This window comes from Corvus moneduloides, chromosome 7 (assembly GCF_009650955.1).
Source record: "Corvus moneduloides isolate bCorMon1 chromosome 7, bCorMon1.pri, whole genome shotgun sequence".
Taxonomy (NCBI): Eukaryota; Metazoa; Chordata; class Aves; order Passeriformes; family Corvidae; genus Corvus; species Corvus moneduloides.
In genome coordinates this window covers 5,888,912-5,961,000 of record NC_045482.1, presented here as the reverse complement: position 1 = coordinate 5,961,000, position 72,089 = coordinate 5,888,912, and the positions used below count along the sequence as shown (strand labels likewise).

Below are 72,089 nucleotides of genomic sequence, written 5' to 3'. Positions count from 1 at the left end.
TAGAGACACTGATTTATTTTCTTTCTACCCCCCTCCCCCCCCCCCCCAAGACGTGCTACAATCCCCCATCCCGAGAAACTCTCAACTAGTCAAAAATCAGATGGTCTTCTCAACACCTTTTCAGGTGTTCCCTTGCCAAGTTCAATTAAAACTCTTATTTTAATGGTTATTGGCATTTCAGACCTCATAAAAATGCAGTCAAGGAAGAAAAAGACTTAGACTTATCTACCAATAATAGCTGGGTCATCAAACTAGGTTACAAAGAGAAGGTTCCTTTTTGATACGTGGTTGGATCAGCATTGAGAGATACAATCATAAAGCTGGCAGGGGAAAAATAAAAGACCAACCCTAAAAAGACTGGGCTGGATTCTGCTTTGGCATAACCAGAGTATGTCAGTAGAACTTTGATCAAATAAGTGGTACAACTATAGAATGAAAGAAATAAAAGTTCTTTTTCAGTTCAGAGGGCCACAAATCAGTGGACTCAGTGCTCTCCCACACAAACATGGCAAAGGACTTATCACACCCTCTGCTCTCCCCCACAGACAACTCCATTCCAAGGGCAGGGACAATTGACCTACTCCTCAATCAGACCATTTATTCCATAATATTTCCAGTCAAGCATATTTGAGTAAACTGGCTAAAGAAATGTACTTATTCAGCAACTGATTCCAAACCAGATTTTTTAGCACTCTCCAGGGATATGGCACAAACCAAATTGAGAGTACTGTGATAATGGTTTTTCTTTTTCTCTCTGCGTGCAACATCAGAGCTGTGAGCTAGCAGGTGTCTGAGTAAATTTTATTATCAATGTACTAGAGCATTTTTCTTAGGACTGGATTCCAGCTGCAAAATTCAAAACAGGTTTAAGATTTTGGGTAATCAGAGTCAAGTTACAAAGCAACCACCCCAACAATCCCCAACTCTAGGTACAGTTCTGTGTGCATGCCTGCCCTTCTTGATACCTGGCCATCAGTCACTAAATCATTCAAATATACAGAAGTTACACTACCGCATAACAAAAATATTCCTATGCTAAACAAATCCAAGCGGACAACCACAACATAAACAGCAACCTCTCTTTAGGTTCTGTTCAGTCCATATCGGGGGGGGGGGGGGGGGGGGGGGGGGGGGGGGGGGGGGGGGGGGGGGGGGGGGGGGGGGAATGGACAATACTTATCTCTTGGCATTTCTTTTCACTCACCATAACAAAGGAAATTACTTTCTCAAAATGAAGCCAAAGTTTCAAAGTCAGAAATACCTGATGCCAGGATCTTAACCTGGCCAAGTACAAAATAGTGTTCTTAAATCAAGGGTGGGTCTAGCCCTTGGTTTATGGCTCATGCCTATCCCTGCTATTCTAAGCCATGCCACTGACACATCTCCAGATTCACAAAAGGGATCATTTCAACACATGCTAGAAAATAGATGGCACAGCATTGCTGATGCTGCAGTAACTGGAAGAACGTTCTCTATTGCTCAGCTGCAGAATAATGTTATTTTTAGACAGAAATAAATCCAGCCATAGCTGAAAATGGAATCTATAATAAATGCTGAACCTCTGGTTTGTTTTATTAAATCCAATCCAATAGGAAGTCACGTATTATGATGCAGATTTCCTGCAAAATACCTCTGTGCAGAAGTAATGAATCTCTACTCTTATTCTCAATATGCAGTTCTGGCACAATATTCATGAGTGCTGATTGCTTATTCATCTGATTTTTAAGACGGAATTGTAGGATTGCATCCTGGCATCCCTTCTGAGCACAAAAGCAGAGAGATTTCAAGAGGCTTTCAAATCCAGAGGAATTTCTCCCCTGAGAAAGGAGGCCTTACTCTTACTATGTTTAAACCCTGCCTTGTAGACAAATAGGAATAACATCTTTCATTGATATATAAAAATGCATATAAACCAAAAGTTTATTCTTAGTCTAGCTGATATTTTAACATTCATATTATTATTAGCTGAAATCAACTAACACAGAAGGAAGAACAAAAAAAAAGTGTGCATATTAGTATTAGCTTCCCTGCTCCTCTGAATCCTTCAGCCAGGAGCTACATTCTGGCCTTGATGTGGCTGCAGAGCTGCCATCATCACTAGTCCTTGGCTGAGGGGAATAAGATGTTCATGATGATGGTTTCTTCTTCCTCACTCTGTGTCATAGGTTAGCAAGCATAGTCCCGGAAGGGATGTCCTTGCTAAGGGGTGCTTACAGTTTCCTCTGGGAACTGATAGAACCTATCAGCTGGCCAGTTTGAATATGGACAATTCTCTAAGCCACTTAAAGTTGTGACCACCTCTGTGATCCACATTTAAGAATAGGCAAACTCCCCCTCCAAGCTCTCTCTCGTTTCCAGTGCTGGGACAGGTGGCTGCGGGCCCCGTGTGGGGGACAGCGGGCCCGGCCAGGCCCTGCTCGGGCCAGGCCGGGCCGGGCCACGGCCATCCTGGAGCTGATGGACCTGTTCCAGCCATGGAAACCCCCCCAATACCTTGCCGTGGGCAGCCGGAGCGGCTCGACTCTCCCCCCTCTCCACTGCGATAAGAAAGATTCAACATTCCAGCTGCAAAGCTGCAAGGCCGAGGTGAGATTAACCCTTTTTATTGCTGTGAAGAGCTGAAAACCCTAGGGAAGAGAGAGAGGAGATGCTTAAAGCTGAAATTCTGTTGTGAAGCTATGATATATCAGAGTATCCCATTGTAATTCCATGAAGATATGGGGGGTGGAGTGTTCAGCTCGTAAGCAAAAGCACCTGCACTGAGATAGGCAGATGCTGACGCAGCTGTAATTTCATGAGAAGTTTGGACAGGGAGAGATGAACCAGATGAGGACTTTTGCTCCAAATGGGAAAGGAGAAAACCTCAGTCCCTAGAGATGCTCCCAGAGATAGTCCTAACAGTGAAGATGAGGAAGACCCTTTGCTCCCAGGGAAGGAGAAGGGCCTCTGTTTTTGTTTCTGAACAGCTCAACCTTAAAATTGTACCCCAAAAAACTTCAAGAGTGGACCCTCAAACGCGGGAAAACCAATTGCTATCTGTGTGTGACCTTGAACAAGCTGCAAGTCGGGGGAAGGGACTCACATGCAGGCAGAGAGACTTCTCTTCCTAAATGGACTGAATAATATTTGGAAGTGGGCGGCTGTCTCGTTGTGATACTGTTTTCATAGCATGAGCAAGAAGAGACTTCTCTTTCTAAATGGACTAAACAAGGTTATTATGGCAGTGGTAAACAGACTGAACATCTTAAGGGTTGTCTTTTCACATTGGCAGTGGGAGTAGGGAGGAAGGTGGGGGGAGGAGGAGAGTTCTGAAGGTGGTATAATTTTTTTTTTTCTTTCCTCTTTTAGGTCTGTTAATAAACTTCTTTATATTCTTTCAAGTTTGGTGCCTGCTTTGCATTTCTCCTAATTCTTATCTCACAGCAGATAAACAGTAATGAGTATTTTGGACCAAACCACTACACTCTGGAATGAGCTCAGGGCAGGGATTCTTCAATGTAGGTTTGCTAGCATTTTTATATTTATCCTTTCTCTATCAGTTTGCATCTTCACATTACATCCAGATTTATTACATGACACACTTCATGGATGTTGGGAGCTATTGCTTTGTTCTTAAAGCCAGTTATGCCCAGGTCTGGGGGCTTGCATCTCTTTGCATGACCACGGCCAAGTCACTTAGAGACCCCATGGCACCTTATGCCAGTGCATCTCCACGTGCCTCCTGTCTCTCCACTTTCCTCCACCTTCATTACCACACCAGGCCTGCATTTCTCTGTGTTACGTCCTTGTGAGCCCCAAATGTGACAAAACCATTGTGGCACCATACACATAGCAAGGGCTACAGACTTGCACCATTTGCACTGCCTCCTCTCAGCTGTAGGACACAGGTTATACCAGGAGGGACAAAGCACAGAGAAAAGAAGGGCTGAAAGCAACTCAGTACAGTTTTCCAAGGCCAATGCCTTCAAGCCATTTTGCATGACATAAACATGATACACATGGAACTACAGATCAGCTTTCCAAAACAGCAACAATACTGATGGAGTCAAACAGCATTCTTGTGCTTGCATTTAATTAAACCAGTATCTCACTGCCAAACTCTCATTTGGTGTACAACAAAATAACCAATAAGCAGATCTGCTTTAATCTTTCAAATCAAAACTACAACCTCAGTACTTCAGTACAATTTTGCCCACAAACTACCTTTGTTTCACTGCTAGTGTGACCAGCACAAAGCCAGAATTTATCCACTGTAAGAAAGCTCTCCATAAAGAAAGATTATTTTATTATGCATTCAGTGAGATGAGTATAGCATATTTTACTAGTAGAGATTTTAGTATTTGAGCAACACGGAGATGAGTGAACAGCAACACACTCCAGTGCACACAGGCCTTGCGGCTGTTCAGCGTCTCATTTATCAGCAATGCTCAGATGATTTCCAGCAGTGTGACACAGATTCCCCTCCTCGTGTAACGCATCTGTATTCTAAGGTACTATACGTATTTAAAGTGTGCCATTCAGATGAGGCACCTTTGTTATAGATAACAATAGATCAATGAGACCTAGTTCCATAGAGAGGAAGCTTCTGCACCTTCACAGTTTGTGACAAAGAACCTTCAGTATAAAAAGCAAAACTTCTGCTTTAAAACTTGAGAACCAGCATGAAATAGGAGTAACTGTAATAGAATTGAAACAGAGTTGATAAAGATTAGTGGTGTAGTTAAGAAAACTGAAGTTCCTTTCAAAGGAGAAAAGACAGTAGTAACATATCTGCCATATTTTCTAGGGATGAAATACTACACACTTCTTCCCTGCATACTAAATGGAATCCAGAGATATGAGTAGACCTAGGTAAATCTCATTCTTTCATAAGGGTGTTGGAGGTTTTTAGACAGTATTTTTATTATTTCTACCTAGTCTTTCCTACATTTTGCTATCTCTCTCGTGCTCTTGGTTCCAGAAACAATTTTAGAGGCCAGTAAAACTCTATTTGCCCCAGTACTGCAGTGCTCCATTGAACGCCAGCCTCAGTGAGAATTGAGAGCCTAAATTGACATAATTAACTTCCCAACTGAATCCTTTAAGGTGCAGTTGATAGTGTAGCACAGTTTGAACAGCAAAAAGGTTAATGAGACATCTCTAATTCACACCCACACACCAACCTGGAGGTTACATGCTCCAAGACTGCCCACATTCTCATCTTTAGCCTAGTTAAACTTTATGGACAATCTCATGTGATAGTCCATCATACTACCATGTAGAATATATTCAGGGACAGTGCAGTATTTTGGACTATGATGTAGAATCTTTTGAATTTGAGGACACTAAAAGGTATCATAATCCCATTTAATCTTCAAATGTTCTATGCTGCACCAGATGAAGAAGGTGGCAGCATTTAAGTAAGTCTTCTTTGCACCTGGTTTTCTATTGTCATAGAGCAGGATACAGCTCTGGAGTATCTTTCACACATACTGCTGCAGGTTGCACTGCTGCAGGTTGCACAACTGCAGCCCCCAGAATCTGTTAGCCCTCTCAGTTTGTTGGGACATTTTGCCATGGGGATAGATATGCCCCTTCCAGGTCAGCCTGAGAAGTCTGAGCAAGTGGAACTCAAAATTTAACTTAACTGGAAAGTGAACTCCTAGGATACTTGGCTTTTAGTGGTGGCCAGCTTTCTGATTTGACCCAGTTTTTATATTGTGTACCTTGTACACACAGATGCCACAGAATTTGTTAGAGAAGGAGCTCCCAGCTCTGTTCTTAAAAATGCATGGTTGCACTGCTGTCCCCTTCCCCTGTCCTCTTCTAGCTCCAAGAGCTGACGTGTCCTAATGTCACCCAGACCGTGCTTAAATCTCATCACTTAGAATCTTCCTGATGAAGGAATTAAACCCCACGCTGCTCCAGTCACAGGGCAGCTCCAGACCTCGGCGTGGGGACACCCCCTGATCCTGATGCCCCGGTTCATCACCTGTGTGCAGTGTTGGGTATTGCAGGGGCCCGCAGGGGACAGCTCTAAAGGCACCTCGCATGGCTCAACACAGCACCAGAGTGCTCCCATCCTTCTGGGGATAGAACGGACCCATGAGCCAGCCGGAGCAGAGGGCTGCTGAGGCGTGAAAAAGAGCATCCCTGCTAAGCAGGGCTGGCTGAAGACGGGCAGTGCCTTTAACACTGAAGAGCTGCTGGGTCTGTACTAAACCTATAGAACAATTATGTTCAGTGGTATATGGAAAGGTTATTAGCAGCATCGAGGGTTGAAATTCCACATGGTTCACAGGATGACATCTAGAGTCTCCCCCCGGGATTCCACAACTCACCAAATCACCCTACTGCAATTCACTGGAATGCTAGTAAGTATTTCAAAACAAATTACAGGTTTCACATCCATGCAAAACCAGTGTTAAGTTATGGAGGGTTCTCTGTGTGTGTGCACCTGAAGTGAAATAAAAATGTTCAGAATTTTAGGCTGCTAGAAGTGTAATACAGGTTTGCGCACATAAAATCAATAAAAGAGTGTTAAAATATTCATTAAATCATCTTCACCAATTAAAAATGAGACCATTCTGATAGGTCTGATTTGTATTCTAAGTGTGTTTTGCACAATTACTCAAGCCTTTGAAAAGACATAATGAGAAAAATTACTGACAAAGAAGAAAATGCACCAAATATAAATGACATTATCTTCACCTAATTTAATCAGTCATTCCCAGACAAGAAAAATATCTAAATAAATTCATACTCTTCTTTTTCTTTAACCATTATTTTTCTTTACTTTTTCTTTAACCATTATTTCCCATTGAGTTTTAGGACCGAAAAAATCCTACTAAAAGCATTTCAGATTATTTGAATGCTATTCAGTTAAAAAAGAGCATCCAAATAAGAAGGGGAAGACTAAGCTGTACTACAAGAGGTAAACAATATGAAAGCATGATAAATCCTAACTGGAAGACATTACACATGGTATAAACAACGCCATTTATATTGTTTTAAAAATCAACTTCAGGTCTAAGGGCAAAAGAAGTCAGGTGAGTTCATGACTGGTTTCAGCTGTATTTAGGACAGAAGTTCAGCACATGCTCATTGTTCTTCTAAGCTTGTCCCATTCCATGGTGCAGGACATGGGACCTCTGCACCTTCTTGTCTTTCCTCCAGTGGGGTACCTTCAAAACCTTCAAAAGGCATGTAAGAGGGTAGGACCAGCAGCAGTTGCCAGTCCCTTTTCTCCTGCATTACAATTCTACTCTCTGACACAAAGTAAAGCATTCAGAAAGGTTCTGGGCAAGTCCAGTGCTTTTCCAGTAAGTTTCAGAAGATTGTATGATTGCAATGAGACATTTAATACAATACATGCCAATTCATAATGTACTTTCTTATCAACAGCTGCAGCTGTAAAAATTTTGGAATTTTGTTAAGAAAGCTAAAAATCTTGTGGACTATACAAGTTCCAGGTGCTGGTCTGTCTTCCAGTGGAAGATTAAGTTTATTACTGTTGCAGACAAAGGCTGTCCTGTTCTTCCTTTCTTCATAAATGACAGAAATAGTGACATCACTTTTTTTACCTCTGAAGTAATTAAGTGTAACTTCATCAATTGCTTTACAACCCCTTTAAAATTCTGAAAAATTTGCAGCAACAGACCAAAATTGGGGTGCTAAGTTTGCAGCCACCTCCCTGCATGGCCCACCTCTGTGCCAGAGACACCCCGTCTGATCCACTTGCAAATCCCCTCTCACATCACATCACGTGGTTCCTGTGGCACTCCATAGCAAGGCAAACCACAGGAGAAGTACATTACCACACTACACCAGACTGAAAACTGCTGCTCTTCAGGACCTCATTCACAAGCTGAGCAGACATCCCTGCCTCGGGGTCAGAAACATCCATCAAAACGATGGAGCAAATGGCTGGGGACAGCAACAGCATCTGTTGTCAGGTCTGATCCTCATCCCCTCCTGTCTGTCTCAGCCTGGATTCTCCAATACGGTTTAGGTTAAACCAGAAAATATCTTTGTGCCTACAACATCACAGCTAAGTCACCAATTTCCAAAAGGGCTGTTTGCTTTTGTTGAGCAAAACCAGAACTAAATCACTTAAATTTTTGTTCATGCCCTTCTCTATTTTTCTATTATTACACCACAAACAACGAAATATTTGAGATGACTCCTAGACACGGACTATTAGAAACCACATCTCTACAATAAAGGTCCATTTAAATAAATACTAAAGAACACACACTAAAATAGCTTAATCTGATAGTAGGAGGGAACAGTAAGAAAGTTCAGAGGGACAATAATTGAGGGTAGGCATGTCTGCTTTCAAGCATTGTGATCAAATACACTGAGTGACAAGCAAATTAAGGGTTACTCCATTTTGGAGATCAAATATTCTAAGATGAGGTGACTTGAGCACCTTAATGAAATAGCTAGTTACCTGAAATTTACTTGGAAAGGCATTGAATTGCTGTCAGAAGCAGTCCATAGTCCACAGATCTTCACCTAGACTTCAGCCTAGTCTTTAATATTCATTTTAGCCCTTACTAGGACTGGAGGTAGGTTTTTATCTGAATATGGTTGAAAAACAGTTGTTCTGCTACTGGGAAATGAAACAGAAGAAAAAGCAATAAGATACTAAAGCAAGGAATTCTTTTGCAGATATATTAGGGTTTGGCCTTCAGCATAAAGATTCTAGTGTATTTTTCTTAGGGAAGTAGAACTACCAGTCTTAACATCAGACACACGTGATTTTTGTGGGGGGGAAAGAATTGAAGATGATTCCTAGAGCTCGGGGAACCCAAATTTTGCTGATTAAATCCTGTTAAAGAGTCATTCCCCTCAAAGGACACTGAGGTGTCTTGCAAAGCTTGAAATATAGTTAAGTGAATTTTTATATGCTTCTATATATAAGGGCTGTATTTTTCAGAAAAAAAATCTTTGATTTTATCAAAAAATAGTTTCTGAATTTGTTCAATTGCTTTGCAGGAAATATTTCCCCAGAGTAACTGGTTTCTCCTGACTGAACTGATTTCAACAGGTTTTTTCCCACAAGATAACAAATATATGGGGTTTTGCCTGCAGGTAACAATATAGGATGCATGAGCTTTAACTTTCCCAAATGGACGACATTTATGCCATTGAAAGTCCTCATTTTTAAATCATTCAACTAAAAGGCCAATTCCATGTAATTGGTAAGCTTGCATGTGTGCTGGGATGCCTCAGCTTTGCTCTGTTATCTCTGGTTCTGCTCAAAGCATCGTCAGAGGGGAAAAAACACCTCGATTGTGCCCACCTGCTTGTCTGCAAGGACACCTATTGTTACACGCAAGGAACCTTCGAAGTCAGGAGACTGACTGAGAAGAGTATTTTAAAGCATACTTTTTAAGAAGAGTTATATATTTCCAGAGTACAGAATGCCCACTTTTAGGTCAAATTTCTTGGCTCTTCTGACTTGTAGGAAAACACCACCTAGTAAAGATGTTTATGATGGCAGAAAGTTTGCCCAGTGTTTCCTTGTAGCTTAAGTAGATGCCAACTGCCTCAGAGGTCTGGGTTTTGCCAAAAGAATAAAGGAACTGATCAACTGAAAAACCTAATGCAGCAATTATATGAAGAGTTGGTTTGGCCGTCTTCTCCAGTTACTTATTTCAGCCAAGGCTGAATACCAGATTCCAGCTTAATGAAACAGGATTTAATCAATGTTTTTTTAATGTTTGAGTGAAATGAAAAATCAAGAGCTGGGACTAAAAGGTTCATAGCACATTGTGATACAGTGGCAAGAGGTAAATTCCATGTTGTGCAAACTTCACCGTTTTATCCAGTGCACATCAGAGTATTTAGTGAATGAAACAATAGAATAAACATTGAGTAAAAACAAATATTCCAGACTATTAGACGTTTTTAAGAGATCTAACTATGTAATATCTACCAGCCACAAAAACCTCACAGAGTACGAACAGATCCCAGTGGGAGATCAAACACAGAGACACATGACAGAAGGAGTCTTCCACGAATGGGAATTTCAGCAACCTCTCTCTCAAATATATATTTGAGATATATTGCTTTCTTAATTTATGGCATTCAGTGCAGTCCTTTATTTTCCTGTTTTCAACCTTTCAAACTTTGTCTCAGAATTAATTTTTTTATCTGCTAAAAGCATCTTTAACACTGTAGCCAGTGCTGCTTGCACTTTCTCCCACTCACTGAAGCTGCAAGGGATGAAGGAGTTCATCCAATATGCAAGAGATAGATTATACATCTTTTTAATTAAAGCTAAGTCGCAGTAAGTGACTCTTTTCTGTGAGCCTGGTAAATACACACGTAGGTGGCAAGGTGAACATTTGGCTGCTGTTCTTGTTTCACAGAAGATACTTTTACATGAAACAGAAAAAGAGCAGCAAATGATTACATAAAACAATTATACAAGCAATAAAAAATAATAAGGTGTTGGTATGCTACTATTTTTAGCAGTAGAAATAAAGCTTTGGTTTAAATAATTATAAACATGAAGTACTAGCAAAGCCCTAAGCTTAAGCTTCGAATTTCAGTAGTGTCTTTTTTATAGCATAACTCTTCACCCTTTGAATTAATAAAGCTCTTAATTAGCAGAACCAGTGCATCATTTTAGTCAGGGTGGTCCACTCACTGTATGTGCCAGGGAACAAGGACCACTCCCAGAGGCCAGAGGCAGCATCTCCTGATGCAGATGGGTCACATCCTTAAGGAAAGCTCATCTCCTGCCACCCTCCTTGCACCTGCACACGCAACAATAGCTCTGATTGCCTGCACAGTCCCACCCCACAAATTCTGTTCACAGTCCTCCCAGCCAAGTATGTGCAAGTTCTTCTATAATTACTCCTGGTTTTATTTGGTCTTACAGAAGGTCTTTTTGTCCCTTTATTTCAGTTTCATTGGAATTACCATTTTCCACTCTTAGCAACAACGGTATGTATTATATTACTATCACTATTACAAAATATTAAACACTGTTATTTACATTAAAAATTACTTTAATACTTAGTTTGAATTCGAAAATTCTAAAATTTAGTTCACCTCCCAATTGTGAAATCTTGAGAGTCATAATACACAAGTAAAAGCAGTCCAAGAAAAGGTCATCAATAAGGGATTATTGCCCCACAAAAATCCAACTGCTGTTAAAGAACATATTCGTTTAGTGCTTTTTTTTTCTTCCCAAAATCCTGAAAAATTTCTAGCAGGATTTCACATCCTTAATAGCACTAATGTTGGTTTTCAGATTTCTCCCCCACTGTTGGGGTGGCTCAGCTCACTCAGGAGCCGAGATCATTGCATGCCACTCAAGTCAGGGCCATCCATTGGGTGGATTTCCCCACCCAGGACAGTGGGCCGGAGGGCAGATCATGGGACGGCTCAGAGGTCTAAGCCGCATTCCCCTGGGTGGTTCCCAGACCCAAGTTACCTCCCCCTGTTCTGGAAAGTTCTCCCTTTTTCAGTTGCTCATTGGTCCCCTGTTTTAAGTCCTGCCTCCACATTTTCCCCATTGGTTCTGGAAAATTGTATCCTCCCCTTTGTCTGTACCTTACTGGCTACTTCCCTTTTCCCCGTCTTGTTCCACCCCCCCTTAAAAGGGCATGTACTGTTCTCCTCAGGGCCCTTCTGGCAATAAACCTGTGTTGGAGCCCATACCAGAGGCCCCTCTCTGTTCCTTTGCCTCCGGGTTGACACAAGCCCTGACACCGGCTGCCTGTTGTGTCCCCTCTGAGGAGGAAGCAGCAACGCCTCCATCTTGCGCCTCACTTTTCCACTGAAGACGTTCTGAGGACGTCGTGGAAGTGATGCTGCGTTCCCTCTGACCGAGGGCACACCAGAGCTCGACCATTCAAGCCAGCCAGCATCACCCCATCACACTATTATCAACTTGTTTGTATGAACTGAAATTATTATTTTCTCAGAATGCTGCACAGGAAAAACTCAAGACAGCTGCTATTTTTACTTCAACGAGATTGTACAAAAGCACTGCAAGTTAGAAAAATTACTCAAAATGGTAATGCAAAGTCAGTGGGGAACCAGCTCACTTCATTAAACATCTGCAGAAGTCTCAGACTCACAGAAATTAAATTGGTTTACTGTAGTCCATAATATTTACTGTAGCACCAAGTGTGTTCCCCAAGATACAGAAAGGGAGCAGGAATATATAATTAGAAACTCAAGGTTGGAACTGAAGAGCTTCCTATCAAGAAAGTAACAATTTACAGATCAAGACAGTTGTGTGCAGGTATATTGAGTGATCCCTTAAATTATTTCCACTAAATACTTAAAATAAGTGTTTTTTCCCCTCTACTCATAAAAACTCTAAACTCAGCATTTCTACAGACAAACCAATTGCAGGGGACAAATTTTCAAGTTCAGGAGAAACCTCATACCAGTGAAGTTTAAGACTGAACACAAAGTGTACCCAGGTATACACTGTTCTTGCTGGGTATCTCTGGTCCATAGCTCTGGCTGGGACCATAACTCGGTGCTAGAAACACCTTCACACGTATTTTGGATGTCAAATGAAGTCATAGAACAGATACAAAGATCTTAGGAAAAGAACTTGTAAAATCCTATCAGAAGAGAAAAGCAATTGGCCTGAAAGAGGAAACAACTGAGGTAGAGGTATTAAAAAGTCATGAAGCAGAAAAGATATTCAAATGAAAAATGTTTTGTCTTTGTTTTGTTCTATACTGGCCCAAAGCACACATGTGGATACATGACACATGATTGCAATGTAGCACACAAATTAAAATGCATTGATTTTTACCAAACAAATATTTGTTTTAGTAAAAATCTATTGAAATTGCTTTAAGTATCCTTTTTCAATACAAATTAATCTAAGAATACCCAGGTTGGCTGCAGTGGCAAAACAATTACAGGGCTTATTCCGTAGATCTTTGTGGTGCCCTTGAATTTTGTCCTTTAGAAAAAAATCTTTAATAACTCTGAAGATGTTTGCTTGTATTTGGGTTTTTTTGCATTATCACTTCCAAGACAATCTCACCCATATTTCCACATTGGGTGCATATGACTCTCTCCATGGCTACTTTTTGGTTTTCAACCACTAAAAATGGTCTAAACTAATATGGGTGCAGTCACAATCCTTGGCCCTAAATGTTTGATTGCCTGCATATCTTTGGGAATTAAGAGCCTTTGATAGGCAGCCTTTCTTTACCATCAGTTCTAGTTACGTAGAACAAAAAACTTCAAAACAACATCCCTACAAGAGCATCACCAGCACAATTCAAACTTTACTCAGCACCTGTGGATACTGCTACTGGTCCCTGAACGCTGCCCTTCGCTTTGCACTCTCTGTGGAACTGGAGTTTCAGATATTGTCTCAACTCACAATCAAATGCTGAGGGAACAAAGCTGTTACTTCATTTACACTCTCGTTTTGTGGAAAATGAGGTTTTTCTTGCACGTGCCCCACTCCACCCTTTTCTGAGAACTCTGTAAGTCAATCACCATGAATCTGTTGTATTTAACTAGCACAAGGCTCCTAGTATCTTCCAAGTATTTAGTAAACGAAAAAAACAACTCAAACTACATTTTAAGTTAAGGAAATACGGTATCGCACCCCACTTTCCTAGATGTGCAGCCAAAACACATCCAGCTTTAATGTAAGTTCAGTTAGAGAAAAAGGCAAAAGCAGACAGGGAAAATATAGATCTGACATCATGAAAGTAACTGGTTTTGTAAGTAAATCTGAAAAATCAGCTTATATCTGTTTTTTCTTCTTTTCTAAGAGGTTACACAGCCTGATTATTCCACCAATATTCCCAAATCCATGTAAGCTAATATTCTTAAAGAAACTGAAGCTAAGCATCTGTTAAGAATTCTGCAAGAAATGTTAAAATCCTAAAAGAGAATGTTCTCATACCCTCATTGTCTTGGCTCAATTTAACACACACAATTTAGCACACACAATGATTTCACCAAGAGTCAAAATGTGAAATTGCTGGGGTTTTAGGAGCAGTCCTGGTTTTGGTTTTTTTTCTGTTAAAGGAATTTTCCCCATACATGTTGCTAGGGGGACAAATTGCTGGGTACTTCAGAAAAACGAAAGAGCCAGCCACTGAGGGAGGGGTGCATCTGGCCACTCTTTTGTTTCACCTGGGTGTGCGGACAGTCGGTCCCGGCATTTGGATGGAGACAGAGGCTGCTTTCTTCGGCTGCTTTTTTCCTTCTGCCAGAGAAACCCCGGGATCCCAAGCCCGCCTTCCCTGCCCCGCTGAGAGCTGGGCCGTGGCCGCCCTGCCCCCACCATTGCTTCGAGCCTTCACTATGTTGTAGCCCTGCACGGCCTGCCTGCCCAGACCTCCGGGGGGTTCCCACCACAGCTCTGCAGTTTGGATACATCTCATCTGCGACCCGGGATTTGTGCTCGTCCCTGCCGTTCCAGCCTGCTGTTCCTGAGGGTCCAGCCGGACACCGGGATCGGCTGCCCAGGGTTTTGTGAAGCCTTTGTCCCATCCTTTCGCAAGATCCCAGGCCACCAGTGCCACGTGCTCCCTGAGCTCGCTCCGGAGCGCCCCCTGCAGCCGCGGGGAAACCATCACACCTGCCCTGCTCACCGGGAGCCGCCAGCGCCCCTGCCGGCTGCGAGCGGAACTGCACCCGAGGGGAAAGGGCCTGACAGCCGAGAAGGCTGGGACTGGGTTTGTGATTGTTTGCTGTTACTGCCATGGTTATTGTTGTTTGTTTGACTTGTTATACACATATAGATAAATAATAGTAAAGAACTGTTATTCCGATTTCCCATATCTTTGCCTAAAAGCCCCTTGATTTCAAAATTATAATAACTCGGAGGGAAGGGGGGGCCACATCTGCCATTCCAAGGGAAGTTCTTGCCTTCCTTAGCAGACACCTGTCTTTCAAACCAAGACAGAAACGTATTCAAAAAGGAGACATTGTATGAAAAGTAGTCCTGCAAGTTTACTGATATATGCTAGAAGTGATATACTTTTCCTTTGGTTGCTGCTGCTAATTACCCAATTAAAATCTATCCCAAATAGGATGGCTTGCACTGTTTATCCTTTTTATAGAACTGTTCATTAAATACAATACCAGGCAGGCATTAATTGTCATTATTATGCAAAGTCTCATGTTTTCAAATTATACACTTTGCTTGACTAAAAAAAGCCAGGCAGGAAATCCTCTTGGAGTGCATTTCTGGACTCCTGAAGGAACAGAAAGCAATTAGGAACAGTCAACAAGAGTTTGCCACAAGGAAACCCTGCCAGACCAACCTGACCACCTCCTATGTGACCTCCTAAGTGAGCAGGTTTGTGGACAAGGGGAGAGCAGCAGACAGTATCTACTTGATATTTAGCAAGACTTTCAACCAGAGTCTTGTATCCCAGTTCTGCTCTTTACACTCTAGATGGATGGATAGGTCTAATGTTTGGAAGGCCAAGCTCAGAGGCTGGTGGTTAATGGATTAACCATCTCTCCAGATGGAGACCAATAACTTCACCTTGCACACCTGCAGCAAGGCCAGGGCTAAGGCAAGAACTGAGGTAAGGAGAAATGTTCACCTGTGTATTATCAATGGCAGATCAGGAGTTACTGCCACTGAACTGTTTGCTTTGCCATCTTCCCAGGTGTCTGAGAGGGTCATAAGCATTCCCTGGGTTGCAGCTGAGAAAGTCTGTGTTGCTCTCAAGTAATTTAGATTATATTCCACCTGGAAAGGAGCTATTTTTACCTTTATTTCTGTTCACAGAGGCACAGCAAGATCACCTCCAGCTGCATTAATGCTCACTATGTTTCAAGGTCTGCTCGAAAGTTGCGAGAAGTGGTGAAATAATAGCCTACGGGAAACTCTGGCGTCTTCCAGATGGAGATCAAGCCTACTGTCAGTTTACTATAACTGTTTAGCCAGCCAAGTTTCACTCTAAGATACCCCCCTTTTGGCACTGCTCCCTCCTGAACATTGCTGCACAGAATCCTGGCAATGCTCATCCCTGCAGCGCATAGCCCTCCTCACTTGGAGCTCAGCAAGACACTTTGGAGTGGATTCTGGAAGCACTTCAAAAAGCACAGCCATAATATTCTTCACAACAGTTTCCTATAAGTAGAGATTCATTTTTCACTAATGAAATGCTAATATAAAAATAACTGAATATTTATGGAAGTTGAAATTTAACAATGAACACAGCAATAAATAGCGCAAACAGCCATTTAGTTCATAATTGTATTTTCCCATTAATTCTTATTTTGCTACTGCAATTCCCTTCACCACCACCTTCATCATAAACAGGTGATATGTGGATACTTAATGCAAAGAGCGAGGGTTTAAGCTATGAATTTAGAGAACATTTCTGAGGGCAGAATTCACCTTTAAGTGCAGATTTATCTCTTGCACAGACTTTGTGCCATCCCCTTCCATCAGCAAAATCATAGGTTTTTCAGGTATCCATCTAAAGAACATACTGCTGTGAAGTTCCAGTTGTGCAGTGATTTACATTCCCTCCAAACATTAGTTGACAGAACTCTTGAGGGTTGTATCTGTAAACCATTAATTTTTTTATGCATCAGGAAAGCTTTTTATTAACAAGTTTAATATTACACCTGTAAACAATATGCTTGCAGTATACACCAGATGATTCATCGCAGCTGTTGATATTTTTATTCTATTTTAGGTTTACTTTGTATTAGTTTCCAATAAGGTAACACAGTCAGAAAAAAGAGTGAGGAACAAAGCTGTAAATGGAGACCAGGGAAAGGGCAATTAACAACAATTCCTGGGGAAAAAATATAACTTCTATGAAGTGCAAAAGTTGTATTTTTCATCATCAATGACATTGCCATTGTCATTATTAATATGTCTCTTTACGTTACTGGCACTTTAGTGCAGTTAATGGCCCATTTCCCAAGCTACCTCACTCTTAATCTGTGCCTTTCTTTATTAAACTACTGGTAAGTGAACAAAGACAGTGCTCTTTATTAACACCTTCCACCAAAGACTGGATGTTGCATTGCTTCAAACAAGAAGTACACAGATCCCTAGAAATATTCTTAAATTATAAGTTAACACATGCAATTCATGTCTTAATATCCATTAGTTCAAAGACTCTGTGGCAATTCATTTTCAACCCATAATGTATTTTAAAAAGTCTGTTTTATTTGCATGAGAATATTCAGAGTGAGCAAATGCAGCATTTTTTGTGCCTGGAAATACTGATAAAGTTGGGGTTTCCACTTACCACTCATTTAATAAATCAAACTGATTTTCAGCAATTTTTTTAAATAACAAATTGTTGTTCTACTGTTACTGTGAAAACAGAATATGCATTTAAGGATAAATATTCATTTCTTCCAAGAACAACTAGAGAAAGTAATTTCAAAAAAAATAAGACTACAAGCCAAAATATGGAAATATTTGCTACATTCTTTTCATACACAGAACAGAAGGGCCAGAACTGCTGGTTCCTGGCTTAATTTTTTCCTACATTTATCACACCTCTGTTCCAGAAAGAATAACTGAATGTGCAAATGTGAATATTGTGTTAGGCCACACACTACTGTGTACCTGTTTACGCAGCAGAATTTTGACAATAGAGTAGATCAAGGGTCCAAAGAGAATGCCTGAATATTTTCCTTAGGACTGATTATACTGATACAGGAAGGTTACTCGTGAATCTGCCTTCCTTCCCTGTTGAAGCAAGGAAGGAAGGCAGGGACCCTCCTCGTCACCTGTTTTGGTACAAACCCAGAGCTTCACTAAAACCATACTGGATTACAAAATTCTGTGCGAAGTAACTAAAAAGGTGTGCTAATGGTTGTGCTTACAAATGTTCTCTTTTGACAGTTTCCTAGTGTTGTTTGCAGTGGAAAACTGCATGAAGCCAGTTTTACCCAATCCTTTGCTATAGTAAACAGATCTCTTGATATATCACTGAAATATGGGAAAGTGAGGAAATATTTCAAAACAAAAATATTCTTCAATAGCAAAATTTATTTGGATAAAGAAAGCTGGAAGTTTGAACCCAGTATGAAGTATAACTCTGATTGAAATATATTAAGGAATGGAAATTTCACATCCACCCCTTTTTTTTCTGCTGAAGAGGCAATCACCCTGGCTGCTGCCTTCAGTTTCTTTGAGACTCAGATCAGCTGTGATATGTCATTTGACTTTGAGGCTCTGGAAATTCATCCATCACATTCTTTAAAGCTTTGCACATCACCTTGTGCACAGAAGATGCTCAGAAAAAAACCAAAAAAAACCACCAAGATGATGCTGTGTCACCCTGTCAAGTTGCACTATGAAACAGGTTTCCGAAAAAAAAAAAAAGAACTGATTGTTGCTCCCTCAAATATTAGATGACGGCTTTAAGACTTGGCCTGCTTAAGGCACCCGCATTCATTTATAATTCTACACTTAAAACTTTATTTCCTGTTTGAATTTGACCTAAATTCATGAACAGTTTCAGATCACATTTCCCTGTACAGATTATTCACCGAGAGGAAACAACCCCAACTCTGAATATTAAATTTAAGAGAAAATTATCTGAATGGCTTTCTCCAAGAAAACCCAGAAGGGGATACATTCTAGTGTGGAAATTTTTCTGACATTTTGTTAAGCATTAAAAAACCTCAGTGAAGATGGTGGGGTGAGGGTTTGTAGGGGTTTTTTCTGGGTTTTTTTTCCGGGTTTTTTTTCCCGCTACACTCAGAAGTTTAAACTTTTTCTTTTCCACCCTTTTCAGACTCAGCCCCAGAGCATTCTATCTCCTTCCACATCACTGCATTGCTGCATGTCCATCACCTTTTCCATCACACACAGCTCAGATGTACATGATGCAGATCTGGTGCTGCATTTTGTACTCTAACTGACAAGCTGCTCTGGTTCATTTCTTTCCTCTCCTTTTCTAAGGGTCAGTTTTACAGTAGGTCACAGATTATAGGAGCAAATAGGTAAGAGCAGCAATAATCTAAGAAGCCATGTTATGCATTCTCAACTATGAGAGAACAATTTAAGCCATGTGGAAGCACAAAACTTAGCCTTCACTTCTAGACTAATAAAGAGGGAGTTTTGAAACGATGCAGCTGTCCTGATAAGGTGTGCTAACCAGGGAACAGGAGGGGTGAACACCGAATTCTTTTAATCATAACATGACTATGGAAGCTTGCCAATGTAAGTCCAATTATGTAGAAATAGAAATGTGCTGTGATAAGCTTTAAGCCACTTAGGAGTTAACAAGCTGGTATACTATATAAGTGCCTTTGGATTGCTAATAAACCGGAGTTTTGCGCTTATCAACCATATTGGTTTGGACTGCATCTCTCTCCCCGCCGGGATCCCCGGGCTCTCATCCTTTTACAATTCCAACAGACTAACATCTCATTGTTTGAGCTTGGACTAAGAACTTCATGGGACAACTTATTTTGGTAAGGCACAAACCAGGTGAATGCACTGTTCCTATACAGCCCATGGATAACACTGTACGTCCCCAACCACCACAACACTTCAGCTATTGACCACAGACATCTTGTTAAGGACTAATCTTCCACTACACCTGATAGAGCTTCAACACTAAAGCTGAAATCACTTCTATCTCTAAATATTAAAAAGATTCTGTTGTTGATTCTGACTGCCAGAGGCAAATTCACTGTTGATCTCCTCGTAAGATTTAACACTGAAATTGCTACAAGAAGAAAACAAGACGAATAAAACTAAACTTCAAATATAAACAGAGAAGAAAATTGGGTGAAGTATCAGTCTATCTAACTCCTCACAGCTGATTATAACTTAACAAGACACACACAACTATTATATAAGCCACTAGATAGAATATAAAAATATTCATATTAAATACAGTTGGAAAATATGCTTAGAATTCCTAGAATAAGGGCAAGAGGAATGAATGACATCAGATTTGGAAGTGTCACATGCAGTAATTGACTGTTAACATTTCTCCTACCTTAAAAATGTATGCTGCTGAATTGCCAAGAATAATATTTTTCACTACTCTCAAACAGTATTTCTTGTTGTATGTCTAGATCAATCAGGTAAGTTAAAGAACGCAGGATATTCAAAAGGAAGAGCTAGTTTTTACTGGGAATCTGACCCATTGGCAGGCTGGGAACGTCTTTTTTACAAAGTGGATCTTGAAGAATCGATATTGTCAGAAAAATCAAACCCCTCTTACGTGGTAATGACCAGGAATGTGGCAATTTCCTCCCTGGTGGTCTGTGAAGAGCAGCTTCCAGCCCTGTAAAACCTGCCTGAGTACTGGATCTGCAAGCTGAGATAACACAAGACACCACTTGCAAGTGACAACTCAGTCATCAAAGCATTAGAGAGCGATTACTTCCCTCTCCTTCTGCGAAAAATCTGAAGTAGGCATAAATGAAGTGTCTCCTACTACAGAAACAGCTGCTGATCTTGCAACACAAGCACAGGCAAAGCTACCTGTGACTACACGTAAGGAGTTCCCATCCCAAAAGTAATCACACTTCTAAGCTGTGGATAGGGCTCCCAGCCAAGCAGCACTTTGAGAGCTTTGAGGGAACAGAAAATTCAGGATCAGCACTTCTGGTGCCTCGGTTTTACCCCACCATTTGTCAAATACTCAGTAAAGGGTTGGGTTTCTAGTTTTGATGGCACCACTCAAAATAGGATCTGGAGAGAGGTGTTTCCATATGGCATAAAAGCACATCATTTTTTGACTTATTCACTACAGGAAGACCTGACAGAAGGTCAATTTACTATTAAGTAAATTGTCTGCTATGAATAATCATTCAACAGCTATGTACAGGAAAAACAACCAGGCTCTCATTATGGGAAGGACCAACGACTGTCTCTGTGTAGCCTCTTGTTGGGGTTTTAAGAGTTCTAGGGGTTTTTTTCTGTTAAAGGAATTTTCCCCCCATACTGTTACTAAGACAACAAATCGATCGGGTACTTAAGGAAGACAAAAGAGCTACCCACTGGGGGTGGGGTGGGCCTGGCTACTCCTTTGTTTCACCTGGGTGTGGGGTCAGTTCACTCTCGGGGTTCAGAGAGAGAAGCTGCTGGTTCTTTTTGGCCGCTTTTCTTTCTGTTGAGAAAGATCCCAGGATCCCTGGCCCACCTTCCCTGCCCCGCTGGAGGCCAGGCTGTGGCCGCCCTGCCCCGCCTCTGCTTCGAGCCTTCCTTGCGTTGTAGCCATGCTCGACCTGCCTGCCCAGACCTCCGGGGGGTTCCCTGCTTGGATACATCTCGTCTGCCACCCAGGATTTGTGCTCATCCATGCTGCTCCAGCCTGCTGCTCCAGCCTGCCGTTCCAGCCTGCTGTTCCTGAAGGTCCAGCCGGACACCGGGGCCAGCTGTCCGGGGGTTTGTGAAGCCTTTGTTCCATCCTTCCCCGGGACCCCAGGCCACCAGTGCCGCGTGCTCCCTGAGCTCGCTCCGGAGCGCCCCCTGCAGCCGCGGGGAAACCATCGCACCTGCCCTGCTCACCGGGAGCCGCCAGCGCCCCTGCCGGCTGCGAGCGGAACTGCACCCGAGGGGAAAGGGCCTGACAGCCGAGAAGGCTGGGACTGGGTTTGTGATTGTTTGCTGTTACTGCCATAGTTATTGCTGTTTTGTTTGACTGGTTATATATATAATAGTAAAGAACTGTTATTCCTGTTTCCCACATCTTTGCCTAAAAGCCCTTGATTTTAAAATTATAATAACTCGGAGGGAAAGGGGTTACATCTGCCACTTCAAGGGAGGCTTCTGCCTTCCTTAGCAGACACCTGTCTTTCAAAACCAAGACACCTCTACAGTCACTTCTCTCAACACTGTTCTGAATTTTGAAAACCCAAATATCTTTAAGCAAAGATGACCAAAGAAGTTTAAATCTGAATGATATCTTCAAGATAACAACCTAACTAATTTGCATTGAAAAGAATTCTTTGCATAGCACCTGAAGGAAAAAGAAACACTCTCTTCTTTTTAGTTTAAGAAAAACATATAATTTGGAATTTAAGATTAAATTATTCATATTAGAAGGGTTACCTACTTGCAAGAAGCAAGGCCTCAAATGGGTTGTCCAGAAAAGGACCTGTGTTCTCAAAGACTGTGTGGTTGAGCACAGATATTTACTTCATTATTAACAACCAAAACAGCTGTTACTCCAGACCCTGACTTCTTAGTCTTTGCTTTCTCTAGCTGCCTTTTAACGATTTTGGTTCTTTAGCTCAAACAACTGATTTGCTAAGAATCAGTTGCTTTACTGTTTCACAGTCTCCAAACAATGATACTGTAATTGTATTTTTAAGAGCTGAATTTTAAGTGGCAACTGCAAACCAGCATTGAGAATAGTTTCTACAATAACAATGCAAGAGAGTCATGTGATGGAGTACTGGCACCAAGGTGGAAAATGGGAAAGGTGGTTTGAGAAAGGCCTTTTTTGGATGACTCCTACATCAGCAACCTTAATGGAAATCAAATAGATAAGAAAAGTACCAATCTCAAGACAGGGTATGGTTTTATATTACCCAAGCTATATTTCATTCAGTATGAACATTTCTTACAGAAGCTTCATGAAAACAATCATTTAACACTTTCCATTACAATTTAATTTAAGAATTAGTAATATTTTACCTGTATAATTTATTCAGCATAAGGGCAGACAGGAAATTGAAAATACATCGAGAAAATCTCTTACTTCTGAAATCACCTTTATGTTTGTACAATAAAACCACAGTCAAAAGACCTTGCTACTTGTCCAATAAAAGATATAACACAAAGCAAGCTCATACTGAAATGCAAACCAAAGTAAAACAGTTTACTGAATCATCTAGAAACCATAAATATTTTAGTAGGACAAGAGAGGTAATTCTACCACTCCATCCCACTCCCAAACCCACTCCTCTTGGAGTACTGCATCCATCTCTTGGGTGTCACACAGGTCTGAGACTTTGAACAGAAGTGTAAAGGGATTTTAGGAATCTTTTGTTTGAATTTCCTATACCGCTGCCACCTTTTTTCTTTTTCATGCTACCCATATGTGGATACAGAACACCTGAAAGAGAAGGAATTGAAAAGCTGAGCAGCAACAGAGGCTGATGAGCACCCCTGTGTGAGACACTAACTGGGAATTCTTGCAGCTCTGGTGCGGTCTAGTGAAGGAACCACAAAACATCCAGAGCACCAACATGCTCCACACAAACATCCTGCAGGAAGCAGGTATTTACTGCTGCATTCATTCCTGCTAATCTGACATGTTCGAGCAATTAAGGGAGCACAGTGTTCTCTAATAAGTACAGTCACTTATTTAGCTCATACTTTGCTGCCACCTAATCTTTTACTTTGACTTCTAACTACTCTTTCCTAGAGATATTTGACTCAGCTGCACAGCACTTCCTAAGGCTTTCTTTACTTTTATCCCAAACCGTGCATGCACACACTTGGCTTCTCAGGACTGGCGTTGGATTTCAGGTTTTGGGATCTTTTGTTTGGGTTGTTTTTTTGGTGGGTTTCTTTTTTTGGTTTGGGTTTTTGTGGTTGGTTGGTTGGTTGGTTGGTTGGTTTTTTTATTGTGTTTGTTTGTTTGAGGGTTTTTGCTTGGCTTGTTGGTTTGGCTTTTTTGGTTTGGATTGGTTTTGGAGGGGGGATATTTGTTTGGCTTTTGCTTAAATTATTAGCTAGTTTTCCTTTTTCCATCTGAACTCTCCCCTGACTTCAGCAGCCCCTTCAGGAGGGCTTTCTTAGCTCAGTTTGACCCTTTGAACACCTCATCTACTAAATATTTCCTCCATGGCTACAGTTATCCAATTCAAATTCTTGTTGAAAGCCTTAGTAAAAATAAAGAGCACTTCCAACGTAGACATAGTATTGAAATAATTTTTCTTGGTTGGTGTTTTGGTTGGCTTTTTTTTCTTTTTTTTTTTTCAGTTTATTTTCCTTTGGTTGGTTTGTGGTGGGTTTTTGCAGGGTTTCTTTTTTGCACATATATATATTTAATTTTCTTGTTAAATGGGGTTTTCAGCTAATTGGACACATTTCAGTTGTAGCTTTTTTTATTGGTTTTGTCTGCTATGACAGACATCAAGTATCTGAGCCACTTATTCAAGTGTGTGTTAAATGATTCCCACAAGAACTGATAAAATATCATTTCTGTAGTTTACTTTTGAAGCCTACTTTTTTTACTACTTTTTTTACTAGGGAAGGCAAGATTGGGAAAGTACACACACAGAAGAACAAAGGGAAAAGCCCATGTATGATATTTTGCTGATTAAGGTAACAAGGACACATTATTTTCTGAAATAATATTTCGCTTTCATTTGTAATTCCTCACACAACTGATTAAAATCATAGAAGTACCACCAGCAGCCTTCCATTACCTATTGAAGTCAAGTTGCTTAGGTAAACATTTGTATTTGTGCAGCAATTATATAAATAGAATGGTCCCATTTGCCTTTTAAGGAGTAATGAGATGGTACTGACTGCTCTTACGTTGTACAGACATAACTTTTTAATTAATTTATTATATTAGAAGACATTTAAAGGCAGAGGTATATTTTTTTCAATAAGTTGAGTCATTTCTACTTTGATCTATCCATTCCACAGTAAGAATTATCATTTTTTGGGTAGCTATTAGCAAAATACTTTTGAGCTAATATTTTGACATATTGCCTAATGGCAACAAGTCATCAATTGAGCTTTTTCCAACAGACACCACAAAAAGGCTTTTAACATGTAACAGACTGTTTTAATATTGTTTCCGTGGAGAAAACATGTGAGCTTTACTAAAGTTCTCTGCAGTAGATAAATATTTTATACATTGAAGAGGCCGCTGATGAATATAGCTGGATTGAAGAGATAAAGTAGACACACATGGTTATTAAAAAATTAGTCACTTTCCCTAAATGGAGACTTGTGCCCTTCAGAGCTGAAGGTACTTCTCACATACCAATGTCTCTTAAAACATTTTAGAGTAATTTCACAAGAGTGTGAAAAGCACAAATTTATTAGAATAAACCTTATTTTAAATGTTGCAAGCTAGTCTGCCTAAAACTCAGAGTGAGTCATTTTGCTCCTCAAAAGGATGATAAATGAAAATGCTTAATTTTAGTTGGACCCAATAAGTGATACTTAATCACATGAACTTATACTTCCTTCAATAGTAATGAAAATCTAGCAGGACTACTTTATCTCTCCAGTTGATCATCACATCAGTCTGAGAAGAGGGACAATTTCCCTTTTGTGTACTCACAGCAGATTTCAAATACTGCTGCACAAATGATTCAATACAGGCCATGGCCTGAAACAATGCACCAGGAATTTATCGAGAAGTGCCCTTCATTCACCTTACAGCAGTGCTCTGCTAGGAAGAATTTCCAGTCCTACATCACATACTGCTCACAGAGATGAGAAAAAAGAGTTGTTGTATCCACCAGAAACAATTTCCATCCTCAGCACAGCCCTAAATTGCAGATGGAAAGCAATTTTGAGTGTGCCAGCTTATCACACAGACAAACCACACAAGCACTGAGTACAGCAGTGGAACAAGGAGTCTGGCTCAGGCAAGGTTATGCACATGTCCTGACTGTGATCATACACACACATGCCTGAATAAAGAAAACACCAAATTTCCTAAACATATCATCTTCTCAAACGCTGAGAGATACACAGAGTGAACCAGAGTTCAAAAACCTTCCTGTCCCCAAAACTATAGCATAGAAAGCCTCAGCCCAGTGAGAACATCAGTACAAATATTTTAAGCTAACACAGCAAAAAAAGTTGAAATCATTTTGTTTCTTACTTTATTCTTTGGGCCTGAACCTGGTTTTGCAAGATCCACTTTTAAGCACAGCAAGATCCAACTGAGAGCCGTCTGCATGCAAAAGAGCAAATCTAAAGGCAGATGAGAAAATACTGAAAATACCCTTTTTACTCATGTCCTGGATGTCACACAACACCCTGGTATGTACACCCTTCTGCCAGAGTTTGACCTGGGAGCTGAGAAGTCCAGCTACAAGACCTGTTGAGAGATCTGAAATCTGTGGATTAAATTCACATTTCTTGGCATACAGAGGCTTTCAAAAGAGTCTTTGCAGGAGTGGCTGAGATAGACGATACGTGGCATTGAATAGTTAAGAAACCATACAAATCAGAGTGTGTGTATCTGGCACAACAATGATCTCCAAGGAGCAAGATGCCTCTAGATCCATTCTGCATGAGAGCCTTCTCCACCAAATACCTCAGGAGGAGCATGCAAATACCACCACTGAGAACGAAATGGTCAATTAAGACACAACAACGAAGTGGAAAGCTTAATCTTTTGTCTTGCAAAGGCAATTTGCTGAGCAACAGAAGCACACCTGTGGGCCCTAGTACTTATTTCAGACTGGCAAGAGATCAGAAGCTACCTGTAGGACTGAACCCAATGTTCCTCCATGTGAGAGGGCCAGGAAGCACCTCTATCATCCTTTCACTTAGTTCACACTTCAAAGCAGCAGAAAGCCACTGCTGAAGAAACTAGGTCTTTCAAAATAACAAAGTTCCTAGCTGTTTATTTAACAAAAATTCCCTTCTCCCATTTAACATCCTGCTTCAATATGAATTAAAAACCATCAATCTGCACATTGTCTACTGCCTTGTGCAACTCCTGTTCCATCAGGGTCAAGATACCAACTTGCAATATCAAGTTTTTTGGCACAAATGTGGCTGCTTGTCTTCAAGTGAAGAGGAGAAATAACAAGTGATAAATTCAGAATACCTGAATTACAGCAATGGGCTCTGAAAATCACAGCACCACAAATACATTCAGTTTGACTTCTGGGTAATGGCAACATATAGAACAGAAATTATCTCAAGGCTTTAAAAGGAAAATAGATACTTGCTTATGGGGCACATTTTAAAATCATTCTTAGAAAGATCTCAACACAGGAGTGTACTTGCAGAAACCAGAAAGGTAGAAGTAATCTGAGGAAGAGAACTCTATAAAGGAACCAGATAAATTATCATAATATCCTTAATTATTCCTCCTTATTCAATATCAGACAGCCTACCAGTTTTCCCTTCCAAACAGGGAATAGGGATTCCAGGAATGCTAGAGGAATTTCCATATGTTCTAACTCCCATCTCCCTCAATAAAATGCCTCTGGTTTGTCTCCTCTGGAAATACAAAGGCAACCATCATTTCTGAGTGAATGATTCATCTCTGAGCTTTCTGTTCTGGCATCTCCTTATGGTTGCTGATATTTCAGCTACAGCTCAACAACGCGAAAACAGAAATCCTGACCTTCCCACTCAAGTTAACTCTTTTTCCTAGTCATGCAAGTCAGTTCTCTGCTCCCTGTCACTCAAACCCATCACTTGCAAGTCACTGCCAATTCTTTTCCTCCCATCCAGTATCTGGCTAAGCCTACTCCTGCTATCTTTCAGGCCAGGCTTTCCTGTCCATCTGTGCACCAAGGATTCACAGCCACTATTCGCATCACAACACATCTATACCCTGCAATGTGCTCAGTGCAAGTCCCCCTTGCTTCACTTCATTGACCAGTCCTCCAGCTGCACTGAAAGTTCTCCTCATACTTTTCCTTCTTATTCACCACTATCTTAAAAGTAATCTCTTTTAAAGAGGAAATTCTTTTTCAGTGCAAGTGTGTATGTTGCAAACACGCTGCAGTGGAGGCGTGACGATCTTTACTGGTCTCTGCTGCTATCAAGTCAATATTGTGTCACCACTGCCACACACACAAAATAAATACTGCAGGACACCACTCAAAGATGAGGAAGTATCAGTAATTAAGACTGGTGGACAGACTTCATAAATCACACACTAGAGCAGGCATGTGACAAAGAAAGAATGAGGATGAAGGGGGAAATGGCTACTCCGAAGCAGAAGGATGTCTGTAAGGAGCAAGAGCACAAGGGCACAAATGAAAACAGGCAGTCCAAAAGAGAAAATGCTTCTTAAGAGATAAAAGGGAGGCAGTGAGCAAAGAAAACATAAGATAGTGGCTGCACAAAAAAAAGTCAAGACAGGTGATGGTTCCATGTTTGCTGTAAATCGCCCCTTTCATGGAATCTTCACAGATAAGTGATTTTTAAGCCCAAAACCCATTGAAAAGTGACGGGAGCAATAAAGTAGTTTGAAATTAAAAGGTCCACCAGGGTGAAAGGATGCTTAGATTAGAAATAAGCTGCACAGAAGGACAAAATGACTGCTCTGATCTGTTCAAAATCAACAGGAATCCTTGAATAATTTTAAGTTAATGAATGAGGTTTTGGTTTGGAGGAAGAGAGGGAGAAGAAATAAATTTGAAAGTGAAAATTAATTGGAAAGAAAGATCTGTCCTGAAGGAAGCTGAAAAACTGGAAACACTGATTTTATCCATTCTTATTGCCAGTTTAAGGAACTTCTAAATAATTTGTCTTCTACATTTATATCTCAAGTCTTTCATCAATGTAAACACACTAAAAATGCACAGTAATTATATGAAAAATGTCAGTCATCATTGCATTACTAAAATTAGTTTATTCAACAAGTCTCTTCTTTCCACATAAAGCATGAGAGGACAAACACCCCATGGCTACTGAATTAAAATTTTACAGCCATCTTCATACACCTTTTTAAGCTTAAGTACAATCCAAAATCCTAGAAGTAGCAGAAAATACCTGATCCATAGATAATAGTTATTATCACATTCAAGGAGTTTAAAAAAATTAGATTAAAAATTCTGAAGTAAGTCTATTTCTTATTTAAAATTACATCTGCTACATGCATTCTTTTCAAGACTTGTTCAAAATTTTCTAGACCTTTGATAATTTTCTCCTCTAAAAATATCCCCAAATTTTTTACAACAAATGTTAAATGAAATGCTGCACATCCCTTCTGAAGAAAGCTCTCACACAGTACAATTAGAAATGTCAATCTGAAAATGTCAAAATATCTCAAAAATAGCTGTTTTGAAACTGCAGGAATTTAAGTGTTTCAGCATACTGATGGAAAGCTTTCTTTCAGGTCAACAGAAAATAGCACACTGTCTGCAGTGAAGCTTTTTGGTTGGATACCTCTATCCCACCCCATTAGAGCCACTCAAATTGATTCCCTGATGCACAGTTAGACGACCAACAGATTATCAGCTAGAATTTGGGCATGTTTAACTCTAGCACTTGGTGAGGAAAGGTGTGTCCCTCTGGTGCTCACACGCAGAACAGAGCTGCAGTCTGAGCTGTCCAGGGAGAGGGAAGATTGTTTCATGGAAGCGGTTTGAAACATCACATTTTGAGATGGCTCAGCACAGCAAAATATTATACTCTGTAACAACAGAGCAATAGTGAAGCCTTTCCCTCCATTTCCTTGACAGGCAAGTATCCAAACTTAACTAGCAAGTGAACTCAGAAAATTCATCCCAGTCTTACAAAATAGAGGTGTATTTGGATTTTAAGTAGCAAACAGATCACCTAGGTTCAGATGCTGAAGTTTAAACATTACTTTTTTTCCAGACCTGAGCCTTCAGATTTAGCTTTTCAGGCTTTTAATTCAGGAAATCACATTTATTTGTTCCCCCTGGAAGTACCTCTAATAGCTGACTACTCATGTCTACAAATATTTCACAGAATCAATTAGATTGGAAAAGACCCCTGAGATCATCACATGATTAGGAGATCTGTATTGCTTGGGCTGGAAGGGAGGAGATACGTGAATCCCAGTCTGTATCAAGAAGGAGTGTTGCTCTTTTACGGCCTTTCTTTGCTTGATGAAGAATTGAGCTAGTGAGGCTTCTGCTAATTTGTTAGCTGTAGGAAATACCCACTAATCACCCATCAGAAATTACCATGTCCTACAGGACACTAAGCAGCATACTGTAAGAGAGGAATGAAAAGACCACATATCTGTTCTGACTTGCATTTTTTGGAGCCAGGTTGTTCCCAAGATCTTGCATCTGCCACACACCCCTCACACTTCCATTAATAAAATTTTCTAGAGGCCTGAGTTGGTTTGTTGTTGCTGTTGTTGGTTGGTTGGTTTTTGTGTTTTGGCTTTGGAGATCTTTTTGGTTTTGTTTTGTTAGGGGTTTTTTAATCTTCTCATCATACACATAAAGTTCTTTACATGTTCAGGCCAAGTTTGGTGTTTAACTCATGTACTTGTTTTCTTGCTTTCAGAGAAGATGACCAAATCAATCTATTTCTTCAATTTCTTGCAGAGAAAAAAAAAAACAGAGGAAAAAGATTAGACACACTCTACAACTGCCTCTGTCTACACGAAAAGGCCGTATGGTGGTCCATCACCTCCTTCACACTTCAGAAGGGGACACCAACTGGCCCAGAGCAATCTTGTTCCAACTACTTAATGATTAGTTTGAATTTTACTTTCAAGTAAGGGAGGGAGAAAATTCAGAGGCCAGACAATTTTTGCATCCAAACACCAGGAAAACACAAATAAAACCAGGAAGAGATTGACACATCAAAATTAACAATTATTATTTAACCTCTAATGAAGGGTTTCCATTCACTGTCACTTAGTAGAAAGTTATTTGCAGCAGCAGTCTGCTCTAAAAAATATTGTTCAATATTCACCAGAGCTCAGAATATCTTAAGGAAAAATGTATCCATGTCTTCTGAATATTAGCAGATTAATGCAGACATATCAGGAACCTTAAAGAGGAGAATACTATTCAGGAACAGTATCTGAATTTATAAACACTATAAGAACTCATTAATTAGAGACCACTGAGCTACTCCAGCATTTTTACATGCCCTTCTTGAAGCTTAGCTCAAGGTTAGGACCACATTATGTAGTTAATTTGTCAAGTGCACCACTGACACACTTAGCTGGACCTTTAGAACAGGATTCTTGCGCTTCACCTTGAAAGAGGAAGACACAAACTTGATGACAGCAGACACAAGTGATCCTCATAAACACTTTAGTCTCAGTGGAGCTTATTTTATTTGCAACACAGCTTCATCACCCCTTACCCTGTTATAAGAGGATAGCTTCTCTGGCCATGACAGATCAAGGCTGGAGAACAGTTCCAGTTTACACAGACCAGTGCACACAGATGCATTCCCAACATGAACTGGAAGCTACCCATCCCTCACTGAGCTCCCAGAACCCAGCTTACAGACAATCTGTGAACGTAAAGGGATAACAGTGACTCAACTCCTTATACATGGCAAACTATCTGCTATTATGAATTACTCATTCAGACTCTAAACACCATATTTAAACGTGTGAATCTTCTCACTTTCTTGTTAATAGTGAAGGGCACAGTTGCATTTACATATCTCTGTGAAGGTTAGTAAAGTAGTTTATGCCAGATCCTCGTGGAGGAGGAAACTGGTACACACTCACAGTTTCGTTGTTTTGGTTTTTTTGAGCTACTGTTACTTGTCAAATAGTTTTACGTCAGAACATATTAAAAAATATCGCAATTCAGGGTCACGCCCGTACCAACAGGAAAATCACCCTGTTCTCTACCAATAACTAGTTATTCCCCAGATAATAATTAACGTTCAGGCAATAAACTCATAAGTGTGGATGGAGATAAAATTAATTCATAATTGTCACAGCTAGAACAGTGAGGTGAACCCACCATGGCTGGACATCAGGTGCCCAAAGCCACTCTACCACTCCACTCCTTAATTGAACAGGAGAGGCAAAATAGAGCTAAAGTCTTGTGGGTCAAGGTAAGGGCATAGAGAGATCACTCAGCAATTACCATCACAGGCAAAACATACTCAACTTGGGGAAATTGGTTTTCAATATTTGTATAAACAATTAATACAATCTGTGTCACCAAAACCAGAAGTGGCAAATAACATTTCACACCAAACACTGCATTTTTTATGCCCTCACATTATTAAGACAGGGCTCACCTTCAGAATACACAACATATTCATTTCTTATGTCCCCTGGAAGAAGGGGGCACACAAGTCAGCCTGATTTACTGGACCAAAAAATAATACTTTATAACATACGCTTGTTATTAAATGGCCACGTTAATAAAGTTAATTTTGTCTGCCAGATAACATACTTGACAGTTGACTAACAGCTACAAAAAAATGTACAACATCAAGAAAAATGCAATCAATGCACAATGTCACCTTGCCTGGCTGAAGCAGTTCAATGTCATTTGGTTCATTTTATTTTTTATTAATGCTTGTTCGATATTTTAGCCCATTTTCAAGACATTTTTCAGAATATCCTTCTGTAGGCAAGTAGTAGTAAATCAAGCCATTATAGAAAGATATTCTACTCCAAGACCCGTAAGTTTGGGGCGAGGGGAAGGGGTTGAATTTTATTTTTCTTATTTTAAAAACTTATTGATACATAGCACACCCAAATGACAAATGCATCTTGTTTCCACAAATGTTTTCCTCCACAGAAATAAGTAAAAAAACCCTCTTATTATCATAAACCAAGATATGCACCTTCATTATCTCCAATCTCTCAAATTTCTTGCCTTTGTAATTTTTTAATAGTTTTAATATCATGGGTATAAAACACATAGACATCTAAATTGCAGACGATTATTGAAAATTTTAAAATAGTAAGTCACAATAGATTATGAGACATATTCTAACCATGATAATATTGTCCATGAGACTATATAAAATCTGAAAGATAGCTCCCAGAGTGAGGCAAAACAAGTATAATGTTAATGTTTTATTTTGCTGATCTGGTGGGTACAGACACATTGGGAAGGGATAACACAAATTACAGAAGTTCATCTCAGTTTTTAAAGGAAACCATATGTACAGAGAAGAAAATATCATAGTATTAATATGAACTGGGAGTCTCTAGTTAAACACTATAAAGAATGTTGAAGAGGCAAAGCTTAAATTTTTCAAAGCATAGTGAGAACTGTACAATCAGCAGAACTGAAGAAAATAACAAGGAATGTTCTACCACAAAAATAGCAATTTCCACAACACTGCCAGTATTACATGGTAACATTTTAACTTCGTAATAGAAAAGAAAAAGACAGTCAAAAACCTTTTTTCTTCTTCTGCCCTTCAAAATGCAGAACTGTATTTATGTGACAAGACCAGTTGTTTTTTCCAAAACTAACCCTGGAAGATACTTAGAAGCCATTTCTGCCTGGACATCGCTCATCACACCAGATACCTGCACCCAAACCCAGCCAGACAGGAAGATGTGGGAGCCAGAGAAACAGCAAGAATGGCTGATAGACAATAATTTCATATTTTCAACAGCATTATCACATAATTAATTATAGCATCTACTGCATTTATGGAACTAGACTGTGTCAATGTACCCTATGCTAAAACATTTTGTTCTACTCGAGCTATTCCCATATGAGGCAAAGATATTTAAGCACCAGAAATAACTGTTATATCCTACATCAGATATTTAGAAACTTGCAGAAGGTATCTGCAATGATGCTGAATGAGCTTTTAACTAAGAGAGATGCCTTCAAAGTATACAATGCTTAGAGTGGTATATTCCCACATGCAGAAAATACAATTGGAAAGCAGGAATCATTATACACACGTTGCTGGCCCAAGTGCCTCCATCAGCCTTGAATTCCTTACTGCTTTCCTCAACACCTAGAAGACAAAACCAGGTATCTTCTGCTAAATAATCTAGGATGCACCACTAATATGCTTTCTTTCATATAAAAGGTAATGGTACTTAGGGATGAAAATTATCCTATATCAATATGAATTAAAGACTTGTTCCTATCATGCCTTAATATAGTTTTTAATGTTTTATAGAAACACTCTTATACGAAGCATGCAGTCAATAAAACCATATGTAGAGCCATATTTCCTCCCTCACAAGCAACATCGTAATGAATATCATTTTATTTCACTAACATTGGGATGAAAGATCACTGCTAAATCAATCAGGGCTCTTGGTGAGGCCCTGGCACAGGTTGCCCAAAGAAGCTGCGAATGCCCCATGCCTGGATATGTTCAATAGCAGGTTACATTGTGGTTGGAGCAACCTGGTCAAGTGGAAGGTGTCCCTGCCCATGGCGGGGGGGTTTGAACTGGGTGATGTTTAAGGTCCCTTTCAATCCAAAGCATTGTATGATTCTATGATATTCTATCTTCGTAAAATTTAGCTATAACACATTTTTATCACCCACAAAACTATAAATTGATGGTACTAGGCTTGAACTCAGTTTCAAAAAAACCCCAAAAACAACACCAAACTTTTAGTTCCATATTTCTGATTCAGAACACAGTAGAAACATCCTGATGATTTACCAAAGGCACTGATATTACCTACGTGGCATACCAAAAGAAGCCATCAGAAAGGTATATGTTTGAGCTGTGTGGGAGAAGGGGGTCTGGTGTCACTTGTATAGTTTGAAATTCAAAAGCAGTTTAAAAAAAGAATTCAATTAGCTCATGCATCTACTGTGAGTAGGAGGTCTCACTGGGTTTGTCAGAGGAAATGCTATTTAATCAACATGATGTCAGTCAAGTGCTTGTCAAACCTACTGCAATTTTTCAAAATCCAAAATCTTTTAAACAATAATTGATAAAAAATTATATAGAGAGATCTGGCCACTTTAAAATAAATTACAGTATTTGAGTCTTTTCTAGAAGTTTCTGGCAGGAGACATTGTTAATATGTTTATTTTAAAAGCCTCCATTTCTACAGTATGGAAGAAATGTTTAATACCCATCCACCCAAGTAGGATTTGGACCATCTACAAGAACATTTAATTACATAATTACGAAATTACATGAGGCAGGCATTAATTTAACCTGTAGCACTTTCTCCCTGAGTTGCATTACAGCAAGTGTTTCTGAAGAGTGAACCACAGGATCACCCAGATCCAGGCTTCCCCCTGGAAGCGTGCTGGGGCAGGTTACTCCTGGGGAACTCACAGCTGCTGCTGCACCCACCTCAGGGGTTAACCAGCTTTACATTAGGCCATTTTAGTGTCACTGCCTGGTGCACAGAAGGATTAGATCAGGGTTCAAGACTCTAGAGATTCAACACAAGATGATACATTCTGAACGAGGTTCAGAAGAAGCTGCAAGAAGTCAGCTCAGGGCTAACACCAATGTCAGAGCTATAGATAAGTCTCAAGACCAACTGCTGACCTTGGCTTTCATGTTTGAGTAAGGTCAGCCTAGAAAACCCTGAATTCCTGCACTCTGATGTGCTGCCCTCCCAGATGGCTGCTGCATGGTCAAAATCCTGGAAAGTTCCAGAGCAGGCACCTTGAGACAGTAGTGGCCAAAGCAACATGTGAAAATCTTGTCAAATGTCATCTTTCTGGAGGACTGGGAATCAGAAGCTCTGAAAATTTCTGGTACAATCTCCTTTTAACAATTTACTACGTCTAGCCATATGCCCAGAAAATTTCTCTTAGATAACAAAAAACTTTTTTTTTTTAATGAAGTGAGGGTCTAGGCAGCAAATGAGATCAACAGTATTCCATAACTCCTAACTACCATCTGTTGGAAATACCAGGTTTGTATCATGCAGAGATATAGGTGTAGTGGTTTGGTTCAAAATACTCATTACTTATTTACCTTCTGTGAGATAAGAATTAGGAGAAAGCAAAGCAGGCACAAAACTTAAAAGAATATAAAGAAGTTTATTAACAGACCTAAAAGAAAGGAAAAAAAAATCAGACCAAACCTTCAGAACACTTCTCCTCCCCCTACCTGTCTCTGTTCTCCCACTGACAATGTAAAAAGACAACCCTTGAGATTTTCAGTCAGTTTACCACTTCCATAATAATCTTTTTGCAGTTCACTTAGGGAGAGGAGTCTCTCTTGCTCATGCTATGGAGACATCTCCACAAGAAGTTCTTTCATGGTTTCATTGTCACAGCGAGACAGCTGCCCAGGTTGGTTCTCTGCTCGCATGTGAGAGTCCCTTCCCCCAACTTACAGCTTTCCCCACAACTGCTTTCGAGGGTCCAATCTTGAGCTACTGGGATACAATTTTAAGGTTGAGCTGTTCAGAAACAAAGGTTCTCTTCACCTATCTCTGGGAGCATCTTCATCTCCAGGACTGTCTCTGGGAGCATCTTCATCTCTAGGAACAGAGGTCTTCTCCTTCCGATTTGGAGCAAGAGTCCTCATCACTGCCATTTCTCCCTGTTCAAACTTCTCATCAAATTACAGCTGCTTCAGCATTTGCTTATTTCAGCACAAGTACTTTTGATCACAATTACAGTCATTTGCTTGTTTCAGCATAGGTACTTTTGCTCACAAGTACAGTTTGAACACTCCACCTGCCATGCTTTCATAAAATTACATCAGGTGCTCTGATGTATCATAGTCCATCACCACCATAGCTTTACAACATAATTTCAGCTTCTAAGCATCTCCTCTTTCTCCTCCCTCAGGGTTTCAGCTCTCTATGGTGTTTTCTTCACCTTCCCTCTTCCTCAGACTCGGAAGAGCATTAATGTTTGCAGGCTTCATCTGTTCTGGAGGAAACATACAGCACAAAAAAAGGGTTAATCTCACCTGGCCCCACAGCTGGAGTTTGCTTATCGCTGTTGGTCACATGATCTTTGCCAGGCAGCAGGGCCGCTTCAGATGAATCTTCGGCCACACTGGAGAAGGGGGGCTGTGGAGCCGGGCCGTGCTGCCTGCACATAACAGGGCTGGGGGGGGGGGGCACAGATGGAACAGGGCCGCATGGCTCCAGGATGGCTATGTCCCAGCCTGGCCTGGGCCGAGCAGGGCCCGGCCCCACTGGGCCGCATGGGCCCCCTCCCCCCCCCCCGTTACCTGTCCCAAGGCTGGAAGCAAGAGAGAGCTTTAGTTAGTCCATTCTTAAATGTGGACTACAGAGGTGTGTCAAGCTCTCTAAGTGGCTTAAAAAGTTGTCAATATTCAAACTAGCCAGTTGATAGGTTCTGTCAAGTCATAGGGGAAGCTGTAAGCACCTCTTTGCAAGAGAATCACTTCCGTAGCTATGCTAACCCATGACATTTGGTTAGGCTGGAAGCAGTGTGGTGGGGCACCACAAGGCTGATGATATTAAGGAACCGTGAGGGCTTCTCCAGAGGACTAAAACTTCTGCATCAAATTCTCCCAACAAGGAGCAAGTTCACTTCAGATAAGTGTCAGGTCACAGAACAAAGCACATTCCAGCTTATGCAAAAGTACATAAAAAAATATGATGGATGAAACAGCTTCATAAGCATTTGTGAGCTTCAGCAGAAGCTCTCAGCACAGATAAAGCTCTGCAAGTTCAAAGGGAATTATTCATAAGAGGAACGTGTGTTCCTGCAGCAGTAGATGAACAAACTATTAGGCCCAAATCAAATGGAAGAGTTCATGTTTCTATGCTTGAAACTCTGGTTACCAGCTCCCCGCTAACTGAGGAGGGTTTACCACAACTACACAAACTGCACTAGGAGACTAGAGGTAAACAGATTTAGATAAACTGGAACAGAAACAACTTAGAGTATTGGCAGTACCACAGTGAGGCCCTACTCAAAGCAACAGGTAGTTCTGAAAAAGCTTAGTTTGATTGATAAATTTTTGAGTTATTGTACGCATGAGGATTCTTTGCAGCCTTCCAGTGAGCTCAGGTTATAAAAAGTGCATTTCTGAGAAATGTAACTTCATTTTTCTTTGCTTTGGAGACAAACATTCCGGGGAAAGTCTTTTGAAATCCCTGGGTTGTTTTGCAGCTACTGCCAGAATCAGCGAAGGAATGAAGACAGTCTCCTCTAATCATACTGAGCTATAAATTGCTATTAAGACAGCCAGTCCTTTCACAAAGCATGATTCAAAATGTATACACCTGTATTATATACATACATTTAATAAAGAAGTTCTCACTATGCATCTACACATGCAGCACCATCTGGCAAAAATGCACTTTGTTATTCGGAAAAAAAACTGCACTTGATCACTAATTTGTCTCAGAGCCATCCCCACTATTGATACAGACTGGGAGATGTACAGATCAAGAGCAGCCCTGCTGAGTAGGACTTGGGGATACTGGTAGACAAAAGAAAAACATTGGAATGGGGCAGCAATGCAACACTTGCAGACCAGAAAGCCAATCTTAAGCCGGGCTGCATAAAAAGAGTAGCTGCAGGTCAAGGAGATGATTCTGCTCTACTCCACTCTCATGAGATCCTCCTAGAGTACTGCATCCAGCTCTGGGGTCCCCATACAAGACAGATCTTTGACAGCAGCTGCAGAGGAGAGAGAAAACTGTTAGAGGGCTGGAGCATCTCTCATTTTGGGGAATGTTCAGTCTGGAGAAGAGATGACACCTGGGAGACGTTACTGCAGCCTTTCAATAAAAGGTGGGGGGGGAAAGCAGGCTTATAAGAAAAATGTAAATGGGCATTTTACCAGGGTCTGTAGTGTCAGGACAAAGGGAAATAGTTTCAGACTCGATTACATCCAATTTAGATGGTTTTAAGTAAGGCTTTTTTGTTTACTTTTTTGTTAAAACGCAATGAGGGTGGTGAGGCCCTGGCACAGGTTGCCCAGAGAAGCTGTGGCTGTCCCATCCCTGAAAGTGTCCAAGGCCAGGTTGGAGCAACCTGGTCTGGTGGAAGGTGTCCCTGCCCATGGCAGGGGTTTTCAAACTGGACTAGATAAGCATTAAGGTCCTTTCCAACCCAAACCATTCTATGATTCCATGAACCATCTAACAGTTGACCAGGATATCCCTAATTTTCAAACAAGAAACCAACACCATGGATAGTTTTGGACTGGAGGTTTTTTGTGGGGTTTCAGGGGTATGTTTTGTTGTTGGTTTGGGGTTTGTTTTTCGAAGTTCATCAAAATCAAGGTATTTAAGACAAGCAGCTGACAAAGAAGTAGTTAGTTGTAGAAATGGATGTAGCATTTTATACCATATAACTGGACAACCAAATATGCTGAGCTTCAGTCTCTCCATCATCACCAAGAGAAGTATTTGAAAACTCAGAATATTGAAAAGGCTCTGGCTGGTGTCCTTGAAGAAGTGGATCTCAAGGTGATAATTATCATAATAACCTGTCACCAGAGAACTACTCTGATGTAGCAAATGCACTATAGACAGATGCATTTTAGCTAAAATCCTGAAAACTCTGAAGCATTTGGGTGTAGCAGGGGGGGTCCCAGGAGCAGGGGAATCCAGCCAGAGTCACGATACGAACACTGATACGATTTGAGCATCATGCTCCAGTTTTATTATTTGATTACACCAAGTTATACTTTTTCCCAAAGTTCACGCCCCTTTCCCATGAGAAAACCTCTAAGCAGCAGGGGAGCTGACCAGTGTATACCTTTTCCCAAGGCTGTTCAAGGCTGCCGGCTGGCAGGTGCCTTGCAAGCCTATCTTCAGCCTGAGGCCCCTTCAGGGGTACTTCTGCAACAGCCCTGGGATGCCCAAGCCCTCCTGGGGTATCCTATATTCCACAAGGAATTTGGGGGATAAAATGATTATTCAAAACCTAAACACCAGATTTAAATGCCTGCCTGTTGCCACATCTAACCTCTGCATCTTCAAAACTGATCTAAACAACCCAGTCAAACAGATTCCTGCCTCCACTTAATGTCACGGTTTAAATGGACTTCTGTTCCACACTATCACAAACTCTGTAGTCCATTCCACAAACACGGGATTACAGTTTTATTTGAAGGTCTTTTTCTTATTGTCAGGTTCAGCCTATATCATTAGAAAGAATGAATGTTTAAATTGGCAATCACCCAAGTTATGCTTTTGCTTCTTTATGGTTGGTTGTCACTGTGTTTCAAAGAAGCTCAAATGCAATTTTCAGAATTTATTACAACCTATTTTAAGTAGTGCAGAACGTCCAATGACAATTTTTTTGTTGTTTTACTGTTTCATATAAGATGGGCATTCACATTTAATCATATCCAATGATTACCTCAATGAATACAAATGTGTTACATTACCTTTAAATAAATGAATGTCAATATGTTCCAGGGTAACAGAAGTAATTGCATATTGATAACAGTCATTATCGTAAGTCATGGTTGCTGGCAGAAAACCCACATGTATTTTTTAATAAGGTGCAATATTATGGTCTATTTTGAGATGATAGCTTTCTATTTCCCCATACATAATACAGTATCACTTCAATATAGCTGGCAGACGCTGAAAATAGATAAAAATTCAGAATGCAAACCTGCAAACTGTAAGACTTTACAGTCTTTTGAAACTAGTCTGGATAGTCCAAATACCTCAGAAAAAGTGATATGAGGGAATCATTATCCGTGCCAGGCTGATGTACCTTCTGTTCCACTCACCACAGTAGATAATAGCAACCAGAACATTATCCCAAATTGATACAAACAGATATTTCAGACTTTGCATTGTAGCTCATTGCAGTTTGCAAGGTAATCTGAAAGACACTTGAGAAAGGGACACGTCTCCCCTGTTTTTAAGGGGCACAAAACTTTAACTTAGATATTCTGTCTGCATCTGTTACATGAGAGCAAGGAAGTTCTAACATCCAATATCAGGATTGGAGGCTCTTGTTCTGCACTACTGCTCTACTTTGTTGCTTTAAAGCAGCAAAAAGGCAGAACTTATTAAAATGAGCAGACAACTGCAGAGTTCTGCAGTGTGGGCAGATTATCCCCTGGAAACTGCCAAGGCTGGAGATGACTGTGTAGCAGGTTTTGGAAAAAAAGCTTCTGAGGGGTCTTACCTGGGCAAGGATTTTAATGTGGGTCAGTAATGTGTGGATCAGCAAGACCACAGCAAGGTCAAGGCTGAGTGACTTCCTGCTGGCATGCCTGGAATATGAGCCCATGACTGGAATACTCTGCCTACTTTTGAGTTCCCCACAAAAAGGACCAACAATTAGCCCTCAGGGGAGGCAAAAATAAGAGTGCACCTTTAACTTGCCAATGAAACAGAGGCTTTAGTTCATGAAGTGTGAAAAGAGACTGAAGAAACAAGTTTTATTAGCCCTGGAGAACAGGAACCTTGCAAGAGGTGGGTGTTGCTAATGCTCTCAGCAGCCTATAGCATGGCTGTGGAGATGACATGGCTCTTTACTCCTCCCCAAGTCAATCAGTGAAAGGACAAGCAACGACTACTGCCTGCAGCAATGGAGACTCCCATTGCATGCAAAAAAATATTGGAATTTCTCAGTGGGAGTGCATAGATCCTGGCAAAGCAGATACACTTACTCAGAGAGGATCCACCACCTGTGGAGATTTCCAGAACCCAAACAGCTGGGCCTACCTAGAGCAGAGTTAGTTTCCATCAGAGCAGCTCTTACAGTGCTGTAGGTTAGACTGTTGACCAAAACAGTTCTGGTAACACAGTGATGTTGCTTTTGCTGAGCAGCATTGAGGCCTTTTCTTTGTAACTCTGCCTCACCAGTGACCAGACTGGAGGAGGGTGTGCAGTGGGCTGGGAGTGGGCACAACCAGGCAAGTGACACTAGCTAGATACTCATATCATGTAACAGCGTGCTTAGCAGTAAGAGAGAAAACAAGGGGGTTTTGGAGGGTTTGCCATCTTTTGCTCAGAAACCTGTGTGGTTCAGCCTGCACACAGCAGGCGGCAAGTGATTGCCACTGAATCACTTCACAGAATCACAGCATCATTAGTGTTGAGAGGGACCTCTGGAGATAACCCTGTCCAATCCTTGTGCCAAGGCAGGGTCACTTGGAGCAAGTGACACAGGTGGTTTGGAATGTCTCCAGAGAGGGAGACTCCACACCCTCCCTGCACAGATTGTTCCAGTGCTCTGCCACATTCAATGTCAAGAAGCTCTTCCTCATGTTGAGGTGCAACTTCTCATGTTTTAGTTTGTGGCCGTTGCTCCTTGTCCTGTCACTGGGCACCACTAAAAAGAGCCTGGCACCATCCTCTTGACACTTGCCTTTGAGATATTTATACGTATTAAACATCTTGCTTTATTTTTCCTCTTGTGAAACAAGTTTATTCCTTTCACTCTTGACACCACCACCTGAGTCAGCCCCCTAACAGTCACAGAAGGGTTGGTGTGAGGGATTCAGAAGAAACACAGGTGATCAGCCTCACCAGAGCACTGTGCCATCCCTTGGGAATGCGCTGCCACACCAAGCCCCACCACCTCCCGAGGAACACCCAAACCAGCACTGCAGGAAGAGCCTCACTTATAATTACTCATAACTTCACAAGATAAATACACAATGACACTGTTTCGTAGCACAGTTCTGTCATTCCATTGCAGTCTCCTGCAGGTAAAAGGAAAGTGTCAGCTCTAACTTTTCTTAGTCATGGGCACAGAAATAAAATGCTCAGGCACCCAGAGAACATGGTCACCAAGAAAGCTTTTTCCGCAAGTGAGGAGTGGAGTCTTAGGGGGGCAAACAAGCCCTGAGTGTTCTGAACTCCGCTGTAAGGAGGTATAATTAAATCTTCATTTGTTTCTATGCAACTGTTCCATCAAAGTCTCGAGCCCGAAGCTTTTTATCCAGCAGCCAAAGCCTGCAACTTTTAAAAAGCCAAATATTTTGAAGCGTTATAACGTGAATGCCTTTAAGGCATGCCCTGAAAGCAACCCACACTGCCCCGAGCCCTCAGGCGGGTAGGCCCTGCCACCATGGGCAGCACAGTGGCCCTCGGGGTACTCATCAAACCTGTGGTTTGAGGTTTTATTTCTGGTGTTTTTGTTGGGTCTGGGGTTTTTGTTGGGTCTGGGGCTTTTGTTTTGGTTTTTAAGTTATGCCCGGCCCAGGCCCGGCCCCGTCGGCCCCGCCGGTTGCCTGGCAACCCCAATCAGGCCAGCAACTGACACCGGCCCCGGCAGCCGATGCTTCACTTCTCTAATTAATTCTTTTTAATTACCTTTTCTAATTAACTTTGTTAATTCATCATAAGTAGTGTGATTTTTCCACTATGGCCAGCACGTAGCAAAGCCACTATTGTTAGAACACAGTTTGGGAAAGCTCCTGAAACTAAGTTTTGCTAAACCAGCCTTGGAATGTGTCAAAGCACAGAACCTGGGGGAGAGATGTATTGCCGAGAACTGCGCACAAAAGAAGGCACAATTTATGGACTACAAGGACGTCTTGCAGAAACCAGAGATAAAGAAGAAACTAACAAAGACAATTCAGCAATTGCACTGAAACACTCTCTGAGAAAAAGATAATAAAAAGACTGCAAATGTGGGCTAATTAGCATGAGAATGGAGAATCAATAAAAGAATACTAATTAATGAACAGAATTATTTAATTTATAGCCAATGAACATTAATTGCTTTGTTTGCTAAAAATATATAAATATTGAGAAGTTTTCAAAGTGAGTGTGCACATTTGGGGAGCGACCACACACACACACCAAGTACTGTGAATAAAATAATGCCTGCCTTCTAATATTAACGTTAGTTTGATTTATCCCAACATTTTTGGTGACAACAATTAAAAGCAACAGCAAAATAGGTACATGTTCCTTGAGGTCGAGTTGCTGGTCTTCCCTCAGGGAGGAAAGGGATGCTCCTGCATTCCCCACACCTGCTCCTGGTTCAGCCCCAGGTGTGCAGAATGGACCCCACCCTCATTTGCAGCAGCAGTTACATTAGCAGAGTTCATTGGGGCCAGCTGTGGTGCTGCAGCCACACCTGAAGATTATCATTGTTGATTGGGTGCAGTCAGGCCAGGGCATGTGTTGGGAGAACCGTCTGGAAGGGCCAGGACTTGATGGACCTCAGCCTCAATTTGGGGTGTCTCCATGATGCTGGATGTCCAATTGGGGCTTGCCTAAAGGCTCAGCAGCCTTGGAAAGCATGCCAGGTGTTAGGGCTTCAGAAATGGTTCTGGATTGGGGTGATATGAAGGAAAGTTACCCCTTCTCCTGTGCCTTTCTTGTCCTTAACAGCAACAATGCACTTCCTGAGAGCACCAAGAGCCTTACAAACCCTCCAGGATTCACCACACACCCAAATTCTCCCCAGCTCCACATTTGAGTTGTGGAAAATATTTCTCTGACATCCACCGAAAGATACAGCTTCTGCAAAGGAGGAAAGGTCAACAAAAATATATCCTTCAATAACCAGTTGTGACTGAGCACATGCACTTAAAAAACCCTTCACTATTTGCATACTACTTATTTTTAATAGTAGAGGTCTGGCAATGTTGGTAATTAGTGCAAGTGTACTGTAAAGTCAATTTGAAAGTGGGCATCTAAAAAACACTGAATTTGTAGTAATTTACTGCCTCATGAAGGGCATCTAATTTGGACATTGAACATTTTTGCAGTGAATAAGCATTTCTATGAATTTCAATACACATAGTTTCCCACAGAGTGAAATTTTTATGGAAAGTTGCACAATTCTGAGCTGCAAATACTGTGTGTGCTTAGTTAGCAGTTTTATGAGCAGCCAGGTTGTGGTTGCTATCAGGTATCTTTTTTTGCTGTGTGCTCTTCTTTAACTTCACAGCAAGTATAAAGGTTGTTTTTCGGAGAAAATCGCCTTTCCACTGAGAATTAATCTTTTTTGGTATGCTCTCTATTTCTGGCTTTCGCTATTCTGCTGCTGTCAAAATCCAGGTTCTCTTACAAGGTGACTGACACGTTGAGTACCCCTTCCTTCCCTCAATTTTAATAATAAAGGATCTACAGACATAATGATTTGTTTGTGCTCTTGTACATTTTCTGTTGAAGGAATTTTTCCTTTTGTATGATTACTCTGCTCCAATTTAAGGCTGAAATAGAGCCACACTGTTAAAACTATCCAATGGGCACCAAAGAAGTCAATACCTGTCCAGTCTGTACAGTATATTTCCTACCATTTTCAAAGTCCTCAAGATTTAAAAGGACTCTCAATTAACTGTAATAACTCTGAAACTGGATAAAACTGTCATGCATAGTTAGGTGAAGGTCTCTCCTCACTGAAAGCAAAAAAGGGGAATGAGACTAACATTGATAGTATTTATAATGCACTTAGGTACAGTGGCAAAGCTGTCCTTAATACTGATCAGTATAGGAGAAGTTATGTGACAAAAGAGGATTAAAGCAGAAAAGGTTACAATTTCAAAGGAAACTTCGAAGATGAGGTTGTTTGTGTTCAACAGGAGACACATAAGGCAATATTTTAAAAATACCAATATTTCAATTAATTCCACGCATCTCATAATACTACAGATTTGGCCTGTGTCTCTGTACTGAAACATAGAAATGATATTATGATGTGAGTTATCAAATAAAATAAAGCCTAATTGGGGAGGGTGAGGGCGTGGTACAAGTAGCAATTTTAATGGATTTCCTGTATGGAGGGCTGGTAACTCTGTTGCTGAATGATGTAAATGAGATCAGAATTTAGTCCAAGGTTCTGTTCTCCATTTCTAAACCGGCTACCTCCCACTATGGCAGATGTGAATACATATGGGAGAAAGAACAGAACGGATCAGATCCATCTAGTGGGAGGACAGGAACAATGTACATATTGATCTATTACACGTAACCACAAATCAAAGTTAGAATTTTCATATGGAACAGGAACATATGTATTTGTTTCATATATGACTTGCATTTTTAATAAGCATTACATTTAAAATCTTATAAAGTAATAGCACATAAAGATATGATAAATGAACACCAGAAGTTATGTTACCAGCTATTCTTTAAATCAACGCATTCTACTTTATTAGGTTTATAGCTAATGTTAAATTCAGAATTTTCCTATGTTTGAGCTTGGGGTCCTTTAAATGTACCTAATAGGAACTTAAATATTTCTAATAAAAAATAGGGCACAGTAGAACTTTTATTTCTAATTCTTCATCCCTGCCCTATCTGTATTCTCACTCTTAATGCCGTTAGTATTTGTTATTTTTTACAGTGACTGGTTTCCTGGAATGCATTTTCCAAGATGAGTTCATGGTAACTATTTATTGTGATGGGATCTTGTTTATGTTTCTGTCACATCATAAAAAGTTACCTTTACAACAAAAGAGCTGAAGTCATGATGGAAAATCATCCAGAAAGTTTCTGCATTATAAAAATATGTAAATTATGCAAAACTAAGTCATGCCTGAAGGGTGAGAGACAGGAAGCCTTAAAGTAAGTTGACACAGTTTGTGAAGTGACAGACAGGCCTTGTTCTTGTGCAGTTTTTTAAATGGTAGGAAATTCAAAGAAAAAGGCCTATAGTTAAACTGAAAATCACACATCTCCACAAATCTGAAGTAAATGTTTCCTGGGATGATTAATTTGCTGGCATGAATATCCAGCAGCTTGGCACATGAGAGTCAGCCCTATCTGGTCAAAAGTTTAATGGGACATGGCTTTCATTAATACTTCCACCATTTCTTCCAGTATTTTTCCATACCTACACTAAAGCAGAAATAGTAATTGAGCTGCTGAATGTTTCCTCTCTCTCTCTCTGTTGTATTTTACTGCAGATGTCCTCGGAAAGGATTCGCTGCTGCCATAAAAAACTGCTATTGATGATGAAAAATGCATTAGATCAAATTATTCCTTCAAAACGGGCACAGCCTTGCAGGAAAAGGATGAAGGCGCAACATGAAACTGGAGGATGTAATTCTTGATACCCAAGATGATGGGAGTGGATCCTTGCAGGAAGATGCACCCATTCACCTGCCAGCTGTGTTGTGTAGCAGTTTTATTACTGTTCCTGTTAGCAGGAGTAACTGGCTGGAAATGAGAGAAGTGGCAGAGCTTTCCAAAGATGGTGGAAGTTCTCATCACCATGACAAGAAAACAGGAGAAGAAGGGAGAGGTTAAAACCCTCTTACAGCTGTCCCCTCTCCAGAAAATGTCTGCTTAGGCCAGTGTGCTGTTTTACACAGTTTCCAAGGACTAGAGTATAATCACTGCTGGAAACTGTGCTGGGAGAGGGGTGTTAGGACAATAGTGAGTATTAAACAAGGAACATAAATTTTCACCTGAAAACTGTTATTTGCACTCAGGTTCACATAGGAGCTTTAGATCCTGACCATTGTGCTCAGGAGTATATAAAGAAACACCAAAAAGTTGATTACTGTCCTGTAGGGAAAAATAAACACTTAAACCTACTAAGTTCCAACTATTCTAATTTGCATTGTAACTCTATTCCTAGAACTTAGAAAACTGGTTCAAGGGGGGGGTAAATCTGGTTTCCTGTGAGTCCATCCTTGTAAAGCTTAATAAATCATGTAGTAATTTCATTTTCTGAGTCACTGTGCTGGTTTTGCAGCATATTTGCCAAAAAGCAAAAGTTCAGAAGAGGGATGCAACCTGTGAATAGAAAAAAGGAGAAAACTGGAAAAAGGGGGTAAAAAGTAAATACTCTAAATATATCTATATATACACTTCATATATGCTTTAATTTATATATATATATGTACACACACAAAGTGTAAGTCCTAAAGGCTGCACCTGCAAACAAAATCCTTCAGTTTAAGAGCCAGTATACATCTGCTAGCTGCCATTCTGACACGCTATGGGAAAGTTGGCTCCTTTTGCTGTACATTTTATTAGAAGAAAGAAGGGAAATCTGGATGGTCGTTGGACGCTTTCCAGGGCTACAGTAAACCATGCTACCTGAAAACAACCCAGAGGACAAGAGTTCATGTTTCCTCAAAAAGCTCAAAAATAGTCTAAACCTAGTGGTGACTGAGAAACAGAGAGGAGGCAAAAAGAAAAAACAAATGCAAAATGTAACTACATCTAGAGCACCTCAGCTCTATGGAAATGAGATTTTTTTTGAGATGCCTTCAGTACCTCATGCACATGGTAAATTATTTATTAATATAACCTGGTACAAAAATTATGTGAAGAAAAAGAAGACAAAATTAGGCCCATGATAATCAATTATCAAATGTTCACTATCTAGATTTTCAGTGGATTTTTTTTTAAATAGTATTAAGTGCCTAGAAATGGTTGGGTTCAATCATATTAATTTATTTGTCAAGACACAGCATAATAAATACTTAGCAGTCCTGGATTAAATGTCCATATGTCAAATTGCTGTTCTGTTCGCTATCAGCTGATGTTTATTTGTTCAGAAGCCTGTCAATATTCTTCAGAGGTGCTATTAACACCTAAATTTAAATTCTTTACGTCTGTACATTATTTATGCTGTCTAGGGGAAACGACTCTTCATAGCAAGAACTTAGTTTAGCATTGTGGGCTGTCTACTGCAATGTCCTCTATCTGTCATGTGATAAACTGAGGAAAAATATTCTTCTAATTTAGATATTTGAGTTAGTTGCCAAATGGCAAAAAGGATAAATATCCTAGTTTCTCTTCTTTTTAAATACTTCCCTCAGGATCTCATTTGATCTTGGGGGTAATTTACTATTTTAAAAGTAGCAGGATTAAGCCTTTAGCTAGAAATGAAAGCAAAGTTACGGAGAGAAAGAATATGAGAAGGAATAATATATTAACATGGCAAATAATTTAGCCATTTTTCTGTTTGCATTTTAACCACTTCTTTAGAGCTAATTAAATCAGAACATTTAGCTGTACTTTTTATCAAGAAAATGGTTTTTTTAATCTGCCCTCTCTGAAATTATCAATTTGAAAGATTAGACTGTAAAAAAAACCCCGTGTATTTCATCCTGAAATGATCTTCAAGTTAAAATATAAGTCAGTGAGGGTACAATATAAACCAATACACTCTAAAGATACCAATTTGTGCCTTTTTAATTCACCGGGTAAAAAAAAAGAAAAAATAGAAATGTTTTAACTTACTTGGTTCAGAGGAAAAGTGATGGTTTGGTTCTTGCCATTTCTGAGATTCAGAAATTTCTAAATTTCACCTCAGGTATCTTCCAGACTATTTCTTCATTATTTCTTTCAGCTTTTCCAGTTTCTAATTTTCCACATAAAAATGTATTTTCATTTATAGATATGACATAAAGTGAACGTTTAAATAAAGTAACTGTAGATAGCAAGCACAAAATTTTAACAAGGGTAATTGACCAGTCAAACAAGCTCAGATTAACTGTGGAGTATTCAAAGTTTTATGTTCAAAGCAATGCTGGGAGAGGGGTGTTAGGACAATAGTGAGTATTAAACAAGGAACATAAATTAGGCAGTCCAATCTCAATTCGGTATTTGATATTTCTAACACAGAGGTATCAGGGTAAACATGGAAGCTTGTGCTTAACTAAAACGTAGACAAGATGATTTATATGTCTTGTTCATCTCTATAGATACTTGATATTTTACAGTCATCAAAGCAAATGCTTCAGTCGTAGCAAACTGCTGAAAATTAGAATTTGAAATGTGAGATCCAGCACTGCCTTCTACATCAGCAAATTACATATATTATTTAAATGTATGTATATTTTTATGTAAGTGTTACCCACGCTACTGCTCTGTGGGTTTAACCTCATGTTTGCAAATCACACGACTGGCAGAGTTCGTAATCCCAAAATCACCAAGGACCCTAAAGCCTTGCAGTAGACTAACAGGGTAAGACACTGCCATAGAAATAAATAAATATATAATAAACCATGCAGAAGAATTTAAAACTTGAACTATATATATATTTGAACTTTTGTAAGGCTTAGAGCCAACTGAGCAGAATGTTAGCTGGCATGAATCCAGATGGTGCCCCAATTTCCTTAAGGAGACACCAGTGTCTAGCCTGGTGTATCTGTTATTATAAGAATAAAAAGAGGACAAATATTAAGTCCTATTAAAGTAACCCATATGGACCCCCCGAAGTGATAAAGTGAAACAGCACACAGTGTTCCTTCCATGTGCTAATTTGCAGCAGAAATTTCTGTTCACTCCCCTCTTTTCTAACAAGAACTATTTCTCTTTGTGACTGAGGGGAGTGCAGAGAGCAGAATAGTCCTGGAAATAGCAATTTAACCTCTTGCTGATTCAACAACAATTTAGCTAAACAAGTGGAGTCTTCAAATGCACTTATTTAAGAGGAAAAATGTTTCTCTTAAGCACTTATTGAAAGGTCTGGGGAAAGCCATGTGTATTCTTACCATGGAAATCCCCCCCTTTACTCACATTAAGTGCTCCTCGCTCATCTCTGCAGAGATGATGTTCACATTGGACTAGAGGCTGATAAGATCTTTTTCATAAGAGATATTTTAATTACTTTACCAGATATAACATGTATAACATATTTATATTTTAAAGTATTTGTTTCGTTACCTATTTTTATAAAACATTTATTGCAATTATATTTGTCATAGAGCTCAAGAGAAAGTAGGAGGCGGGGAAACATGAGGGGTCAATGGAAAGGGAGAAGATTGAAATCCGTCTGATAGAAGTAAATGTAAGGGGAATAGAAGTTAATTTAGCCATCTGATATCTGGCCCAGATATGTGTAAATCAGGAGAGCAGAACTCCTTTCATAAAGGCACGAGGTTATTTCTTTAGACATGAAAGTGGTTAACAGGGCATATAATTTAAAAATCCTGCTTCCACAACAGATGGTTTTATTTACCCTGTTAGAAACTTGATATGGGGGAATCTTCCACTGGAAGCGCAGTTGTGTGTGCTGCAAAATAATCAGATCTGGGTCAAAAATCAGACTGCCCTAATACTTGGTGCCAGTGTTTATATAAGATTGTCACAATCTGTCCAAAGCAGGAAAAGATCCAAAAAATTAAATGTATTTAGTGTGTGATTTTTTCCCTCCGAAAATAATTGTGACCATGTCTCAAGTGAAACATCCATAAGGGAACAGGTTTCCAGTGCTGCTTTTTTCCATTTGGTACAGTGCTTGCAGTGTGACTTTTGCAACATCCTTTCTTGACATCAGCCTTCTGATAGGTTCTGGGAAATATGAAGCCATATAAAAATCAGGGTATGCTGAAGAGAGGCTTATGGATGGAAACACTGCAAAGCAGCTCTAGGAGACACTAGAAGGAAATGCTGGAAAACACTGTTCAATCCTCTCAGAATTTCCTTGCTAGTGAATGTCTCAGACCTAAGTACCAAGTCCTGCTCCTTGTTTTTCTGCCCAAGAATGCTGCTGATCAGTCTGACCAGAGGAAAAGTAAAAGGTGCTGTAGCACAAGGACACCCAAACAAGTAATTAAAGGAGAGCCTGGAAAATAGGAGGCAACATCTCAGTACCCTGTGTTAGGTGATGGGACATAATGTTTTGTTTGGAGGAGAAGTGGCCTAAGTTAAAATGGAGATGTTTTTCCAGAGTCCATGGGCATCCTGCATGCATGACAGAGCTGCCAGGAGATGATACCCCTTTAAAAAATCCATTTCCTTCTAAATTCAGTAACTATCCATCCTGTTCATACAGTAAAGGATAAAAATGTGTGGTTAGCTTATGGATCTTGAGGGTTTGGGGATTTTTTTCCAAATTTGCCTAAAACCAGAAGCAGCTTCTAACGAAATTAAGGTCATTGACCAGTTCCAGTGTGATTTGCTATTAGCAGCAGTAGGACCAAACTCCCATAGTGGTTCAGTCATAAGCATAACCTAGACTATATTTTTCTGTTGTTTGCTTCAGAGAAAGGTCATTAGCACAACAAAACTACACTGGTCTGACTGGGCTTCTCACAGATCTTCCTTCAAACTGTGGAGCCAGAATGAGAGAACAACAGAAGTGGTAAATTAAAGATATTAATTAAAAACACAGAATTGGGATGCTGTTCAACATTACTAATTTCTGAATTATCATTAACCTAGAGCTGTTACTAATTTTAAGTAGGAATGAACCATACGAGAGTTTTATCAGTTCACTAACAACAAATTTTTTAAGGGAAGTGAAAAGAAGTGATACCAGCACTCATCTGCAGCTTCATTGTTACTGTACAAGAAACTGAAAAAGGGTGGCTCAATGGCAAGCTAGCAAAACTGTTTTATACAGACATTCACTGAACAGGACAATCAGGATCTTAGGGGTTTTCAGAAAAAGAAATGAGGACAATTTTAAATGCAGTTCTTTAAAAGTAAATGTATATTGCAAGGGCTGGAAAGCTGATTAAAGTTACTTTGGGTTTTATGGCTTGATTAGCTATAAATTCTGCAGTGCTGCTGCAACAGCAACACAAAATTGTATGTGGGGGTTTTTTTTTAATTGTGGCATTAATTTCTCTGAATCTCTCATTTTTCTCATACTGAAAGTTTGTTGACTCGCTGATTTTCACACTGTTGGGTGTCCAAGCTGTGCCTGGCTCAACCGACCAAGCCTCGTATCTTGGCTCCATTAAACCGAGTGGCAAGCTGGCTGCAGAGGGAAGGGTTTCATGTGTTCACAGCAGATGTTCTAAATTGCCTCGAGGGCATTCGCACTGCAAAAACAGGAGAACACGACAAAGTCTACAATTTCTAACATATATACCAAGCAGCTGGAAGCTTCTCAGACTTTCCACGTGCTATGGAGGTACTTTGCAACGTATCAATGTCAGAAGTTCCTACTTCAACATTTTCCATAATGATTTCCAAGGAAAGAGCTCTAGAAGTCAGGAAAATGCATGGGTTAGGTGCTATGCAAATTGTGTGTCCTTTGACATAAACCAATTCCTTTGAAGTGTTAATTTGGAGAATTTTTCTTCTTACTCCCTAAGTTTAAAAGGCAGCTAAAGCACTCTGGTAATGATAAATTTTTGAGATAAGACAATGGATAACAAGGCTAAAACAGAATAGTCCTTTTCTTCTTTAATTTTGGGTATGGCGTAAATTTCTTCTTAGGAAGCCTTGGGAGCCACTAACAAAAAATTTTTTTTCTTTGGAGGAAATTTAATTTTAAAAAAAGAAGCAGACAAATCAATCAATGGATATTGTGGACAAAATACTTTGTACTTGCCTCCATCAAAACAAGTGGATGAAATTGGAGGGGGCAGGAGGAAAAAAGGGGGAAAGAAAGGAAAGAAGGAGACAGTATTTTTTCCCGTTTCTAACAACACCATGTATTTTACTTTTGAATTTTTTCCTGACCACAGTATTGTCTCCTCAAGGAAGTGGAAGTTAGTTAAATTGCTCCTGTATGTGTTTTTTCTATTAATACCACTTGCAAGCAGCCTTCCTGCAGTTTGATTCTGTGTCTTTCCTTGGCCACATCTGCCAACTGTGTGAAAGCATATGTGCGAGATCAGTGACATTGAGGAAAGGCAGAACACTGACACCACGTTAATTCTCCGTGGCCAGGCTCTGTGGATGGTGTGTGGTGGGGCAGTGACCCTTCTCCCGGCAGTGGTCCCTTGGAAGGGCAGATGCTAGGCAGGGAGAGCTTGTCACAGCACCTGTGCAGACCGAAGGAACCTCTGCACATCTCAGTCTGCAATAACAGACTGCAATTTCTGCTTTACGGGCAGAAAATGGTTTTTGTTGAAAAAATTAATCAATGTGATTGTGCAGGTAGTCACAGAAATTACCATATTCTGAGGCTCATGAAACCATTTGGGTTTGTTCAGAACAATAACTCCCATCATGTACCATTGCTACAGTGATAGCAAATTTATACTAGGTCCTACAACAGAGAGCATGGTTGTTTTCATGAGTTCTGTATCAAAACCATATGTCTTTGCTTGATTACATGGGTCTTTTCTGGACAATGATAAACAATTAATAAGTAAGAGCTTCAGTATTATCTCATTATCTCATTAATAGCTTTTTTCAAAAGCACAGAATTTTGTTAGATTTTAGCATTATGTCCACGCACATAAAAATTCAGAAGACAATTCGTTGACATAAAATCACTAACCTAACATCTGAAAGAGCCCTGTGGGAGGTGTGTGATGGTTTGAGATGTGCTTATAGTGATGGATAACTACTTCAGGCACCAGGCCTTCCAGGGTGAATTATTTTCAGAGAAGTCAGGGTTTGCAGAAGGTGAGGGTGGAAAGTCAGGTCCCTGTGAATGAGTTCATCTATCCTTGCTGGACACACTGTCCTACCTGCTGTGACTTTCCTCCAAAGAACTTTGCCTTGCCATGACCTGACCTCGGTCTGTTATTTAGACATCAAAACAGGCAGATATTTTCAGGTTGATACAGTCAATCCTACCAGCAATGTGTACCTGAGGCAAAACACCTGAGCTGTCTGTGGTGAACGGATGTGACACTGAACACATCTGCCTGTTATTAGGGAGATCTGGAGACCCACAGGTGTAGGATTTTTTAGTTTAATGCATCATTAACAAGAAAAAAACTCTAATTTGAAACAGAGAAGACAAACATTAGAATTTTTTTCAATCATTTAAGTTACATAGTTCTCACTCAAGAAGCTTTGATCATGTATAATCCTGTTGAAAGGCTGACTTGTAATCAGCCTCACATACATTATGTTGCAATGCTGTAGCACTAGTGCATGACAGAACTTTATTTTCCATTAATTCATTCTTTTCTGGAAATATAAACACTCTATATGCTTAATATCCCTAAAAATGAATATTATTGCTTCTTAAAATTGCCTGTTAATGAGAATTTTGCTTGCTATTAAAGAAATCTGAGTGCCTGAGGACCATCTTCCAAATGCTGACGCACCTATTTTCAACACCAACAGTGCTGAACAATCAAAACAAAATCATCCCAGACACTGCTTTTAGTAAAAGAAACCATATTTTTTAACTGATCAAAATAGATGTTTACAGCATCAGTGAACCACAACTGATTTTAAAGTAGGTTTTCACTGAACTTATGAACAGTTTTGTATCTACTCCAGCGCAGCAGTGATGGCTGTGCAAAAACATCCATGCAACAGGCAGTTATTTTCTAAGGAAAAAGCCTGTTGTTCTAAGAAGGTGCCAAAAAACAAAAAAGGTAGGAAAGTCTGCACTGAGCTGAGTCATAAAATCCATGCAAATACAGGGCCAGGTAGAGCTGTTGGCACTTGCAGAAGAACCATTTCCCCAGGCAGGGATACTCTGACTGCAGGAGGAGGCTGAACACACACTGGTGTGTGGGAAAGGCTTCTACGAACCCCAGTCATATCCAGTGTACCTTACTCTGGCAGCAAAGAGCTTCTGTGTAGTAACAAATCACCTAATCAGGAATAACTGAAAGCATAACTGTGCACTCCACAGAAAGAATGGAATTCATACTGTTATCAGTTTTACAGAATATTAACTAAATCTGGATTATCCTACCTGCAGTTTTTCATGTAGACTTGTAAGAGCAAGAGCTTCATGCAGTCAGAATCTGAAAGGAAATAGTTACCCAGAGTTGTTGATACAAATCTTGTGTTTCAGGATTAAAAACCCTTCTTCCCAGTTTTGCAAACTTAAAGCATTACAGGAGAAACAGAACAATTCCTTATCTTACTTTCACGCATAAGTAAGGGCTTCTGATAGCTTTTGGTGACTGATATTATACACATGGAAGCTGGATTTAAAGCTTAGCACAGTTTGAATATCTGGATTTTTTTCTTTCTATTTTCTGCTTTTTTTTTTCCTGTGCTGGGAAGCAGGGAGGGGAATCCCTTCAGTTTATTCTAGATATAAGTGTTAAACTTCAGCGTATTTTGGAAAATCTTAAATTTACACAGAATGTGGCACTGATGAAGGAAATAGCTAAATAGCCTGTTTAAAAATGCTAAGATTATTTCTATGTAGCAACAGTGAAAGAGAAAACATTTCCCCAAACTTCTAGGTCTAGTGTCTGCTTTTTGTAGCTGCTTATAGATCTGTGATAAATTCTTTGGCTTACTATTAAATCTTAATCCCATCTGCATTTGTGTTTAATTTTTGGCTGGCACTAATAATGTAAAGAACATTTCCCTGCCCATGGCAGGGGGTTTGGAACTAGATGATCTTTAAGGTCCTTCCAACCCAAATTATTCTGTGATTCTAATGTAAAAAAAGGTTTACAAAATTAATGATTCTGTGTTTTTCATCATATTGGAGAAAGAGATCATATTTATAGGGGTATACTCAAACATAAAATATGGATAAATAATCTTGATCAGAAATCATATTTTCATTATATTCTAGTAGGATACAGGAATACCACATCAAAAATCTTTCATTTTGTACTTCTGATATCCTGTGGTGGTGTTCTGAGGGAGCTAGAGAGCTACTGGCAGTCGTGGGTGTATTTGTGATTGTTCCATTCTAATTCTGTGTTGACGTGGAAAAATAAAAGAAAGACAGAAATTAAGTTTAGGGGGAAAAAAGAGTTTGCCTCCACTCAGTTCTAAGTAGAGATATATTGACACCACAAAACCTTCTTTTGTGGCAGTAGGTGTAGTCACTGATGGAAAGGTGTCCTTACTGGACAGCCGGAAAAGGAAGCCATGGACTGAGTGGGTCTGACTGATGATTTGAGACAACACCTCCAAAGGGACCACTGCTGTTTCCAGCTGAAGCATCTAAGCAGGCAGGTACCCCCTACTGCCCTGGTCCATGCAGTGTTATCTTTTGTCTCCAGGGCTGTCCAACTGACATGCCTCCTATGTAATGTTAATTGTGACGAGGGGCAAGGGGAGAGGGTGAGATAAAAAACCCTCTGCATTTATCACTTGATAATGCATTTTAACCATTTGGCAGCATATTAGGATACCTTTTTTTCCCAGCCACTTGCATTTGTTTTGTAAAAAAGCTTTCTATTCTTAAAGCAATACTGGGTAAAAGAACAGAAGTAAAAAACTTTTTGAAATTCACTTGTCTAAATGCAAAAATAATCCGTCTGAGAAATAAATATTTTGCAAGCAAATATATAATTTAATTTCCTTCTACCAAAAACTGCTGAAGGTATTGCACATAACTAATTAGTGCCCACAAGAAAGGAGAACTTTTTGATTTTGTTTATTCTGATTCCCATGATGCTGACATAGTTGTTCGTCTGAGAGAGGAAGCTGACAAAACATAAGTGATATTAAAGAAAACAATGCTTTCTATATTATTATTTATACTGAAAATAAGGTGAAAGTAATGCAACATAAAATTATGTGGCTTTTTAAAAAATAGTTCACTGAGGATGCATTTGTAATGATACATCCTGGGTTTTTGCACAGCCAGTGAAGTTTTATATCAAACATCTCATAATGGACCTATTGGAGAGGCCCAAGTATAATTTAGGAAACCCTATATATTCCCAGCATACTGCTGAGAATAGTGTAAAGAAATACTTTCTTTCCTGGGTTAATTTCCAGCATATCTGTTTTTAGGAACCGTGCACTTCTTCATTATGTATAAATACTTATTTTTTCCCTACAGGCAATCACCACATAACACATAGAGGCTGCAAACCATAACTATACATAAATAAATAGTCCCACAAGGACTTTCTACAGAGACTGTATTTTCTGATATTCAAAAACATATTCTCCTGCTCTTTTGTTAGATGTCTAATTTCATTTTCACCTAAAAGTATAGGACAAGGAACCAAGCCAGATCCTCACACATTAGGAAACCCATACATGCCCACAGTACATGGAATTATTGGCTCAGAAAGTCATTAGAAAGGTGTCCAGCCACTAACTTTTCATTTGTTGTATCAGGATTTGATGCCAATCCATATGTATCAGGCATGAACTGTAACATCAGAGTAACCTTCTTTACTGCACTGCTTAATAGTGTCCTCAATACCACAAGGTTAGTTCATACACTGAACCAAGAAAAATACATCAGTTCAGTGTTAGAAAAATTTTCTTAGATTTGAAGAACCAAGCCAAGAATTTTGTTTTATTTCAATGGAAAAAGTGTTGTTTTGGACTTTGTACAGTTACGGCCACAAATGGATGCATGATATAAACTACAGACATCAAGGAGGGAAGACAAACCCCGCATGAAAAGAGTTTACAATTGCTTCGCTTGTCTGCTATACTGGTGTCTAGAATAAAGATGAAGTACCAATTGTAAAAGACTTAAAAATCTTGAAAGAATGAGGAGGTATAGTTTTCCCTGGCACCTGGAGCCCTGTTTCTAAGGGTAAGGAAATTGAAATCTTTCTGCTGAGTTCTGTCCTCGTAAACCTGGTTGCCTAATAGCATCCTGTAGGCCCGTGACATGGTAATAAGCTGGAACCTCAGATTAAAAATATGTACAATATGAGGAGAGACTATACAAATTGAAATTCCATCATTTTAAAATATTTGAGGAAGAAGGCAGTGGTGTAATTAAAGTACTTACATTTTTGAATAGGATAAATGAGGTCAACTCAAGTTGCTATGTGCACTGCAAAAAACAAAAAAATGAATGTTAGTTAAATAAATAAACATGCAGCAGGTGTTTCTAACTACTTTTTCATGCACAGAGTTATAGTGAAATAGTAGCTGTATCAAACACAGGAAAAATGAGCTCATTCAACAAAGAATTAAAAAGAAAAGACACAAGCAATAGGCTATAGATAAGGAACCTGGAAGTATTATTTTTAGATGCCTGAATTATAGCCATTAAAAAAATTCTTTTCCAGCTCTCACTCTGCCTTTAGTTCCTATAAATTAGTAACACACATTCCGACAGAAATAGAACTATGTTGCACACTCGCCTCTGAAAACAGAGGTGAAACACATCTTCCGAGCCACACAAATAAATCCAGGCTCTCAATATCCCGACTCTAGTAACAGTCTGTGAAAGCAGGTGTTTGTTTCGAGCATTCCTGTTTATTTTACACTAAAGTCATATAATGCCATTAATGCCCACTTACAAAAATTTAGAAGACTAGACAAAGTCTTCTCCAGAAGTGATGGCAGTTTTCATGGAACAGTGTAATTTTCAGGACAGAAGAAAGAAGACATCAGTGCTTTAATGACAGAGTAGGTATTGAGATTAAATGCAGCAGCTCAGCAAAGCTGGCCTAGATTTCAAAAGAACAGCTCACAAACTAAGATTTTAAGAGTAGAGTGGACTTTCCTTGACTTCTCCACTGTCCCTGCACAACACAGCAGGACATGTTCCCTTTGGCTCACATACCCCACTTTGTACATCTACTACCCAACAGATACACTAAACAACAAGTTCAGTAAATACTAAACAACATCAAACACTATTCAGTAACTTTTTTCCAGTTTTACCTAACCATAAGTCAGCCTTTTCCATGCAATTAGGTCATGTAAGAAAGGAAGCAATGCCAACAGCAGCTGCTTTATGTAACTCACTTCAGATATTTCCCAAGGGGAAGAATTGTGCCAGTCATATTTCACAGAATAAATGGTGGTGCTTTTTCCAGGAGTTTGAGCCCTGTGGTCAGACACCCATGTTGTAGCATTGCCTCTGTCATTGCTGGCTTTCTATATCATATGCAGCACTGCTGAAATACAGAGACCTTTCAAATGACAACTCCCTAGAGTCCTCTTCTGAAGGACTCCTCTTTCCCAAGATTAGTGATGGTGTTCTGACATGCAGAGCACTTGGCATACACATAGTGCATATATTAACATACACGCCAAAAGAAAAATTCAAACTATTCAATAAAAATTAAGTTCTTAAACTTTCCAACTTTCCAGTTTTCCCTCAGAGGGGCAAGTCAAGATGTTCTGTTGCCTGAAGGAGACCAAGAGCATCACTGTGATTTTTTAGTTTTATTCCTCTAAACAATCCCTATCTGACGCATCTTAAAAGTCATTTCAAACAAAACCTGAATACCCGAAGGCACAGCTGAACTTCTGTGTCAGAGAGCTCTCTCAGGCCATGCCCTCACACAGTACTAACTACACTCCTCAGGCAGCTCCTGTGTCACCAAAGAGCAAGTATTTCTTCAGTGTGTGATTGATACCTGGCCCAGAACATTTCACCTCAGCATAACTCCATCCTTGGAGATACTCGTAAGTCATCTGGGGATGGTTGGAAGAGACAACCACCAGAGGTACCTTCAGCCTCAACCATTCTGCCATTCAGTAAGGGCTTAATAGGGTTTAACAGGCTGCATGAAGCACTTTATACTGGATTTCCACCCACAGATTATACGTTTCTTCATTTATCAGGGCCTTAACTTGTGTCTTTTTTCTCCATTCGAATCTTCAGAGTGCACCCGGGCTGTCTGCAAGGCACATCTGGGTTGTATGAATGAAACTATCAAGCACATAGAGACCATCTCCAGTTTACAATTCCTTATATGGAGCTAGGTACCTTGACTCCTTGAGTGATAATTTTCAAGTTATTATTCTGATGGATATTATTCTTCAGGTTTCTTTGTGAGAGTTTTTTCATGTGCAAGCAATTTCCCTTTATTTGCTAATTTTATTTTAAATTGCTGAGAACAGCAGGAAGCCAAACAAGAATAAAGGTCCAGTGGTACCTTCGCCTACATTTGGACAAGCTGATTATGTGCCATCTGACCCCTAAATGGGATCTTTTTCTAGCACTCCAGAAGAATAAGAAAGTCTCCCCTTTGCCTACCAAAACAGCTCTGTGAACAAGGATTTCACCTTAAACCTTAAAGATCATCTCATTTAAACTCCCCTGCCTTGGGCAGGGACACCTTTAACTAGACCAGGTTGCTTAGAGCTGCATCCAGCCTGACCTTGAACACTTCCAGAGATGAAGCATCTGCAACGTGCTGTAGGTGTGAGCCCCCCACTTTTGGCTGCCCCCCTCGTGTTGCATTTTGGGGACACAGAGCAATGTCACCTCTCTGGTACAGCTTGGCAGAGCAACCAGCAGGTCAGCACACCCCGAGCAGGCAGGTTTTGAATACACGAAAGTGAACATGAGGGCCAAAGGAGAGCCATGGACTAGCAGGGATTTTTTTGCAGGCTCCAAAATGTTCCTGTTCAGATAAAAATGGTAACACTGGCACTGTTTTCTTGCCCCGAAGTAGCTGATTTCATCTAAATGTTACACAGTCCTAGAGGAATTGGAAGGGTGAAAGCAGGAGGCAACTTTAAAAAGGGAAGATTTTGTATTTTCAGGGCAGGGTTTTTCTCTTTGTTCTACACCATTAATTATACATATCATGCATCTGATCTGACAGTTTGATATGCTTTGCATCTTAGGTGAATCTTTTTCCTGGGAGGGAGGAAAGAGAAATTAAAAACTTGCCAGGGTTAAGACTCAGGAGGAGACCTCCCTTGTCAGGATATTATTATATTTTTTTAAAGTCTATACAGTTGCTGAACACAATTTTCAAAGCAAAAATTTTTGTCTAAAACTCAGATCCTTAAACCCACAATACAGAAACTTAAATAAGAAGCTTGATGTAATGCCGAGCAGCCAGTAATCCCAGGAATGCCAGAGAACTGCTGAATGCTGTGCAGGCTGAAAAATCAAGCCAGCAAACTGCAGATACTACGTTTTCAGGTTTTCATGAAGATACAGTTGTTGAAAATTCCCTGATTAGCTGGAGAATAGAGCTGTGGTTATCTTACAGGAGGAAAAGGAAAACGGATATTTCAGATTTAGATGCTGAAATTGAGGTGTAGGAAAACTTGCTTCCTACCTAATTTAACCTAAGTTTTGAAACTTCACCTGTAAAGTGGCCATATCATTTTTTCCTACCATTTCTGCTAAGCTCCAAAGGTCTCCAAGGGCCCAATTCCCTTATTTTGTGTATGGAATGTATATGCCCAGATACTGCTTTGGTGTACACCAGAATAGTATCACACCGGGCTAGGGAACACAGATAAGGGCTAAATACCTATTTCTTAAAAACCAGACTGTATTATTAGAAGAAAAGTCCATCTTAGTTGGTCACATCCTTATCCCCCCTCTTCCCATCCCTGCTGCCTGTCTTTGTGGGGTGCCCATCCCTCACAACCAGACCTGTTGGTGCCCCAGACAGGCTCTAAGTTTTATTGCCTTCTTCCACCCACATAACCACCAGTGGAATAATGTGGCTTCATGATTTGAAGGAAAGGGTGAAAGGGTGGCTGTGGACTTTGGATCCTTTGCTTGGTTTTGAACCTTAAAATTGAGGAGAATTTACTATTAAGACTTGGCTGAGCACCTTCCTAACACATCACAGAATGGCCCTGTCTCAGCCAGTTTCGAGCTTATTAATTTATGGCAGAGATTTTAGGCTTCCCAAATGTACCATCTATTAATAGACAGCTTGATGATCAGCAGGCTCCTGCCCTGTAACTTTGATATAAGTACATTTCCCTCACCACAGCCAAAGAACAGCGTGGGAGCTGCCCAGCACTGTATCCCAACTCCTGCTTTGCTGAGCCCACGGCTTCACATGGGCAGCAGTCACTCCTCATAAGAGTTTGCACTTCTTCCCTGCACCCTGAAGCCTTGTTTTTGGAACACCTAACGTCAGTCTTCTGTGGCTGACCCTTGCTGCATTTAACAAGTATCTTTTGTTTCAGCAGCTTTTCTGCTAATCTCACACTTGGGCGCTATCGCTGTTGACGAGGTGAACCTCTTCGTGGAGCTGCTGCTGCAGAGGCCTCTGCTTAAATGGAAGTGGCAGCAGTTCAGCAGGGCCTAACGTACGTTCTTTGACAGAATATAGATTCCCAAAGAGAAGTAATTCTTGCCGCTGTCATAAAACACTGTTTTTTTCAAATGTCAGCACTGTTTGGCACTGCCATCAATAGAGCAACTGCTACCACCATCTACTGGCAAGTGCATAGAAGGGAAAGAGTAGAGGGTGGGTATTGCCTTCAGGTGCATCTCAGTGGGAAAAAAAACCCAAGAAATACAGTATATGATCATCTTTCATATGTCACCAGCCAGTGCTGCACTAGTGACAGCTCTCCAGTTGCACTGGTAGGGAAGAGCCTCAAAAATGAGCTCCAAGGTAAAACCTATTTGTTCCCTGCAGCCCATGGATGGTACTTTACTGTTCAGTTCTGCCTTGCAGCAAAAGAAAGCCTGGCTAATCTGCTCTCTACACTGCTTTCACTAGGATGTGGTGTCACAGGAGAGCAGCAAGGGCATCACTAGAAACACAGAGTCCTGACACAAGATTTGCGTATCTGAGCAGAATTCAGGATAGATGGAGCTGGGTCAGCATTACAAAGTAACTGGGAATTACAAAAGAGTTTAAAAAAAAGGAAAAGACTGTGCTGCAGTACAATGATTCACTGTGAATCTGATTCAAATATTATCAAATAGGAACACCTTCTTTTACACTTTTGGGAATTAAAGCAAGCACTAGACAAAATGTACTGATGGGGAATGTTGATACTTCATAACAAATGTTCTGATTTAACTGTAAAACTGTCTTTCCTTAGAGTCATGATGGCATAGTTGACTTAGAGATATTAAGCACAGATTCCTGGAGTTTTTTTGAACTTGAGTCTAAATGAACATGCAGGGAAATAACATCTTAGTTTAAGAAGTCACAGTGTATTTCCCCATTTTTCACTGACACTGACTGAAAGATAATTGAGGGTCTTGGATTAGGTTCTAACATGAGGCAAATAAATTAATCCTGTTGTATTCAATCAATTTTGCTTGTGTTCTCTGCATAAATCAAGTCCAGAAGAGGTCTTAGCAAAGACATTTAATTCCAGTTCTGACAATAAAAACAGAGACAGATTGAGATGATTTTATGGTCATTTTTAGACTATCACAACGGATCATAAAGAAATGCACCAACACCTCTGTCAGAATCAGATATTCAGACTCACAACCAGACAAACCAGGACATGCTGAAGTCCCAGAGCCCTCATCCACATTTCTTCCCGAGCAGCGCACAGGTCACCTCTGCTCTAACCTACAGGACAAACAACAGCCCAAATCTTGTTTGCCTAGATGTGAAGACATCTGACAACCAGTTACTCTCTGGAAGAGACTATCCCATTTGAGGCAGTGGTCAGCAACTTTCAAGCTTCCAGACAAGGATGCTGACCCATTACCATTTAATCTTGATAATCTCCTGCTATCCTTTACCAGATAGAGGGCACAAACTACTGATGAATGCCAAGGAGTAAGAACTGGTACGAACATGATGTAACACAGTGAAGTCCTGAGCCAAGACCTGCTGGACCAGCCAAATTGCATCCCAGTGAACTATCTGAAATGATGAAACTATCAGTTCTTAGAAGTTGTACTCTGCATCAGTGCCCAACACCAAATACTGCCAAGAAGTCTTACTATATTTCACTTTAAGTAACCCAGGCACTTGGAAGATTACTTAGAGTGCAGATCCCCTCTGCCTGTTTCCATCAGCTGAGAACTCAACTGTGCTCCCACAATCCACTGCATTCCTTGAGAGACTGATACTTTGTAGAAATTTTACCCAAAAAGTGGTGACCCAGTCCAAGTTCTGTACAGTCTCAAGAAACAGCCCCTTGATCAGTGCTCCCACACCTATGTGCAACAACCTTGCTCCATGTTTGCCTATCAATCCTTTCCCTCACTCCTTTTTCCCTTCATCAAATATCAGCAGTCCCCTCTTCTTTTCCAGGCTCCCTTCCCTGGCATCTACTGGGGTCACTGCCACCACGGCTTATGGATGAATTTTCTTTTAAAAGAAAATCTTTAAACTTCCTTTGATATAAACACGTACAACTGACCTGTTTCTTCCCACTCCAGAGGGCAAAGTACCAACCTCATAACAGCTCGAACAGTTCTTCAAGCCTTCCAGAGTATCTGAGAAGAAAACAAAAGAAAGGAAAATGGTTTGTCCAAGCCTCTTGGCACCAAAATAATGCAATTTCTCTGATGTTTTGTAATTTATTTATTTTGGAATTAAGGTTAGAAACCAAAGTAAATAATTCTGGCTTTTTCTCCTTTTTTTCACTTCCTTTTTACAATACTGTTGCAAATAATATGATCTCTTTGGAATAACTGTTACTTTTGCTTCAATCTTTTTGGTTTTTCACAGGGTCAAGTGTCCAAGGAATGTTGTTTCTCTGCATGAAAAATCCCAGATAGCCCAAATGTTATGTTTGGTTACTTCACTTATCCTTAAAAGCTAATTGGTTTGTTGTTTTCCTCCAAATCCTACCCTGGATTTTAATAATCTGTGACTTCAGGAAGGTAGTTTTGTGGTAAAAGCATAGTATAGCCTTGATTATCTGTCATAATTACATGACTTTCTTTATGTCCTATTTCTGGGCCTAATTCTGACCCTGTAAATCCTGTCAGATGCTGCAGGTACACAGTATCTCCATTTTCTCCATTTCCTACTGATTATTTTACAAAGACATTCAGCACATCATGGATTTGAGCTTTGCTGGTGTCAACAGCTCCCAGCTGGGTAAGAGAACAGAACCAAACTCTCTGTGCTTGTATCTTCTTCAATAAAGAAAACTGGAATGCATTGAAAGCATCTAAATACTTAAAAATTTGTCAAAAGTCAGGTGTTGAAGTCTCCTTTTCTAAGGTGACTTGGTCACTAGATGCCCAGTCACTACACCAGGTGTCAGTAGGGCCTACCCCTGAGAATTTTATACAGCAACAGTTTCTTCTGTTTCAGCAGTGCAGTGATGTTTATTAATTGCTCCAAGAGCCTTGCATGAAAGGACTTGCAAAGGTAGAATACACTATTCACTCTCATTGATTCATTTCATAAACTACCTCAATGTCCTTCTTAAGCTGCTGCTGCATCTGGAGCTGTTTCCAGTTACAGTTGGGATTAGCATTAGACAAAATGCAAATTTGAATAACCTGGCTATGAAAGGAAAAGAACAGGCTGTTCACACCATTTTTATTTGCAATATTATGTATTTTTACATATCCTGCAAACATTAATGAACAAGTAAATGTTGACTGTTGGGCTCCCTTCTTTCTGATTAATGCATTTCTTCATAATAAGCTATGATCCTCTACGTTTCCCTCCAAACCCTGTTGACTGAACTATTCATTAATACTCCAACTAAAAAAATTCTTTAGTTAAACTCTTATGCATCTTTATTGCTTCTTTAAGTATCCAAAGAGTGATGGACCTGTACCAGAGAAACTTGCAGAAATAAGAAATCCCTATTTATTTGCTATGAAGTTGAATAGGTCATTTTTAAATGATCTGCTAAAGTAAACCCAACAAAAATAGTGCCATAGGATTCAAGCATGATTGACCGGTTGCAGCTGCCTTAAAAAACACAATCTTCTTTAAAACATGTCTATTTCTTCAAGGAAAAAACCCCAAATCTTTAGGGTAAGTTTATCCCTTATTTGATGTAAAAGAAAATAGTTCACTGTAATCAGCTTTCTTCATCTCACTAATGAATAAGCCAAATTCATTTCAGGAACAGAATAGTCTTTCTCATGATGTGACATACTTTGGAATGCTATTAATGCTTTATGCTGCACGCACAGTGTTCGTTTTGAACTACCTATACACTGTTCACAGCACTTTAAATGATTACATAGTAGGTGTGTGTTTATATATAGTATGTAATCATCTCAAATGCTGGGATTGCAATGCGAATAGGTAATAGGAAATAAACTCTACTTTTGATTACATAGGCCTGTGATTAATTGTTTGAACTTTGGTAAATGAAAAAGACTTAATTAATTTTAAAAAAACCAACGAAAACCAGAAACTCCTGAAAATGGGTTGTTATTATTTAAGGTTTATATGTATTTTATGGGGTTTATGTGCAGAGTATAGCAGTTTTTTGGGGTTTGTTTCATTTTTTATTCAATTTGGTTTATTACTTTATTCATTGATTTCCCATAATAATGCTCGTGCTTATATACTGCCTTTCACTTGGGCTCATAAAGTACTTTACAAATATTAATATATTTTTCTCACCCCTTTTATTTACATTCCCCTTCTAATGAAACTATCATAGACTAGCTGTATATAAATTACACTGAGAGAGCAAGAGAAGCAGAAGGCAAAACATGTACCAGATGGGAAAAAAAAAAAATTACAATTCCTGGAACAAAAGCCCAAAATGCCATATCCCAGGTGGCTGTTGCACCTTCTGGTCTGCCCTCAACAAGAAGAAGTAGGATCGTGGATAGTAAGGCTGCACTGGGGCTGAGTCAGCTATACAGAGGTCACTCAGACATTGGGTCAACCTGTTCTTAAAAATTTCCTATTACAGAAATTGCCTGTAGAGAGCACAGACTCTGTTCTCACCTTGAACTACCCATGCTGTTGGAAACTTTTTCCTAATGTCTAATCTAAATCGGTTGCTTCAGGTTTAGCTTATTACTCTATGTCTCATTCACTTGGACACAGAGAAAAATTGCTTCCTACCTTTGCAGCAGTCTCTTCTCAGTTGGAAGGCAATTATCCTGTAGCACCTGTGTCTTCTTTCCTCTTTAGATGAAATAACAGCAGTTCATTAAATCCTCAGTGGTAGTCATTCTCATTGCCTTGCACTTGCCAGTCTCTGGTGTTATTTCCCATGGAGCCTAGTGTTGGACATCAGATTTCACCAGAGCACCTTCACTTACCCTGCAGGGCTTGTTCTTTTATAGAACATTCTGAGTTGGAACAGATCCACAAGGATCATCCAGTCCAACTCCTGGCCCTACACAGACACCCCAACAATCCTACCACGTGCCTGGGAGTGTTGTCCAAACGCTCCTTGGGCTCTGTCAGCCCTGGGGCCATGACCCTTCCCTGGAGAGCCTGCTCAGTGCCTGACCACCTTCTGCGAGAAGAACCTTTTCCTGATATCCAACCTAAATCTCCCCTGACACAGCTCCAGCCATTCCCTCAGGTCCCGTCACTGGTCACCAGAGAGAAGAGTCCATTGCCTGATCTTGCGTACCCAGTGAGTGCTTGTGTTTTGCACAACAGCTTGACACCGTTTCTTTCCACTAATGGTGCCCAGTAATAGCTTCAGATCTTCCCCCGCAGTTTCACCACCCAGTGTATTCTGGACTGTCAGAGCTGGCTGTCCTTGTACAATCATATTGTTGGTCAGCATTGTACAGTTCATATTTGTCCTTAATTCAACTCTGCTCTATTTTTCAGACCATTTCTCTAAATTATAAAGTTATTGGAAAAAAAATTCTTATTTTCCCAATATGCCTGAATCTGCCTAGGATGATATGGTCTGCATATTTACTAAGCCTAACCTTTGCTTCATTATGCAAGTTACTGATGAAGAATTTACTGCTGCATCCAGAGTACACGGGATCCTGCTTGAGCGTTTGGCAGTGAGTCATTAATACCCTCTGTGAAGGAGGCTTTCCAGAGAGTTCTGTATCAAGCTTAGGGCAGTTTAATTACAGATGCACTTTTCCCAGTCTACTTTGGAAGCTGCCATGTTATGCTTACAAGGCTCAAAGTGCACCACTCTGGCCAATTCTACTATAGACACTCTTCTTTCATAGAAAAAAAAACAGGTTTGAAACTTGGATAATTTGCTTTTGACAGACCTTCGTTGTTTTCCAGTTCCTTGGTTCATTTTGTTCTGTGCTGGCTTTGGGTTTTCTCCTTAAAAATTATTTGTTTCTTCAGTATTTTTTTCTGGAAAGGCTTGCTGATCTGTAATTCCTCTGAACTTCCTTTTCCCTCTTTTTAAAGATAAGGGCTGCATTTACTCATTTCCAGGATCTAGGACTTCATAAATCCTTCATACTTTCTCAAAGATAATTTTTGATGCCTCTATTTGATTCACCTCTTTCATAGCTCCCAGTAAAGAGAGACCAAGTCCACCCAATTTCACAAGTCAAATGTTGCTTAGCTCCCCTGTGATGATTTCTTCTCCTGCTGTAGCTCCAAATCCTGCTTCTCTTCCAATGTTCATGTGCAGCTGATCTTCCTACTGAGAACTGAACTCTGATTCACAGAAAAAAAAGTGGTATGAAGTATGTTAGCTTTCTCAGTGGTACCTATCAGGAAAATTGCTATCTAAAACAGTATCCTAGCACTCTCCATCATTGATAATCTCCCTATTCTTTCCTGGAGTGTCGTATTCTGTGCCCTAATGAAAAGGCTGATACTGCAATAACCAGAATAACTCCTGCAGAATCCCACTTGATACATCCTTCTCATTGCATCTTATATTGTACAATTTGTCATTATTAAACAAGCCTTATCAGTATAAAGGGCTATTTGGGCATCTTCCTGCTCCTTTCACTTCTCCTACAAGATTATTTCAGAAACACAGATTTGACAGGAGGCTTGAGCAGTGTCCATGAAAGGCTCTCTAGCCACAGGCACTTACCACTTTAATTCTGCTTGGCATTTAACAGATTTCACTTATGTGGTTACAAAATATATGGCACTGGCATAACACTTGCCATCAGAAGAGTTCAAAGCACTTTCCACATGAAACTTTTTAATAAGGCAAAAGTAAAGTGACTTTCCGGAGGTTGCCCAGCAAGTTACGGGCTGAGCCAAGATCACAGTCCAGACATCCCAAATCCCAGGCCAGTGCTCCATCATTATGTCATCCAGGCTCCCCATATTATTAATGCTCAGCCTAAATATATTCTTGTAGCAATTGATTTAATGCCATTAGTTTCAGACAGCTAACCCAAAGCTCCTTTAGTTATCCAGCCTCCAGGGATTTACTGGAACAAAGAACTTCAAGACTGATCCAGAAAATAACATAATAACTTTCCCGGGAATCCTAGCTAGAGTTTCCTAGTGGTAAAGTTATTTTGAAGGAAAATGATCACCTGTAATTCTAAATCCACTGAAAATCAAATGTAAAGATTACATTTAACTAAGTACATTTGTGAGCAGGCCCCCAATGATTTTCTGCATTCCCTTTTCAGATGGTAACGTTCAATAAAGATGTATAGTAGTAATTAATGGCATGAAGTCAAGACAATGATCATGATACATGAAAAGAGAATTAAGTAAAAAATCCTTAGGGTCTTAAAGAGATAGTAGGGTGGGTGGAATTGGAGGCTGCAGAAAAATTATATCCATTCACCATCTCTTGGGCACAAGAGGAGATAAAGTTTCTGCATGAATTATAGAAACAGACCAGATTAAACAACAACCAAAGGGAGATGAAGTACCTTCACATACAGCCATAGAAAGGGACTTTGGAGTCCCAAGTCCTTTGTCAGTGGCCAGAAGGGTGCAGTTCAAAGTCCTCAGAAGATGGCAGAGAAGTTGGAGAACTCAACTGTTGATTAAGTGTGTGAGAGAACACAGGCAATTGGGACAGCAAGACAAATATGCGCCAAGAGAAAGATCAGGAGGAGGTACAGAAATCTTCGTATTAAATGAGCCACACAGTTTTCTTTGCTTTTGGCTTTCATAATCCATCTTACTGAACTAGGTGGAAGAGGCTAAATACACTTTTCAGTCCAGTGTCTCAGATCCGTATATAGATTTTCTCACTCACCTGGATACCTCCATGGTGTAGTTTCAAATTACGGAAGCTTTCAGAAAGATCTGCTTATGCTGTGTGTTCTCCAGGACTGTATATCAAATAATGGAATATTATCTTCTTTCCATGTACATAGTATGTTTCCTTTACAGAACATTTGTTTTTCTCATCTAGACTGCCTTTGGAACAGACCTTATTCTTTATAGTGCTTTTTAATTGCCATTATATAACAATGCCAATTACTAGGTTTTATATCAATGAAATTTACCATACTTTTTACAATTTAGAATAACTTATTTTTATTATCTGTGGTTCAATATGGATGTCAGTGTTCTTAACAGCTAATCTAGTAATAGCTTCTGTTTTCTACAGCTGAGTACTTTAAGAGAATGCCTCGTGCTTCAAATACTCTATTGGGTACACAGATAAAATATAAAATAAAAATATAAAATACAGAATCAATTATTTAAAGAGAAAATTTAAGAATTGTAGTAACATATAATGGAAAAGTAAGACTTTCTCAATTCTAAGCAGAAACAGCCCTGAACAAATGGAAAAGTTAAATTTCATCCTACCGCATTTTCAGCTCACTGATGCCACAATTTTACATGGATAGAAAGACTAAACATCTGATTTTCCTTTACATTCAGATTCAGCATCCACCAAGCCTGATGCGTTATACTGTCTGAGTACATCCCAGCCTCAGAAGAACAACTGAGATTTTAAATGGTACATCTTAAGGATGGAATATTTAAAGTAACAGCAGACTTGAGGAAAAAATTTCTCAGTATGTTTTGTACATGAAAGACCACTCCAGTTACCTATGTACCCAAGCTGAGATTTAAACATATTTTTATGTATATACAAGCATATATAAACTATACACAAATATACTTTTTATAAAGTATATACAAGTATATTTTAAGTATACTTTTCATGACAAAGCAGAAAAGAAAAGCCTGTGACTCATATTTAAGGTACAGAGCAGATTTACATGCAAATCTCTCAACTCATTCAGGGGAGATGTTTATCTGCAGGCAGAAAGCAAACACCCATCAACACTAATCTCATGTGATTGATATCTCAATGTCAGAACTCGAGCTCTGAATCTTCAATAAATTGTTCAACCCCCATATAATATGCAACTGTATCTCTGTCTGCCATGAACCCTGTTTGAATCCAGCGCTGCTCGTTTTATGTCAGGCTGTTTATCACCATCCTGGTCTCAAAGCACAGGAGCAGTCAAACACCTGCCTCCTGCACTCAACTGCCAGGTCTGAACTTGGAGTACTTGAAGAAAACCATTATAAATCTCACACACAGTAATTTGCAGCGTTTTATCAGCCTCCACTAGTCACTGATCAGACTGCAGCAGTCCACAGTCCTCCAAGCCTTAATCCTTGTGATTTCTGCTGGCAGCCCCTCAGCAGCCTGACCTGCATGGCCACCTGCCTCAGCAATACGTGACTGCATAGGCATTGCTTATGGCCTGTCCAAGGAAAGATAAATGTGTTAAGAAACCTCCTTTTCCCTTCCTAAAGCTATACAGTGTCTCCTAACTTTGTCTATGTTTCCTAGTTCTCTGTAGCTGTCTTTTCTGAATCAGATTCCAGTACAAGTGTCAAATGAACCAGTTGTATCAGTCATGACAGTATGATTTCTAACCACTTCTTTTGTTTGCCTTGTCATTTTTCACCTTCAGTAATGAGAAGCACAAGCTAGGGAAGGTCACTTTTATTGCCTGTTTGGACATTGGTAGATCAGGAATGGAGATTAAAACTTAGAAGAACAGCTGCAGTTCCTTGCACACTAAAGTATATTGCTTGTGCTTAATTCTGATTACAGAGGGGTGTTCTGTTGTACTGTTCTACTTGTGCTGAGATGTCACCTGCCCTTAGCCAAGCACAAACCTTGTGGGTTAACAGTTTTTGGAGAATTTGCTTTTGCCTTTCACCTGAATAAAACCCACCAGAACTGACTTTCACCCTCCAGAACTGACAAAAACCCATGCAGAGATGCATGTATATAGTAACATTAGCTGAAAAGAGATGGCAGCAGCAGCTTTTTGTGGTGTTGATGTGTTTGGCCATTTTCCCTTTGTGTTGGCCTTATCTTTTCCATGTGCTAAACAAAAAAGTTGTTCAAGAGTTTCTTCAACTGTTCTGCACTAATGGAAAAGTTATATCACATAAGGCTGATGTTCCCCTCCCAAGCTGAGCTGAGTCTGGTGCTTATAGAGGAAAAAGCATAAAAACAGCC

General features: G+C 40.0%; 1 long non-coding RNA gene across 2 annotated transcripts; it reads right to left on the bottom strand.

Moving 5' to 3' along the window:
• Window positions 1-42,608: 42,608 nt before the first annotated feature.
• LOC116446831 lies at window positions 42,609-70,734 on the bottom strand. Of its 2 annotated transcripts, none has more exons than XR_004241401.1 (6): window positions 66,785-70,734; window positions 64,149-64,224; window positions 57,874-57,918; window positions 54,892-54,943; window positions 48,564-52,096; window positions 42,609-47,105 (listed from the first exon to the last, which is right to left on the bottom strand). It is a non-coding gene; the product is annotated as an uncharacterized LOC116446831 (long non-coding RNA). The 2 variants fall into 2 exon arrangements; XR_004241400.1 differs by having other exon boundaries at window positions 48,564-48,684.
• Window positions 70,735-72,089: the final 1,355 nt, after the last annotated feature.